We start from the raw sequence: 72089 nt of genomic DNA on the forward strand, positions 1-72089 counted from the left end.
AGAACAGAAAATTCAAATAAACTAACTGTGGTGATGAAAACTTGGCATTCCCATTTTGATTCCTATATTTAAAATGGGTCTGCACTAGGGACTACGTCATGTGAACTCAGCATTTGCTATTACTGACTATCACCTGCTTTCAGCCCTCACAATTATTTGATGCCTACAAGCTGTGTCACCAAGTTGGGTCTTTGGATTTTTGCCATTGGGATATCTGACAATGTTCTTTGAGCATCAGATCCCCTACCATTTTATAAAGCACTTTTTAGACTCCATTGAGTTTCAGAATTATGTGAGATGGAGAGCTGATACTAAGCATATAAGTCCAAAGTCTTCTGGTGCAAGCAGAATGGTCACATGGTTCTGCATTGTCCTATGTTCGTAAACATGAATGGACACTTAAGAAGCTGTGGTCATTTTGTGATCTAGAGAATCATGAGGCAATAAAATATAAATTTGAGAACAACAATAAATAGGATGTTTATACCATTCCTCAAATCATTATTTGAACAAGTCCAATCTCTGACACATGCCACCAAAAGAATGAAATTCTCCTAAGGCAGGCATCCCCAACCTGCAGCCATCCAGATGTTTTGGCCTACAACTCCCATGATCCCTAGCTAACAGGAACAGTGGTCAGGGATGATGGGAATTGTAGTCCCAAAACATCTGGAGGGCCAAAGATTGGGGATGCCTGCCCTAAGGCTTCTCTGAAGCCCCAGACTGCAATATCAGAGCTGATACTTTGGTCCAATGTATGTCTACATTTTCACTTATATTAGATATTTTTATTCAGCTCTTTTCATAATGTATGTGATGAATACAAATCCACACATAGAATAAACATAGGTATATTATTAATCTATAAACAGAATTCTGAATTTTTTGTTCTGTTACTATTAAGAAAGTGATCCTAATCAAATTTCATTTCCATCAAATCCATGTCCTCATTATAACTTGGTTCAGTGAATCCTATAACTAATGAGTTGATTTAATAATTACATTTTTTACACATGCCTGTGAAATGAAATGTAAAAAAAACCTAAGCTGTGTATATTAGGGAAAACTGAGCACAAATATGCATCTGTTGTTGGAAATAACATACAAATATCCATTCTGTTAAGGAGAAAATGCTCACAGCAGTATTTATTGACAAAATAATGTATATAATCTATATATTTATAGAAAGTTATAGAAACTTTTTTACTTTCGGTTAAATTGCAGGTTGATGTGGCAGTGTGCACATTTGGAAAATTTGGAAAAATGTGAAACAGAGAGAAACTGAAATTGACAGATGCATCCATCTCTGTTTTTGTTATCTTGTTCTGATTTTGGGGACCACTTTTCAAAACTGCAGACATTTCCACAATTTCCTGAAATTCCCCTTAAACGCTAATTCCGTCATTGGAATCCCAACACTAATACTAAGGGCAGTCAGATTCTACTGCTCAGACTTTAAGGAATGTAAATTATGGAGGGCAATACAAGATATAGGGTACAGTGTTTTCTTTTTATTGTAATTTCATGAATTTTAAAAAATTAAGCACTGGAATCTGAAACTGCTTTTGAAGATATGCTTCAGCTCTACTGGTTTCCAGATGTGAACCACTCATAGCTATAAATGTGAACATGTTCTTGATTCTTGATGACATTTTCAAATACTAATACATCTCAGTTCACAGTCTAAAAAGTTAATCTCCCATTCAGAGAATACATTCTTTTGACTCCAGATATCAGTACTACCAGGGGTGTAATATACAGTGGTCCTGAAGACTATATATTTTTCAAAAGGTAGTAAATGCAGCAGTTTAATGAGAGTTCAGTTGATTTGGTGCGTGTTATATAGTACTGCAAATTATATACTTTACAAAGGAATAAAGCCATCAAAATAAAACTGAAAATTGTTATGTTTTTATTTTTAATCTGTTTTTTCATATAATTTCATTATTTATAACTTTATACATTTTATTTTCAGAGAACAAATGAGCTGCATAACGTCCTAGACTTAATTATGCTAATATATGTAAATAGTGCAGGAAACAATAGAGCTTTGAATTCAGATAGAATTATAATGGCACTAAAAGCTTTCTTAAATAATATAACAATACACACACTTAAATGCAATTAAATATGTCATGGAACCATTGCAAATTAGGATCTCTCTGTCACACACACACACACACACACACACACACACACACACACACACACACACCCCTCTAGACTAGGAGTGTGCACTGATCACAAGATTTGATTTCAATCTGTACTTTTCACTTCAGTAAGGAGCCTGATCTGTTTTGAGTTGCTCTGTGGTCAGTCGGATTCAACTTCTGTCCTCTTTCTTTAACAGGGTGCTCCTTGAAACTTGTAGGCCTCAAATGGCAGACAGCATCGGCAGCTCTCAGTGGTCTGGAGGGCAGTTGTGTATGAAGTCCTTTCCTCACCCCTCTTTCTGTTTCACCATTTTTACCTGCTCTCCAACATGTTGTTGGAGTCCCCAAACCAGGCTGCATGTCTTCCCGTCCATGCTCCCACACATGTCACATGATAAGATCATGGTGCTTAAAATACATGATTTTTTCCTTTAAAGTACATGGTGGCGAAGTTCTGCTAACTGAACTCAATGTGTATTTTCTGGAGATTCAGTTGGGAATGGGAGCTTACACTGCTATTAGCTACAGATGGGAAAGACTTTTATTGGAAAAACAGGCTTTTGTAGCAAATTCACAGCTCTCTATAAAGAAGCTGTCCAACTATTCTATGAATTGTTAAAGACTCCCTGTTGAGAGTGGCAGCAAGAACTTGCTGAAGCTGCCACTAAACTGAAATAACTGTGAGGAAGCTTTCCCAGATGGAGATAAACCTTTCTAGCTTGACATTAACCCATTTCCAAATCTAATTCTGTGAATATGGTGTGGAATGGAGAAACTGCACAGTTATTTTTTATTTTTTTTAAATAGATTTTTATTAGTTTTCCATAAATAAAAAAGGAATCACAAAAACAAAAACATAAGTAAACACAAAAACGACTTCCCCATACCACCCCTTTTCTGCATTCTTGTTTCATGATTTTTCAGCAACCCTTATGTATTATACTTATTTCTAACTCGTAAATTTAACTTCCATAAAAGGTTTTAAAACAACTGTAGTTCTTTATCTCTTATAACCCTGATCCTCTAATTCTCCAAGTTACAACAGTTTTTAAGATAAACTTTGAATTTGTTCCAGTCTTCGTCCACCGCCTCTTTCCCTCGGTCCCGAATTCTGCCAGTCATCTCTGCCAGTCCCATATAGTCAATCACCTTCGTCTGCCATTCTTCCAACGTGGGTAGATCTTGTGTCTTCCAATACTTTGCTAGAAGAATTCTTGCTGCTGTTGTGGCATACATAAAAAAAGTTCTATCCTTCTTTGGCACCATTTGGCCCACCATACCCAGGAGAAATGCTTCTGGCTTCTTATTAAAGGTTCTCTTCAGAACTTTTTTAATTTCATTATAGATCATTTCCCAGAAAGCCTTAATCCTCGGGCAGGTCCACCAAAGGTGATAGAAAGTTCCCTCCGTTTCGTTACACTTCCAACATTTATTATTGGGCAAATGATAGATCTTTGCTAACTTAGACGGAGTCATGTACCACCTGTAGATCATTTTCATAATGTTTTCTCTTAAGGCATTGCATGCCGTAAACTTAACACCAGTGGTCCATAACTGCTCCCAGTCAGCAAGCTCAATGTCATGCCCTATATCCTGTGCCCATTTAATCATACTGGATTTCACCGTTTCATCTTGAGTATTCCATTTCAACAGCAAATTATACATTCTTGACAAATTTTTAGTATTGGGTTCTAACAGTTCTGTTTCTAGTTTTGATTTCTCCACTTGGAAGCCTTTCTTTCTGTCCTGTTTGAATACTTCATTTATCTGTCGGTAATGTAACCAATCTCTCACCTTAAACTTCAATTTCTCAAAACTCTGCAATTTTACTTTTTCACCATCATGTTCTATCATTTCACAATATTTAGGCCAATTAGAATCCATATTCAATTTTTTCACTTCCTTTGCCTCCATTGGTGACAGCCATCTAGGGGTTCTACTTTCAAGCAAATCTTTATACCTTATCCAGACATTATACAAAGCTTTCCTTACCACATGGTTCTTAAAACCTTTGTGCAGTTTTACCTTGTCATACCATATATATGCATGCCAGCCAAATCTGGTATCAAACCCCTCAAGGTCCAAAATGTCTGTATTCTCGAGGAGCAGCCAGTCTTTCAGCCAGCAAAACGCTGCTGATTCATAATAGAGTCTTAAGTCCGGCAGGGCAAAACCCCCTCTATCTTTTGCATCTGTTAGTGTCTTAAATTTTATTCTTGGCTTTTTGCCCTGCCAGACAAATTTCGATATATCTTTCTGCCACCTCTTAAAACAGTCCATCTTGTCTATTATTTGTAGTGTCTGAAACAAGAATAACATTCTAGGCAATACATTCATTTTGATAACAGCAATTCTGCCTAACAAGGAGAGTTTCAACCTTGACCATATGTCTAGATCTTTCTTAACTTCTATCCAACATTTGTCATAATTGTCTTTGAATAAGTTCAGATTTTTCGCTGTCAAGTTCACCCCCAAATACTTCACTTTTTTAACTATCTCCAAACCTGTTTCATTCTGAAATATTCCTTTTTCTTCATTTGTTAGATTTTTCTCCAGAACTTTAGTTTTTTGTTTATTCAATTTAAATCCTGCAACTTGACCAAATATCTCAATCAATTCTAAAACTCTTTTTGTACTAGTGTTTGGCTGCTGTAAAGTCAAAACAAGGTCATCTGCAAACGCCCTCAATTTATACTCTTTCACTCCGAGCTGTATTCCTTTAACCAACTGGTCCTTTCTAATCATATTTAACAAGACTTCCAGGACCAGTATAAAAAGTAGAGGGGAGATAGGGCATCCCTGTCGTGTTCCTTTCTCTATAGCTATCTCTTCCGTTACCACATTATTCACAATTAGCTTTGCCTTCTGCTCAGAATATATTGCACCTATACCATTTTCAAAACATTGGCCTACCCCCATCCCTTGTAGATTTTTCTTCATAAAACTCCAGCAGATGTTGTCAAAGGCTTTCTCCGCGTCCACAAAAATCAAAACCGCTTTTTTGTTAATCTTTGTTTCCAACAGTTCCACAATGTCTATTATATTCCTCACATTGTCAGACATATGTCTTCCCGGGAGAAAGCCAACTTGGTCCTTATGAATCTCACCTATCAGTACTTTCTTCAGTCTTTTTGCTAAAATGTCTGCAAAAATTTTGTAATCCACATTTAATAGTGATATCGGGCGGTAGTTCTTAACCTGGTTCTTTTCAGTCTCAGTTTTTGGTATGGGACAAAGAATGTGGCTCAAAGTGGGACAAAGAATGTGGCTCAAGAGGCATCCACAAAAATAGGAAGTAAAGTGATACACAACTAGGCATCCTGCATTCAAGGAAATGCTGTCCAGTGAAGGCCAAATAGATGATGAGATATGATATATTGATAGGAGTTGTCATATGCTCAGGGACAAGGAAGAGCAAACCTTACAGCCATTGCTGCAAAAAGGAAACACATTGATATTTGGGCAGCCAAGCTCTGATGGATGTACAGAGATAATAACAGAGATAATATTTGCAAAGGCCAGAGGATTAAACATATTCCATATATCAGGATATTTCGATTTACATTTTTTTAGGGATTGTGTGAGTTTTGGGATGGTGGAAAGACAACAAATTCATGATAACTGATGGTGACAGAAAGCATATAGACCTGTGGAAATGTCTAGATGATTTGTCAAAGTCCTTTGATAGAATTGACATAAAAAGGTTTATCTAAAGAAAGGGGTCTTTTTTGTAAATGGTAAAACAACCAGGCAAATGATTTATATGAAGCAGAAGTTTGTTGTTCACATCCTTGGTCATTTTTAACAGACTTGGATGCCCATTGATTCCCATCAAAGTACTTGCAAGGGGTCATGCAGCATGTACAGTGGTACCTTGGGTTACATACGCTTCAGGTTACAGACTCCACTAACCCAGAAATAGTGCTTCAGGTTAAGAACTTTGCTTCAGGATGAGAACAGAAATCGTGCTCCGGCGGCGCAGCAGCAGCAGGAGGCCCCATTAGCTTAAGTGGTGCTTCAGGTTAAGAACAGTTTCAGGTTAAGTACGGACCTCCGGAACGGATTAAGTACTTAACCCGAGGTACCACTGTATAAAGTTTACAAGCCATTCAGAATAATGAGCAGGAATTAGGACAACTCTGGGAACTGACAGAAAACCCGAAGGTAAAATGAGAGGAGCAGAGGATGGACAACAGAGGTCAAAGAGACAAATGGGCTGGTAGTCTGAATGAGAAATGAACTTGCCTGATCATATTAATCACAGTCTGTGCTGTGTCAGACGAAACAGGACATACAGGTGTGCCTTTATCTAGAGCCGAGATGGGAGACCTCAAGCCTAGGGGCAAATTCAGCTCTCTTGGCCTCTTTATTCAGCCCCTGAGACTCTTTCCAGATCATGCCTTCTCCCCTTATTGCCTCTGCTATGCACCCTTCTCTAGTGATTTTACCATGCTAGAATTTGTCCTTGAACTGTGATAATGCCTCTTGCTTGCCTACATTGAGGACGGAGAGTCTTGCTAATGCCACTTTTGTGACACCCAGGGCTCTTTTTCAGCTGGAACTCACCAACTCAGTTCCCGCACCTCCAGGTGGGCACCACTGCCATTAAAAGAAAAAAGGGGGAGGTGTTCATGGTGAGTTCTGCCATCTCTTTTTCTAGAAAAATATCTCTGGGAACACCCAGCACTGTATGTAGCCCTTAAAAGGTTGGCTATGAGGGAATGCAGCCCCAATCCTCATCTAGAGAGAAATTTTGTTAAAATGAGATAGTAAATGCTATTGGCCTGTGATGACTGTGGAGTGTGTTGTTGTTTTTCATTGACACAAGGCATTTCCTACAAAACACATGACAGTGTAGAAACAGGAAAATTTGCATTTTCCTGACATTTCCTTACCTGATAATTTTTTCCACATATTTTTCATGATATTTCCCATGATGTAAAATCCACTTTTGGAAATCTAGCAGGACTTTTAGTGCTCATTTCTGTGCTGCCTGCTTTCAGGAAAAAAATCAGCTTGCAACACCGTTAACCTGGAAAATTGTGGGCTTAAATCTGGGGTGGTATTCTGGTGGTATTTCTCGCCATTTTCATGGGCGAATCATGGGGAGACAGAAGCCCACATGCACATGAATTTTATATATTCATTCATTTGAAAATTTATAACCAGCTCTGTCATAACATATAGCAAGGTGGGTTACGACATATAAAACAAAGCACAATAAAATGATTATATAAGTAGCTGTAAGACATAAGTAAAAATATTAATATATATTGCTTAGTTTAAATAATAATAATAACTATGTGATGCCCTGTCAAAACAGTACAGTTTTCAGAAGGCATTTGAAATAATAATAGGAGTGTCATGTCAGAAAAATCTGCTGTTCTGTCACACAACTGGAAGGCTGTGAGTGAAAACCACAAAGTTCTGAGATATGAAAGGAAAGCATGAAAAGCCATTTTTACACTTTGCTTTCATGGTTCCCCACCCTTAATACAGTCTGATTTTTGTCACCACAGATTAGGTGTGTGTGTGTGTGATAAAATGACTGAATGTTCTCTCTGGGATCATAGCTCACCAGTGCAAACAACAATATTCAAATGATCAATATTTTTCATCATTAATCAACATTACTAAACAGATGGGATTTGTTCAGCATGTTGGTGGGGAAGATAGGTGAGAGTTGCTATATTGTGGGGTCTGCTCTCCCCTCCCCATCTATAACTGGCTGTATATTTTCATCCTCAGATTACCAGAATTCCACTGAAGGTAACAGTATATCTGTATTTAGGGGGCTGTACTCTGCAATTTTTGAAGTGATGCCAATTCTTTTTATGATAGGCTTTACTGTGCTATTGTGTGGGCTAATCTTCTAGGGTTGTTTGCTTCTGTAAGGTATTGTTATTCTGCCAAGGATAGTGCTAGATGAACTTCATGTTGCTCTGAGCCCTTTACAATTGTGAAACTATGACTTTGTGAACTGCACATTATAAATGATTTCCCAGGAAATGCATCACTTTAAATGTGCATATACTTCTGTAAATGTCAAGTTCATTTTTTCTGGTTCCTCCTTTTTTTGATGGGGGCGTGTCTGTTTTTAATTTGTTATTTCATTAATTATAGTTACTTTTACACATTTTAAAGACAGCTACAAAGTGCACCTAACTAGCAAAGGAAGCATAAAAGCAATGTTTGGATTAATGATTTCAAAGGGGATTCAGCAAGGATTTGAGAAGCCATTCACAATACCAAATCGAGATAATAGCGACTTAATGGACTTAATGGCATGTGAACAAAGTGCTTGAAAACAGCACACTTTGGGTTTGTCACAGTCAATTTCACTTAAAACAAAATATGTTCTATTTTTACATTTTACATTTAAAGCTATTCTGCCTTAGGTTTTTATTACAAACGTCAGCTTATTTTCTTCTTCTGGTTTTGTATATATTACTATGACTATTCATAACAATATCAGTGCTTAAAATCTATACATTGTGGCAGGGTGGTGATAAAATTCACCGTTCCTTCCTAATTTGGAAGGAAGAAAACAAACATTGAAACCATAAATCTGTACTGACCCATCATATCTGAAAGTCACTGTCACAATTCATTGTCCTGACATTGACTAAATAAAAGAGAAGGATTGTGTTTGCATGAGAGGAATTTTTGTCACAGGTCACTTCCTTATATGAACCAAGGTGGGACAAAATGTTGACTCTCAATTTGCTACCCCATTCACATGTGGTGTGAATTATGGATATAAATGAGATGAGGAATACTGTTGAAATCTGCACTGCACAGAATAAATTTGGAGGGGGTGGGCTTACCATTTTTGTGCACACAGACATTTGGTCTCCTTGTTTTTAAAAGCTTCTCTCTCTCTCTCTCTCTCTCTCTCTCTCTCTCTCTCTCTCTCTCTCTCTCTCAGAACCTATCTGAATCAAGCCAAAGGCCCATCTAGTCCAACATCCTGTTCTCACAGTGGCCATCCATATTATGGGAAGCCCATAATTAGAACAGGCTGGTGCTGAGCCCAGAACTGCCCTCTCCCTACACGTGATCCCCATCAACTGATATTCAGAGGCATATTGCCTCTGACAGTGGAGACCATCTCTACCTCTTGTGGGAGCAGATTCCATATTTTAATTAGGTGCTGTGTGAAGATGTATTTTCTTTGTTATTAACAGGGGTGTTATCTTGAATAAAATATTGGGGAGCAGTTAAGCCCTGCCCTGCATAATCAGTCACAAAACTTGGTGCACACACACACACACTATTTAAATGGCAATAGCCATCAACTTTGTGGAGGGCAATGGAACCTCAGCCCCTAGGAGTTGGCTCCTACAGTCCTGAATATTCCAACATTTAGCTTCATTGGATGGTCCTGGGTTCTAGAACTGGAAGGGAGACTTAACATCTACTTTCTCCTCACCCTGCATAATTTTTATAAATCTCTAACATGCAACATCCCTTACTCATCTTCCCCCTTCAAACTAAAAAAAGCCCCAAATAGTATAACCTGTCTTCATAGGATAGTTGTTCAATTTCCTTGATCATTTTGGTTGCCTTTTCTCTGAACTTTCCAAACTATATGACATCCTTTTTGAGGTGAGGCAACCAGAACTATACACACTATTCCTAGTGTGGTCACACCATATATCTGTATCCATTATGATATTGACAGTTTTATTTTTGATCTCTTTCTTAATGATCCATAATGTGGAATCCACCTTTTTCATAGCTGTTGCAAACTGGTTGAACATCTTCATTAAACCTAAAGTATTGTTTCTGGTCAATCACCACCAGTTCAGATCCCATAGGCGTATATATGAATTTAGAGGGGGGTTTTTTTGCCGGGAAATGCATTACTTTACACTTGCATACATTACATTCATTTGCCATTTTACTGTTCATTTGCTCAGTTTGGAAACATTGCAATCACAGAGAAACCCCAGAGCAAACCAGATGAGCAGTAAAGAAATGAAATGGGAGAAATCCCCTTGTCCCTAAATAAAAGTTTACATGAATCATAGCTAATTAAACAATGAGGCTTTCTCTGCATGAAGAAAAGGCTTAAGGGAAATTTGACAACAAAACTGTTGCAGTGGAAAAATGAGAAGAATGACTGATTATCTTCCAAGGCACTGGTGCCCACAATCAATAGATTCAAACTGAAGTACAGCAGATGTAGACTGGCTATCGGGGCGGGGGGAATGATGACTTCCTAATTGTATGAATGGCTGAGCAACGAAACAGGTCTCCCAGTGAAGTTATATAATTACCTTTTGAACAGATTTGGATGGAGAATCTATCAGGAAAGGTTTGTGCATAGGATATCTTGCCAGTTTAGAAGTGTGAGCTAAATGACCCTTGGTTCTCTTCCATCTCTATAATTTGAATGGCGTACACTCTATTAACAAAGTAATAAAAGATATGTTACAGGGAGAGCTGCTGATAATGTCAACATTTCATTAGTGACACTGCGATTAAATTTCTGTCAAGCTTAGGAGCATCAATTATATGTTAGGATATGAATCAAAATAAATGGCAAAATTGATTTAAATAGTCTATGTTCGCTATTCCTAACTTAGTTCTTGCCTACAGTTAATATTTTATGCTGTAAACCTGTTCTTAGCAATAAGTACTTCATACACAGATAACCAGGTTGTGAAGGATTTCTATCATCATCTGAAAGCACAGGCACAAGTGGCATGTGCTCCTATATGGCTCCCCTTCCGGTCCTCATCACTGTTGCAGGGAAAGGAACCATGTACTCATGCAAAGACTCATGCCACATAATCCTTTCTGTTGCAGTCAGCAAAGAGAAGAAGGTTGGGTAGGTGACCCTTCTTCCTCAAGCTGCCTTAGGGTGTTCACTGGGAAGCAGATATTAACATCCCTGACTTCTTGTACCACCTACCAGTTATGAGCAAGGTAACCATGCTCATTCATGCATCCAGTTAGCTAAATGAACCAGCACCACATCCTTGCTTGCTTTAACACTGAGAGGTTGGTGGGAAAGGTGTCCTCTTAGGCCAGTTGTGAACCTCATCCCCAAATATCCTGCTCGGTCCTCAAGCAGGAAACTAACTAGTTCACCATGGATATATATTAGGATGGGTGGGTCACCATGTTGAATCCAGAGAAGGTGGTGGTGACACATTAAGGATGCCTCCTTCTGATTGCTTGGCCTTCTCAATAAGACATTGTCTCCAGGCTAGTGTGGCTTTATCCCAGTTTCGGATCAAAAACCAAAGAGCAACATCCAAGCAGCCAGTTTTATTCAGGGAACTATTATTCACGGAATGTTCACCATTAGGTAGGTTAGCTAGATGGATGGATGGATGGATGCATAGTTTGGCATAAACCCAAAGGAGATTACCAGGCAATTACGTTGAACTATGGCAAGAATTAATCTGTCGGTGCAAGACAGATTGCTAAGTAAATAAGGGGGGGGGAATGAGTCAAGAAACTTAATACATCTGATAAAAGCATCCCTGAAAGCTCTAGTTACACAGCTCATTTAAATCCCTTTTCAAAAACAGCAGCATCACCAAATTACTAACTAACTGGAGCCTAAAAGTTCTCTATTGGAAAGCTAAGCAATTCTACAGGGTTATTTCAAATTATATTACGTGTGCAGGAACTCAGTAAAGAAGGCAAATTCTGCATCCCACTTTCCCCTACGACCTTCTGATACAATAATGCAATATGTTTAAGGAAGAAACAGGAATATTTTATAGACCAGCAAGACTGAATGGGATTAGGATTTTATATGATTTCTTACTTATCTCACTTTCAGGTACAAATTTATGAGAGTTCTATATTAAAGTTGAAGCATTTCTTCATAGTTGCTAAATTGACATGCTGTCTAGCATCTTTAGTTAAGTTTGCTATAAACAATTTCGCTACTGTAATGCTCTACGATTACATCTGCACAGGCGTGTAAACCCGAATAAAATAGGGTGGGCAGGTAAACCCGCCCACATAATAAATCACATGACACGGTACACACACACATACATACCCCATTTGAATGGCAATGCCCATCAACTTTAGGGGCCCCCAACCTCCTCAAATATTTGGACCTTTTAGCCCCTAGGAGTTGGCTCCTACACATCTACATAAAAATATTCTGTCACTGCCACTTATGATGACCATACCAACTCTGCTATGAACACTTGAAGGACTGCTGGATCTGCTAAAATGAAGGATGAAGCAATAGCATCTTAGAAACCAGGAGGGCCTTGTTGGAAGTTGATTCACAGAATGTGTTACTCATTTCCCTTTCAGATTTCTCTACTAACAAAGACTAACATAAACACAGCATCAAGCTGTGTTACTTTTATTGTTGTTAGCTGCTCTGAGCCCGGCTTCAGCTTCGGCTGGGGAGGGTGGGATATAAATAAAATTGTATTATTATTATCATCATCATCATCTACTAGTTTATTATATTAGTAGCTTTCATTGTTAAAGATGCTTTCCAGAAATCCCAGATATCCTTAGATTAGGTAACACTAAAATAGTGACTTGATCTGTAATAAGACTGCGATTTTCAACACAGTGGCCTGGTTCACATGACACACTGAGCCAAATGTGTGGACTTTCACAGATGAGCTCACAGTTGATTTGTTTCTTTCCAGTTTTTTGTTGGTTTCTTTCTTTCTTTCTTTCTTTCTTTCTTTCTTTCTTTTGCAACTCTGAGCTAAGTGGTAAGGCTGAATAGCTTGAAAACCATTTGGCTAGGTCCAGTTTGAAACAAACATTATTTCTTCCACTGATTTCAACTCATGACATTCAAGGCACCAGAGTCAGCATGTAAATTAGGAAAATGAAGAATTCATTAATCCCAACTTCTTCTAGACAATGGATCACACCTAATTATGTGCAGCCTTAGAGAGTTATGTGACAATCACAGGACATTTTTTTTCTACACTGCAGTTAATGAATGTGTATGAGAAAAAACACATGTTCAAATCTCTGCATTTCACATAATACATTAAAGCTATTCTGTAAAAAAAATGACCTTAAATGTCTCCTCTAAATTCATAAATACGTGTTTCAATTTTCTCTGAATAAAAATCTGCTGAGTAACACTGTTTGTCAGGCATCACACAAATAATAAAAGTACTGGCACCCTTTTAGCACATTTCTTTTTCTCTCTCCCCCTCCACAAATCAACAATAAAATTAATAAGAATAGGGACATTACCTGATTGTGTTTTTTCTTCAGCAACCCAAATGTGTTAAAAAGTAATTTTTCATGAATATATTTTCACATTTCATTGAACACCTAGTGATACTGATGAGAACAAATACAATTTGATCGCTGCCTCGCATAAACCTGTAAAAAATACAATAATATTTTCTGAACTCTGCATTATTTTCTGAAATCTTAGCATCATTGGCAGTCAGATCCACATCACTCTAAAATGGGGCACAATGGCTGAAAGTATATGTGAAATAAATCGACTCCCCCATTCAAATAATAACAACAACAACCCAGTTATTGTATGGAGAAAAGGAAACCAACAGCAAAAATTAGATTAGCAAACCAGGGACTGTTCAAAAATAAGAAAGTGTCTGTCTTACAAGTGAACTTTAATAATATTTAAAATATTTATTCTCAATCATACATGCATAATAGGAAAAACTTACATAATGATTGCATAATGCTGGTATGAGAGCACAAACACTTTAAAAGGGCTGTGCTTTTTTTGTATTGCTTTTTTACTCTGGAGATGATCAAGGAGGAGATGATCTGGCAGTAAGTAGTCTCATTTCAATAATTATTCTATAAATAGTTAAATAATTATAACTGGACCTTGCCTAGTGATAAAGTACATTGGTTGGTAGCTTGGATCCTGAAAACAGCTGCTAAATTCATATGGTAGGTGAAATCTGCAGGGTCCAGGGCTACAGCACTAAAACATTATCCTTTATTTCTCCCTGGCATGTGGGAAAGGGGCTAAAAATGAGAGTTCTGAGACACAGGGGTGGTAGTGATCAGTGAATGTAATAAAACCCCAATTTCCAAAACTCAACAATTACAAAATTCATCCTGTTGTTAGGTCTAATGTGGTATCATTCCTAAATTAGATGTATCTAAAAGACTGATTCATATTAATAGATCTTGATTTGCATTATGAAAACAACAACCCAGGTAATAAGCATGCGAGAAACGCACATATGAAACTCCTTGTGCTGTGATGCCTCCCAATAGCTCCATAGTGTCAACGTAAGTTTATACGTTAATGTAGTCTTTCTCAACTTTGAGTTCCCAGGTGAACTACAGTTCCCATCATCCCTGACTACTGGCCATGCTGGCTCGGAGTGATGAGAGTTATACTCCAACAACATCTGGGAAATAAAGGTTGAGAAAGGCTGTGTTTAAGAATAAGCAACAAATTGGCAACCTGTGGTTTGCACCATTTCCCAGTGATGTAGCACCGTTAACAAAAGATTACACATAATCCCAACACAGGTTTATGGTCCTATGTTATGGACCCATGGAGTTCAATTAAGTTCACTCAGAAAGGTAAAAGAAATTTGTGCACAGATGATGACTGCAACAACCTATCTCTTTAATCACTCTTGTAAGAATCTGTCTTGAATTGCTTGATTTATATATAAATATAATGGTGAACTTTTAATTTGAAGGTTGGGAATTTTTTTTTTAGGTGGGGTGTTGTTTAGTTTTCCTCAGTAACTAAATTAAATTGTCCATCAAATTTAATCAGTCAGTTTGTGACAAGGTATCCCATGGGCACGTTTTACTGTAGGTGTCATTATCATTGCCTTCATAAATCACCATAATAGAACTCCATAGTGCCAGGCTGTTGCAGAGCATCACATGATAAATCCCTAATAAATTGGTCTGGATTTTCTAAAATAAGAACAGCTCAATCTTCTGAACATAAAAATACGAGAACAATACTGCTTCCTGGCGCAGAAACAAACAGGTCAGGGGGGTGTGTGAAGCGCATTTGTGAGACAGACTGGAAATGCAGCATGAAGTCTGGTGTAATTGCCAGAGGTTGGGAGGAGTGAGAAGACGTTACTTAGGTGCTGTCCCATACCTCCCCACCCCCTTATTCTCAAGCAAGGCAAGAGATAGATCAATGAGAGACAGCCGGAATTGGGAGTGGCCTAGTTTGACGGTTCTTTTGGACAGAAAAAGAACTTTGTCAGTGGCAGCAGCTCGGCAGTGGCATAGCAACTGCAGAGGCAAACTCACTGGCCTCATAGAACCATAGAATTGCAGATTTGAAAGGGACTCAATAAGTCATCTGCTTCAACTCCCTACAGTGCAGAAATCACAGCTCAATAATCATTTCAATGTAGTCCATTCCACTGTTGAACAGCTCTTATAATCAGAAAGTTATTCATAATGTTTAGTTATTCATGATGCTTGTGCCATCTTCCATGTGGCAGCCCTTTACATATTCAAAGATATATCTTTTCTTAGTCACTTCTTCTCCAAGCTAAACACACCCAGTTCCCTCAAACATTCCTCATAAGGCTTGGTTTCCAGACCCTTTGTGAACTTAGCTGTCCTCCTCTGCGCATGTTCTAGTTTGTCTTCTTGAACTGTGGTGCACAAAAATGAACACAATATTCCAAGTGGGGTCTGGTGAAGGCAGAAAAGAGTGGAACCAATGACAGATCTTGGGGCCTCAATTTTTTTTGGCAACCTGTGTGACACCAAAATTCAACATACGTACCCACCCTTCTTGCCTTCCATTCCACCTGCCCACAGACTGTCTTGCCAGAGTGGTGCATGCTCCCGCTTGGACTACTGCAATGCGCTCTACGTGGGGCTACCTTTGAGGGTGACCCGGAAACTACAATTAATCCAGAATGAGGCAGCTAGACTGGTGACTGGGAGCGGCTGCCGAGACCACATAACACCGGTCTTGAAAGACCTACATTGGCTCCCAGTACGTTTCCAAGCACAATTCAAAGTGTTGGTGCTGACCTTTAAAGCCCTAAATGGCTTCAGTCCTGTATACCTGAAGGAGCGTCTCCACCCCCATCGTTCAGCCTGGACACTGAGATCCAGTGCCGAGGGCCTTCTGGCAGTTCCCTCATTGTGAGAAGTGAGGTTACAGGGAACCAGACAGAGGGCCTTCTTGATAGGGGCGCCTGCCCTGTGAAACGCCCTCCCTTCAGATGTGAAGGAAATAAGCAGCTATCTTATCTTTAAAAGACATCTGAAGGCAGCGCTGGTTTAAGGAAGTTTTTAATATTTAATGCTGTATTGTTTTTAACACTCGATTGGGAGCCACCCAGAGTGGCTGGAGGAACTCAGCCAGATGGGCGGGGTATAAATAATAAATTATTATAATTATTATTATTATAAGATTTTTGGTACCCTCAAGGCTCTGCACCTAGTGCAACTGAACTGGTCATGTTTGCCTAAATCTGCCTCTGGTGCAACTATTACCTTCCCATTCCACATTAGGATTATTAAGTGGATTCCTTTCATCCATTGCATACAACTAAGCATGTTCAACCATCCACACCATGCAGTCAGGGCTTCACCTATCCAAGGGCATATCACTGCCAAGATTTCAGGCTACCTAAGTGTGGTTCTGGTCACAGTCTTTAATGGCACCTCTTCATACCTCTATCAGTCCATCATCTTCAGATTCTACCCCAGCCATGCCTGTAGCAGTGATGTGGCTGGACATTTAAGAAAGAAAAGGAATCCACATTGCAGGTAATAAAATAAAACATCCTATTTGAGATATATAGGTAGGCTACCTAACTAGGAATTACCTGAGGCATGGTAAGCTTAGGGGAGAAAGTAGTGGGAAAGTTTGAAAGACTGCCAGAGAAATGTATTAAAGAGAGTTAAAATTAATACTGTTTGTTCAGTCAATTCTTTTAGTCAAGCAACAAGGCTTTATATTAATGTGTGTTCTCTGGTAATTGTTTTGAATACAAGGGAATGATTGGAAAGGGGACCAAAACCAAGTAAGTAAACTATTAGACTCTACCGCAAATCAGTGATGCACGGAAATGAAATGAGGTGGAAGCATTTAATAAGATGCCACAAATATATCTTTCCACTGCCCCCTAAAAAAGTTAAAATTAATATGCTATGTCAAAAACAGGATTACCATAGACAAAAACTCGACATAAACAATTATGTTGGGGTGGATTCTAATCAGATGAATCACAACTAGGTTAGTAGTTGCATAAGCTACATATGTTCATTAGAGAAAGAGGAAGAATTCATTTCAAAAGGATTTATTCATGGAGTTTGGTGCTTCTGACCAGAACAAGATTTTCCTGCTTCAAACTCCCTCTTTCACTTATGTATAAGCCACTCACGGAAGGCCATTGTCTTTTTAAAAAGCAGTTTAAAACCCCAAGTATATTCTGGTAATAAGGATATCATATCCAAATCAATTTATCATCAAGTTTTAGAGTGGCGTGTATCTGTTCTGAAATTTGCACATCATTCACAAATGCCTGGGTTAGGTTGCCTAAAAGCTTCTGCAAATGTTCATCAGGAGTGACATCATCATTGTCTACAGCATGTTGCTTGCCCACACCATGTGACTGTAACATCATTTCACAGTCCACATCCTCTCTCATGGGTGCCTTCACTTCTTACCAAACTCCAGGATATTAAGATAATTGGGGAATAACAAAACACTGGGTCATTGATCCACTATCTGCTCCACAGCAAGGACATGACAGGGTGGGAGGGGTACTCATGGACTTCCTACTTAGGTTGATGCTCTGGCTGTGGAGGAGATCTTGAGTTGGTGTGTCAGGGCTTTGCCTTTCCAGTCTTCACTCTCCTCCCAACAGGCAGAAATCACCATTGCTAGAAGGAGGCATGTCTGGGTTGTTGTTGTTTTTTGCAGGGGTGCCCCCCCCCCAAGTGATAGGCATCTTTTCTTTCAAGGATAATAGGATCCTGTTTTCTACTCTGACCTTCCTTCCAAAGGTGAAGCAGCTATACACTTGTACCCCACAGATACAACTTCACACTTCTCTGAATTCTTCAATGCAGATGTGCAGCCAGGCAAAGTGTAGGGGGGAAAGCATTTGCTTTAGAAAACTGTGCACAAACATACATATATTCATGAAAATCACTTTGCAAAAGTTGCTATATTAAACAAAATTTCATAGAGAAATGTGCTTATTAGAAGAAATTCACACAAAAAATGTTTATGGTTTTTTCCCCCTTTTAAAATTGCAAACTAATGTGGAAATGTGGATCCATAAATTTAAGCCAGGAAAAATGAGAAATTGAGAGAAACTGAAATTGAGAGGTCCACCTAAGGAATGAAAATGGTGGCTCTGTAAATGAAAATATGCATGCAGATCCTATTGCAACAAACCATCTCTTTATAATTCCATTAAAACATTTGAGGAGGTGTCTTATATGCTCATTTGTTGATATAGTTTCATAATGAAGAACAGCCACATTGTGGTTGGCAGGAGTAAAAACAGCTTTACAATGCTGAAGGCGGTGTTGTTAATGGTTGGTGTGGGTGCGTGGGGGTGTGTAGTAAGTATTGTGCCAATAAAGCACCTTGAGTGCTACTTTGTAAAAGGTAACAGAATCAGGCAATTAGATTATTTCAATCTTCACACAAGTTTCTGTGAAGTGGTACTATTATTTAAAAGTTGCACCTCCTTAACATCTAAAAGATCTGGCTCATCAGTTCTCTGTATAAGCAAGTCTGCGACTTAAAGAAAATCCATGCTCAGGTGGTCAAAATCTAAATCAGAGATGGGAAGTCTAACTCAAATCATTACATGTTGGATGAGGCAAAATGTATGCCATGACAACAGTGTGATGACTAGAAGCATGCAGGAAGCAAGCCATTGGCTCAGTGAGGTTTCAGGGTGTCTGCCCAGCAGCTCAGAACAAGATTCTAAACCAGTCTGCAATGATATAAGGGCCAGATCCAAAATGGGTGCCATTGCTCCAGGTCACCTGATCCTGCTGGGCTTAATAATAATAATAATAATAATAATAATAATAATAATAATAATATAATTTATTATTTGTACCCCGCCCATCTGGCTGGGTTTCCCCAGCCACTCTGGGCGGCTTCCAACAAAGATGAAAAATACACTAAAATGTCACATATTAAAGACTTCCCTGAACAATTCACATGCAATAGGCTGCAGGCATCTGAAGCATATATCCAGCTGCATTACAATATTGTGTCCGCTTGGAGTATGCCAAGTGGTCCAAGAAATACATTTTCTTCCACCTTTCTCATCACAGGAAGAATGTGGATGCCATGAGTGGACCTTAATCCAAGATGCTATCCTTTTTTCTCTTTTTTTTTTTAACAACATAAATAAACTTTCTCCTCCACACCAGGACAAACTTCATCCACTGAAGTCAAGAAGAAACCAAAGTAAGCAGGTAAGGCATTTTGGCAGAATTGGGATCACCACAGGGCCATAGTTCATCATTAGAGCATTTTCTTTGCCCGGAGAAGGTTCAGTTATTGGCATCTCCAGACAGAGCTATCTGAAACCTTGGAGAACCATGGACAGTCCTTGTGGACAATACTGACCAATACTTGGTATAAGACAGCTTCCTTAGTTGCTACGATGCTACATACAATTTTTATATGCAGTGTATCAAAAAATGTAGATTGCAGAAGAAACAAATGTACAATAAATGCAAAAGAGTTTCACCTAATAATAATAATAACAACTAATAATTATTATTATTATTATTCCTCACCCATCTGGCTGGGTTTCCTCAGCCATGCTGGGCAGCTCCCTACAAGGAGCTGTCAGGGAAAAGAGAAAAGATGATAGGTTATAAGCATCCTCACAACAGAGGCAGTTTTAGGGTGGCCTGACCAGTGTGCTCCCTTGGGTGATGTGCTGCAAGGGGCACCAAAACAATGCTGTAGAGGAGAGTGTGGGAGGCAGGGGGATGAATTCTAGCATTGCACAGGGTGCTGCTAATAGTGTGTGATAAAAGGAATCACTTCCTAAAGAGAGGCACATATCTACCTGAACTGTGCATATCTGCTGATTGAAATTGAAAATGCTGGTGAAGACGGCTTAACAATTATGTTGTCAACTAATGCAGTAGTGTTGCCAATGTAATAATATCACTGTCAAAGCAATTTCTGAGCACAGAAGATTTAAATAAGCTGTTGCCTAAATAAAGCTACGTCTGAACCAAACTGTAGACTTATTGTCTATGTGGTAGGGGGAACAATCAATAAAAAAGCTCAGGTAACAAATGGAATAGGGTGGATGTGGAGGAACTCCCTGAAACCACCACCTTGAAATAGATCAAGCTGATCTAGCTGAAACTTAGAGGGAGTCCTGAGTTCTTTAGGAAGGTCACAAGTCACATAGATGCTGCAATCCAGCACCCCAGGAGGGATCCCTAATGAACTCAGTGGGACTTACTTCTGAATAGATATGCTCTGGAATGCACTGAAAAAAACTCCAGAGGGCTCAGATGTGACCCAGAGTAAGCTATGCCAGTGAGAACTCCCAAGGTGAATTAAACATGTGTTCCAGTTTCACAAACTGCTCTTGTGCCTCGTTTTCTATTATGTCACTTTAGCAACACACGTTTATTCAAGCCTAGTCAAAATAACATTATGTATTATTAGTACAGTAGTGTTAGCATTATTAGTGTTGTTATTGTCCCTGCTGTTTGATGGTTGTTGACTTTCTCCCATTCTTTTCTGAACAACAATACTTTAAAAATAGCTTGCAGTGTAGCATAGTGAGGAAGTTGGTATGGGGGGGGGAGAATTAGAAGTGGCACACCTCTTCTTGATGTAGGGTTGTAACCAATACTGTAGGTGTGCAGAGCATTACCACTGCACTCATACAAAGTGATCTACTTCTCTTAACCCTGCTGCCCTCTGTTCCCTTTCAAAATCTGCTCTGGAAGATTGCAGCAGCAACGTCCTCTTAAAATTAAAGAACTGGCTGTCTCTGCACATACTTTCAGCCAGGATTCTTTCTGTAATTCTAGAACCGAACTCATAGTCCTTCCACGGAAATCCTTTCTTGATGTTCCAAACCTTCAGTTTCTTCATCTCAGCTGTCTGATAAAGAAAGAGAACACCTTTTTATTGTGGCTATTGTTAAATAATTGGGAGTCAGAATTCTTGAGGATCGTCTGCAAACCTGTCAGAGATCTACCAATATGTATGTTGTATTTTTATTTCTTTTTTCCCTAAGCTGGCCTGAAAATGCCAACTGGCAGAGAAGGGTGAGGCATCCATTTTAGAAAACACCTTGCCTGATATTGGGGTACCTCAATAATTTGGACTATCAGAGCAGAGCAGCTAACAATACTAGAAATTGCAAGTATGGCTGAATCAACATATATGGTCTACTGAAGAAATGGGCACATTATACAAATTGAATGCTTTTCAAAATGGGATTCCTTTATTACCTCTTATATACACATTACGGTATATAAATAATGTGTTTGGGTGATTGGGTATTTTATGTTTAACACTAAGAGATATATAAAAATGCATGTATAATAATTATTATTAAACTTTTCAATAAGCAAATAAGTGCAAATTTCCCGTATGGGCCTGTTTGGTCCAGTTCCAATGGTTCTTCTTTCCTAAATAATAAGACAAATCCTCTTGCCCATTTTGCACTAAACAATATCATAAATTGAAACTTATGTAAAAAAAAACACACTTCCCTCAGTGCAGAAGACTTTTGCCAAAGTCACTAGCAGCAAAGGTTACCAATAAAGCGTATGCTATAGACATGACTTGACAGTTTGAAACCAGATGACTGGCAGACACAATCGAGGCTCATTATGCACTTGGTCTATGTTTGTTTGCTTCCCTCCTGAGAAATGTCCTGGGAAGTTTAATTCAGATAGACCAAATATACACTGAAGTACGCTATCGCCCATGTTGTGTGTAACTATACAGAGGGGTATTTTTGCCCTCTGTTTGACCTCCCCCTTTCAGTTATATTTTGTTCACATGCCTTAACTGTGCATCCAATATATCTTGTACCACTGCCGACACCACAAAATATCTTTCTCTGTAGTTTGAGTCTGCAAGGGGTGGGGGGATACTTTGGGTAACCTGATGCCATTGTAACACCTATTGGTTCACAGATGGGCAGTCTCACCCACCTGTCAAAATGCCCCACCAGCTGAAAAAGGTTCTCAGCCCTGGTATAAAGTGGAAATGTTTCAATGATCTGCATGTATGCAGATACCCCATCCTACTCAGAATCCAGATTCTAAAATTAGCACTTGGATCATTCATGGTTTACATATTGAAACTCCAGAATATTCATTTTTGCAAGGAAGAAGAAAAAGAACAGCATTTGTGTAATTGTTTAGATTTTCAGAGTTTAGAGTAATGTGTTCAGCTTCGATGAATACAAAACTCATGGAAGATGCTGGATTTTTTTATTTTTTTAAAAGCAATTTCCTTTGTTTTTTATATCAGTCTATTTAAAAATAGCACCATGTTCTAGCTTTTAACACAAGAAAATATATGATTTTTGATTGATTTTTTCCCCCGATTGGGAAATTTCTAAAGTTCTTTCTTTTCAGTTTCCCTAGGCCAACGTCTATTAAGTCTATGCAATTGTGTCCTAAACACTCATATATTGATTACAGTGTTATATTTAACTGATGTTATTTCAAAGTAAAGTGGAACGTTACTATACCTTGAAGGGCATCAGCTTGAAGGATGACAGCTGACAGTTGTCTGCTGTATTCTCCATCAGCTATAGACAGCTTTCTTCAGGAGGGCCTGGGGTCATCTGAACCTGACACATGAAAGATCTTGTACTGTGTTTACATCAACTTCTGTCTCTCGACTGACAAAGCACTTAGGTAGCTTTGTAGCTGAACGAACACTTGTCTCAGTGTAACTTACATCCTTCAAGCATTTCCTGGTCAAAGGTCTATTGCTTCTGATAATCACTGAGGTGGATAGATTGTGACATAACCTGGTTGTATTCGTGGTGAATTGAATCCCTCTTCATGGAAATAAGTGAAACAAATAGTTGCTTCGTGATAGAAATCCTGTGTCTGGCATAACAATTATGTTTTTGCATTTCAACACAAAGCTTTCTTTTTTACTTTATTTTGTGGTATTTAATCTTTTGAAGTTCTTTGTATATGCTAGGGGTGTATGTCTGCTCTGCAAAAAACCCTAATCAGAGACAGAATTGAGCATGGTCTGTGGAAGATGTGCACCTCAAGAGGAGGAAGCCAAGCTCCCGTGGGGCATGATAGGGTGGATCAGGGAACACAAAGAGCATCATCTCATGGCATTTCTGATGTGGATGTAAAATGCCAAATGGGGACACAGCTTTGCTTGCAAATTTCATCCAATTATGATTCTCAAAACTAAAGAAAAGTTTGAGATGTTTGCTTTTCCTTTTTTTAAAAAAAGCATGTCATTCTCATATCCTATCAGAAATAAGAGAGGAAATGTGGCATATCCCATGGTACATGGAAATATTCCAGACTGAGTCACCTTTGACCACTTGGAATAAGTTCAATATCACTTTTGCCAGCGCAGTATTTATCAATGACTTTTTGTTGAGGACCATTTAGACAAGATTAAATACTTCAGACCCTGAAGTTGTGAGGTCCTGCTCTTGCCATAACAAATCTTCTGCACCTACATAAAAGTTGGCAAAATACCTATGATGCTCTGAATATAATTCAAAAGTGGTTGGGAAAGGAAGCAAAGGAGCACTCCTGTAACTCTTTAATTGATTTTTTTTTAAGAAAGCCACCAAAATTAAGCTTTTTTGACGGGAACCTAACCCAAAAATAGGGATTTTAAGCTTTTTGAGCTGTTTCTGTTGCTTTTTCTATCATGTTGCCATACATCTGGGTATTCCCTGACATTTTGCCAGTTCAGCAACATCCCCCCCATGCCATTTTTACACCCAGAAACCAGGATTGGTCAGGAATTTCCTGACGTATGGCAAACCTACACTATAAGCCTTTAAACTCAAATGTTATAAAAATTGAACCTGCAGACATAATCTACCTGATGGGGTCTACAAATCTGCCAAATTTCAAGCCAATCCAATAAAAATGGCAACAGATACAAGTTTAAAAATGCTGAGAATTGGTTCCAATACAGGACTAAGACAATACAAGACATCTTTGTTGGTCCCAGGCACTCTATACCACCCACCTGAATTTGGGCCTGAAAGACCAAGGAAAAGTGTAAGGTAAAGGTAAAGGTAAAGGTAAAGGGACCCCTGACCATAAGGTCCAGTCGTGGCCGACTCTGGGGTTGCGGCACTCATCTCGCTTTATTGGCCGAGGGAGCCGGCGTACAGTTTCCAGGTCATGTGGTCAGCATGACTAAGCCGCTTCTGGCGAGCCAGAGCAGTGCGCGGAAACGCCGTTTACCTTCCCGCTGGAGCGGTACCTGTTTATCTACTTGCACTTTGACATGCTTTCGAACTGCTAGGTTGATAGGAGCAGGGACTGAGCAGCGGGAGCTCAACCCGTCGCGGGGATTCGAACCGCCGACCTTCTGATCAGCAAGTCCTAGGCTCTGTGGTTTAACCTACAGCACCACCCAAAAAACATTTTTTGACATTGCACAACACAGTCATGGATCATGTGACATGTAGGTTAAGGCACTAGTCATAGCTTTCCTGGCTTTGTGAGATGGCCTTAGCTCTGAACTAATTGTTTTGTTTTGTTTTTAATCACTGAATAACAGCTCCCAAGCTTTTCACTGTGAAATCCTGCAGTATGGCAAATAAGAACTGAGGGTGACTAATTATGTGCTCAAATACTTGCTAAATTGGAAGTCTTTGCGCTGATTAGGGATCTTCTTTTGGCACTTGCAAATCAATAGATAATAAGCCATTAGAAGATGCATGGAATATTTTATAGTGTCTTTTCTTGAGAGTTTGTAGCTTTCAGGAAAGAAAGAAACATGAAACCAGACAGCTTTTTTGTAATTTAGGATCCTGTTACTCAAATGTTTGCACAGTTCTAGTAAAAATAATAAATAACAATGGTGGCTATGAAAACACTTGCCACACACACAACCCATTTAACATTAAGCACTGTAGTAATTTTAATTAATCAGAGCACAGTATCAACGTCAGAGAACTAAAGTTGTTAATGATGCTAAGCTCTGTGTTAGCAAAGAAAAAAGAGCCTGATTCTGCTTGCTTTATTAAGTAAGGGACCCTAATATCTTATTCCCTAAATGATGCCATTGATTTTTAATGGAGCTATTTGCTGAATAAAGTGCTGACTTAATGAGAGTTGGGTTTGCCTAATCTGGTGATGCATGGCATGTGTCATTCCACGAAGGCCTTGCAAAATGTTAAGTAAAATTGGCATCCAGACTAGTTGATGGGAGGTGTTGTTATAATAATTGACTTACCTTATTTTGAATGTATGAAATAGTCTGTAAACAATATTTTATCATTAGGCTTTGAATCTGCTTCTGGATCCATGCTATTCAAAGGAGGAGTGATTAAGGAGGTTATTAGTAAACCTACAAAGAACAGGACACAGAGCAGTTAAACATTACCCCATCATCTGTGCAAGAAATGTTCGGCATCATTACATTCTCCACAATAGTAACTTGGCACTGCTCTGTGGGGTAAGCAATCAATACATGCAGGCAATGCTTATTATATCAATAGTAAAATGTATGATTTAGATGGCTTCAGCACTGTAAAATCAATATGCATGTCTCTTTATAAGGCCAAGCATTAGTCTCTGCTGCAGCTGGGAGTGACAATGTATGAGCTATAATTAATGGGGGGGGGGGCTTCTACAAGTCTTAATTTGGTTTTGTGCACACTTCCGTTCCAACTGTTGCTGAACATTAAATATAAACATTGTTCTCATCACTATCTATTGTATAAAAAGCTCCCTGAATGCTTTTATTCACATTAGAACTATCCAGTGCTATTTTTCTAGAAAAACAGGTGCCGGAACTCACCATGACTGCCTCCCTTGTTATCTTATACAGTCATACCTCGGGTTGAATGTGCTTCGGGCTGAGTGCGTTCGAGTTGCGCTCCGCGTTACTTCCGGGTTTCGCCGCTTGCGCATGCGCTCAAAATGACATGCGCATCGCAGAAGCGCCGAAACGTGCAGATGTGCGGACACAGGTTACGTTCGCATCTAGAGGTACCACTGAAATAGCAATGGTGCCCACCTGAGAGGTGAGTTCTGGCTAAAAAAAAAAGCCCTGGAAATATCGCTTCTGCAAATATCCCCAACATTGCTATGGTGACTGAAAATGTATAGCAAATGAGATTCTTGCCTTTTGGCTCACATACGTCTGCTTTGAGAAAGGTGAACCAGAAAACAAAAACCAACCATAATGTCCCCTGTGGCTTATCTACAGCAAAGGTAATCTCTCATGATTCCGGTAGTTTTGGCTAGTGCTGTGCAGGAAGTCCACATACCTTTTCTGGTGGCCAGTGTTGCAGCCAGGCATTGGGGGCCCCGCAATGGTCCAGCTGGGGGCAGAGATTGATGCCCCATCATTGCCATCCAGGCCACGTTTTCGGCTCTGGCAGAGCTCCTGCCCAGGCAAGGCCTGGGAAGAGTCTTCTACATTTCCCCCTGATCACTCTTCATCAATTAATGAGAAAAGAAATTGGATGAGAGATTTTGGCAGAGCACTAGTTCTGGTCCCCAGTGTTTTCAATATATTTTGGACACTTGAACATTGTTTGCTTCTAAATCTGATGTCTGATGCCATATCCGGAATACTGCAGTCACAAGCAGCGATTTAAAAAAGCTCAACCATTTTTCTGTCTAGATTTTCACTTTTTGAAATATACATCAGAAGAGGAAAGGAAGGAAGATCCTAAACATAAGTTGCAACTACAGGATGGCAGACTTGTCTATAATATTGATTTACAGAGCTAGAATGAAAATGGCACTCACTGCACTCCAGCATCTAAAAAAAGTCATTATTATCATCAGTTTATTTGTATGCTGCCTTTCCATGGTAAACCATGCCTTGCAGCTCACAATAATATAATACAGTATTGTAACAGGATAAGGTAACAATATATAATAAAACATAGAAACAGCATTGCATGGCAATTCAAAGCATATCAAAAATCTCACATGAATACATTCAGTTTGTACTCAACAATCACTATATTATGTAACTTTTAAAAACGGAACAAACATTGCTAAGTTATATAACAATCCTGTGTATGACTTCTCAAAAGTTTTGTCCTATTGTGTAGTGCTGAACCAAAACAAATGTCAAATCTTCAGAAAATCTGATTGATGTTTATTCCAATTCAGCAGTAAACAAAGGTTTGTCCCAGTGAAAGCAGCAGGACAAAAAAATAAACATCATCATCACTCGGACTGTGTCATGAATCACAATACAAATGAAAGTGTGTCTGGGCCCTTACTGGACCCAAGTTGTGTATAGGAGTGAACCCTTAAGTTCTAACACCCCATTCAAGCAGAAGCAAAATGAGAAGTATATGTTAATCTCCAAATGATCTCCAAATGATCATTTGGTCCTTGCGACTTGATTTTGACATTGATGATACTAATTTAAAGTGACTGACCAAACTTCTCAGTGTGGTCATAAAACTATGCACTATAATTCAATGAGCTGCTACTTCAGTGATTTTTGTTTTCTGTAAGGCAGCTAGCATTTGGCCTTTCTAAACACATCAGCCTTGATGTGCAGGGCAGTCTTCAGCAGGAGCTGCCAATCCTCTGCAAAGAAGAGCTTCTAATTTGTACTGTGATAAGAAAGCAAAGCAAAATGCTGGAAATCTGCTCACATGCTTTTGAACTGGGGAGGATGACCCAGATTGCATTCAATAAGGTGTTATTTGTTTAAAATGTTACAGCAGCTTATCTAGAGAGGGGTAGAATTTTGCAGTACACTTATAATGACCTGGAGGGAGGCATAGTTATCTCTTCTTTTTTGTCATTTTTGTTTCATCCTTTTCTTTGCCTAATTGGTTATTTTCAGCAAGTCAAACTCAGTTTTGGGATTTTAACTCAGACATAGGCATTTTGTTGCTCCCCAAAATATCAGTAAGATTAACAGCTCAAGGGGGAGGGGGAGTTATGTTTTAATAGGTCACATAGTTCCACTTCCGCAGAGTCTTAAAGGCCAGTATTTACATAATATAATGTTATGTTATTTGCATGGTCCTGTGCTTGCCCAAATGGCACCTTGAAAGGAAACTTTATCTTTTTGATTGTAGATATCTATAATAACTTCCTATGGAAACAGGTTTTTAAACTAAATCTACTGCTATTTATAAGGAAACAATAAATAAATAACAATTCGGGTCACATATCTCGCTTCTGCAAAGTCTGATCTTAGAATTATTTTGGCCATTCCAAACTCTTCCATGCTTTCCGTGCTTCTAGAATAATCATTACTTATGATCATAATATGGACATTTTCAATTGAATCTAACCTTCTCAAACTAAGCCATTATATTTTCACCCAAATTTTAATTTATTGAGTGAAAGCTGCCTACTTTAACGTTGCCATACCACACTATATTCTGCAATGATCTAAATCTTTACATAAGATTAGTGCATCATTAGTTACATAAGATTAGTGGAAATGATTGTTTAGGTAGCCTTACAACTATTAAAACCTGTGCACAAAAACCCCTAGGTCTTTTAGTTAAAAGCCCTACATTCATATCATTGAATGAGCTGGTGTATAATTGAAACACAAATCCATAGCCTTTTTTCCATTAAGCAGTCTCCTGCTCCAGATTAGGAAACAAAACTAGAAAATTAAATTCTTCAAAAGATTCATGCCCATGTAAATAATGCATTGATCCAAATTTAAACAAAATGTTCATCAATTTTTTTCCTGGAAAGCTGGGAAATGACATACAAGAAGGAAAGAGATTTTTACAAAAATGAAATACGGTAAGAATGAAATGAATAGGAAGAAAGAAACTTTATGGGGCAGATTCAAAAGACATTAAATGAAGTTGGGTAGGCCACAGTTTGCCCACCTGTGGTCTAATGTGTACAGCTAGTGCTTGTGCTGTCAAGTTCCTGTTCTAAAGGAATTCCACCATCAGAAGATATCAGTTCCCCAAAATGAACACACTCTGAATTGCAGCTGCATGACAGTCAGAAAACAGAAGATAAATTACACACGTTCCTCAATAAAGTGAGGTGGGACACAGATGAAAAGTCAAGTCACACTTGATAGCATTATATGATCAAGAAGTTAAGTGTGTAGAAGAACTGGCTTGCAAACAGCACCTGCTTTAGAGATAAGGATATACTACCAAAACTAATTTTTCAGGAGGGAATCAGACAAGAGAGAATTCCTCAAACATGCAGGAGGCCACCACTGCCAATTGATACAAACAAGCCCATTCAGGAGCAGTAACTTTTCCTCTCCCCCAAATGCATTTTAGGTAAGTTTTCTGGTTTTCTGCTAAGTTTTAACTGGTTTTCTCTTTATTGGACCTTTTTAACCTTACTGTGTGTCACTGGGCTAGATGCAGATGGGTCATGTCCTGAATACAAGGTGAAGATCAAATCTAGTTAACAATCCATTCAGTCGACTGTCAATAAAACCCTGCAAAGACCCTGCAGTCTGATCATATCCTCATTGTCAGAATTCAAAGGCACCACAACATTTCTATAGCCAAATTAACCTGGAGTGGCTATGTGGGTTCTTGCTGACTTCATTGTGCTTCTGAATGTTCTTTTTTAACGCCTTGTCTATGGCCTCTTGAATATCAATGTTCTCAGCACTTTCAGCTTCATGGCATTATCCCTGTGGCTTTTACATGATGAATGCTTTTTGATTTTCACAGTCAGATGTGCTAGGATATTAACCGCTTTGTGTGTCCAGCTGTTCTAAATATCCAAAATCAGCCATGAAAGCGAGAGCAAGACAGAGGGAGAAATTTGTCATTGGTCAACCACAAAGCTACTGGCTGCCCCCAGCATATTAGTGGAAAGGTTATATTTATTAAAATGTAACAATTAGAAGATCTGCAGGATAAAAGTCAATCAAATTAATTGCAGGCAGGTGAAGTCAAAGTAACCTCTGGGCATGTGCACTCATGCATTCTGTGGCTTCCCAGCCAAGGATTTGGATAAATTTCCCTTCTTTCAAGGTGAACCCTGGGTATGTGAGTCAAAAATGTTCACTCAGAGATTCCACTGAGGCACACATTCTGGCCCTATGAAGTACCCCAAAGTCACAGGCTTTGGGTGATAACTCCTGAGTACTCCCAAATTAGCAATACTTCAGGGAAGCAGTCAATTACAATCTTAATTTCTTTCCCTAGCCCACAAGAACAATTTGACCAAATGAAGAAAACTGAAGTCAGGGGCTCCCTGCAAAATTCCTACTCAGCCCATTAAAAGGCAGCTAGCAAAAGCCTACATTGTTAAGGGAGGGCACCACAAGGATCATAAGGGTGAGGAAGGGGCAAATTGATGTTAAATACGGCCAAATATATCCCCTCCTGGTTGGACAATCCTGCCCAGATGACTTCCCAGGAGAGATCAACTCAAATCTCTTCTAAGGAGATGGTGGGTAGGGCAAACTTCTCCTCACTGTAGGTGGGAATACAATTTTTCTCATAACAGTTTGTGCTAAATCTTCCAATGCATCATTTACCAGACTATTTAACCTCCCAATCCACCTGCTTCTGAATATTCCACATGTGGGACAGTATTTTCTGCTGTTCCTGTCATTCATCTCAAGCCTAGTGTATACGGATGAGACAGATGCTGAAGATGATAAATCTCAACAATGTAGATTTGTAGAACATTAGAAAAAACATTTATTTAACTATATTGATCATCAGGGTTCCCAATGAAAAAGAAGATAGTAACTGCATCCAGCCATATATGCATGCAGTCCCACTTCATACTTTCCCTGTTTACACAGGAAAGTTTCGGGGAGGGGGTCCCCATGACAACTCCACAGATACAATTTAAGAGGGCCATAAGGCAGAGATATCATCACAATGTTGGTGACCATTAGTATGTTAAGAATATAGACCAATATTGTTATCAACATGTTGAAAAGGGTCTGGTTCTAAGGCTTTGTTAAAACTACCCAGTGAATTCATGACAGTGCTAAGATATGAACTGGAACTATCTGGTTCATAAACATGTGATATTGTTTACCATTCTGCAGCAGCTGTTGTGTCTGAATCATTGAGTCAAAATGGCAGATTCAGCCACAAGTTAAGTTAGGCTTAATGTCCTCCTGCCATGTTTTAAGTAGAACATTAAAACACACACACACACACACACCCCACAGGAGTAGCAGCCACTTAAGTCAGTCATCTCACTTCATAGCAATAATGAAGAGCACTTTTAGTGACTTTCAAACGATGCACAGAGATCCTCTGTATGTTTTATCCCATAAAGTTTATGGCATGAATTAAGGGCAAAGAAAGTATAATAGACTGAAGCAATAGTGGCAGTATCCATGTTGTCAAAGTATACTATCTGTCCATTTAAAATAAAGCGTTGTTTTTTATCATTGGTCACAGGAACACTGACTGAGGTCTGATTATGTCAGGGCAAAAAATGCAGTTCACCAGCTTTGATTAAAAAAGGGGGGGGGATTGCAGTTTTGGCTGTTTGGAAACTCAGATCTTAACACCATCCTGACTACAGAAGGAAATGGTGTTTGATTCTGTTGTTCCAATATTTATTTGAGAATAGTGTCCTTTTTTATTAAGGATAATATATTTTAAAACTAAAAACAATGAAATAAGCATCTGTTACGTGGGTGGCGCTGTGGGTTAAACCACTGTACTGCTTGGGCTTGCAGATTGAAAGGTCAGCGGTTCGAATCCCTGCGACGGGGTGAGCTCCCATTGCTCGTTCCCAGCTCCTGTCAACCTAGCAGTTCAAAAGCACGCCAGTGCAAGCAGATAAATAGGAACCGCTGTGGTGGGAAGGTAAACAGCATTTCCGTGCGCTGCTCTGGTTTCGCCAGAAGCGGCTTAGTCATGCTGGCCTCATGACCTGGAAAAACTGTCTGCGGAAGCGGACAAACGCCGGCTCCCTCAGCCTGTAAAATGAGATGAGCGCTGCAACCCCAGAGTTGTTCACGACTGGACTTAATTGTTAGGGGTCCCTTTACCTTTACTATGTATATGTCTGGCCTGCCTCTAAACCAGCCTTTCTGAGCCGTGGGTCCCCAGATGTTTTTGGCCTACAGCTCTCATGATCCTTAGCTCATAGGACCAGTAGTCAGGGATGATGGGAGTTGTAGGCCAAAAACATCTGGGGACCCAAGGTTGAGAACTGTTTTGAAAAATAGGGAGAGAGGAAGAGACCAGGTGCTGAAGTTGGGCCTGTTTGCCATGACCTCCTTCATCTGCTCTCTGCGTGATCATGGGCAACCAAAATGATCGAGGGGATTCAGCAAAGGTTACGAAATTTGGCTTTTTAGGTTAGAAAATAGTAAGAGGAGATGTGATAGAGGTGTATAAAGTTGGGGATGGTATGGAGAAAGAATAATTTTTCTTCCTCTTTCATATTAAACAAACCCTGGTATGTCATCCAGTAAACCTGACTCTTGGAAGGTTCAGGACATGCTAAAGGCAACACTTCTCACACCAGCACATACTTAAACGATGGACCTCAGTAGTACAATATGTAGTGATGGTCGCCATCTTGGATGATTTTAACAAGGGATTACATAAATTCATGGAGAGTAAGACTATCAATTGCTACTAGTCATTATGATTGTGTACTCCCTCCAGTGTCAGGGGTGGCATACCAGTAGCTAGAGATCATGAGTGGGAGAGAACTACAGTGGTGCCCCGCAAGACGAAATTAATTCGTTCCGCAATTTTTGCCGTCTAACGAATTTTTCTTCTTGCGAAGCACGGTTTAAACGGTTTAACAAAGTCGCAAGACGTTTTCGTCTTGCGAAGCAAGCCCATAGGGGAATTCGTCTTGCGAGGCAAATCGCGAATGAAAAAACCTTTCGTCTAGCGAGTTTTTTGTCTTGCGAGGCATTCGTCTTGCGGGGCACCACTGTATACAGCTCATGTCTTGCTTGTGGCCTTCTAGGTATCTGGTTGATGGAAGAGGATACAGAATATTGGACTAGGTGGTTCTTTAATTTGACCCAGCTGGGCTCTTCTTACATTCTTATGAGATTCAGATAATGTATTTTTATACTAAACCTCTGTGCCACACCAAAACATTACTACTTCTCAGATCATCATCACAGTAATTCCCCTTCCTTCTTATGTGTCCTTTCCTATATCTTTTCCTATATCTTCCTATTGCACCTTTTGCTTAGCTCTGTTACAGTTTCTTTGTTGGAACTTTAAAAGGGAGTATACACTGGTCTGAAATACTCAGTTTCCTTGCTCAAAGATAGTCAAGAGTATGTTCTCTCATAAATGCCCTCTTCCAAGATAGCTCTGACCTTGGATAGAATCATCAATTTCTTTTCATACACTGGGAGGATACAATGGAAAATCAATCACATATTACCATTACGACATCATTAAAAATGTGATATACCTTAATATATATCTATGTACTGAGGACGAAAGGAGGAAAAAGGTTAAAATGGCAATCGTAACTGCAGTGCATGACCAGCTTAAACTATATATTGATAACTCTCAGTATATTTAACTCTTCCAAACTGATCACAATACATACAATTAACTAAACTTCTGCAGGCATTAATAATCTATTAAAAATGGAACAGCTGAAGTCAGAGCTATGATCCATGTTGTACTAACAGTCTGGATACTGCAAATAATTATAAAGCTCTCAATGAGAAAATGTGGAAACAGCATTCTTATAGGTTTTGTGATTAATGGAGCTCAAGTGGTGATTTATGTTCATGATAATATATAATAATTGCCTTGCAAAATGATTTCCCTTTATGCTTGCGAATGAGAGGCAGTGCACAACTGCGATATAACACATCAGTGCCAGCACTGCACCTGCTTGGAAATACTAGGGGGATTCTCTTGCATGGTTGCAAATGATGACATTAAGTGGCCTTTGGGTTATTTCTGGTTCGCTATTGAGACCCAGTGCAAGTGTGCAGATGTTGTTTATGTGGCCGACCTAATTTATGTGATTATGATGGCACCTTTTAAAAACTGCCACAATTTGCAAACTCCAGCAACTCCTTGGACTGTCGAAGGGTTTGGTATAGTGCGGATGAACATTGGAAGCAGGCTGACCATTGGTCCCTCTAATTCATCCATTGCTTAATTTCATCCAGTTCATGGAGCATGCCCAGTAGCAGTAGTTGGCCAGCTTGGGTACAGACCAGGTTCTGCAGCACCTCAGAGGAGCACCTCATTGGCCTGACCTGACTGTGCAACCTTACCAGGCAGCCATTTTAGGAGTCGGCAGGCAGCAGTGCAGTTTTTGTCATGTTTCTTCAGCTGCATTCTGCACTAATTGAAGCTTCCTGGGCAGCTCCATATGCAGCACATTACAGAAGTCTGACTGGGAGGGTACCAGTGCATTGATTACCATGGCGAAGCTATTTCTGTCCATAGGCAGTCATGGCACTTCATGACACAGAAGTTCCTTGGGCTCTAGTGACAAAGTTAGATTCAAAAGTATTGTCAGAGTACACAGCTGGCACCTGTAGAGTAGGCTGAGTTGGCAGAGCTTGAAATGTGGTAAAGGAGCCATCCCTCCACTCTTCCATAACCCCACTTAGGATTTCTTCCCCATTATTGTCTTCTTGAAACGACTTGCCCTCCTAATTTCTTCCCTACTGGTAAATCATAACCTTCACTTCCTTTTGGGCAGGCTTATGCTGCCATAGAAGTTATAGAGATATTAATATTCAAAATAGTTTATGGAGATGCTCTGAGTCGGTAATGCACAGAAAAACCTTTTCACTCTTTCCTCTTCTTCCAGGAATCCAAAAACTTTCTCAAGAAAATATTCTCGAGGGAAGTCTTAAAATTTTGACTGTGTTAATACCTGCACTATAGAATTCCCTTTAGTTTTTCCACTGCATTACAGATTGAAAATTAAAGTAACTTAATGACTCACTGCTTATAAAGTTATTTTCATTATATTACAAAGTGCAAACCAGTCCCCAAGTGGCTAGAGCTTTAGTACAATTTGTATGTTTTGTGCTGGGAACTTAAGTTTTCAACTAAATTAAAGTCTTTCACCTAGTTACAGATTGTGCATTAATCTGCACACAGATTCATTTGATGCCTATAATGCACTGTTGATCATTTGGAAATGTCTGAGCCACCACAGCTGAATCAACTCATGCCTGATAATAGGAGGACTTTTTCTTAAAGTACTATCTAGATTTATTTTTGATTAATTGGAAGCTAAACACAAAAGAACTCATTTGTGCATCTCTATCAAAACTCACACAGTCATTGAAAATATTCCTGTCTTACTTTTTTAGTTTTGCAATAAGCACTTAACACAAGAGTGACATTTAGGGAGGCATAGAATTTTCCCTGGTTTTGAGGTTTGAATATAATATCTGATAAAATTAGACACAGGGTTAAACAAGAATATTATGAAAGCAGAATGTATTCGCATTTCCATGAGTTGCCGTGTTTCACACTATTTATTCTACTGTTCATTCATATTTATATTATTATTATCATTATTTTACAGATTGACATACTGCCCTTCGAATCAGATTTTCCAGGGCTGTGCACAGAAAGCTCTTTCCATTACTCTGATATATTTTACTATGGTTTCTGTATAATTGAGTAACTTTATTATTATGTGCAACATATACTTATGATGATTGCATCATTTATTTATCTTTATTTGGAAATAAAGAAACACTGGAAAATGCAAAAAGAAACAAGAAAAAGAATGCCATTTTTTAAAAAGAAAAGCAAACAATAAAAATAAGTTACCATTATTTTATTAATGCAATGTTGTATATTATGTTATAACTATGAATGTTTGACGAATTCAGTCTGCAAATTCTAATATCTGTTCTGCACCTTTGGACTAATGCTAGGAATGGTATGCAGTTATCCATTAGACTTCACACTTCCCAAATGTTGCAACATTATACTTAGCTCAAAAAAAGGGGGGGTAAAATTAGTGTTTTGAAAGAAAGCATGTTTAAGATATGGATTTAAATCTGTATTTAAATACAAAATTCATTTAGGATAGGGGCCACCACTACAGCCTGGAATTGGGGTGCCCCTGTGAGGGATCAGTCCAAGTAGTGTGTCTGGTTCTTGTCGTCTTGCCACAATTCCTGGAGTGGCTCCAAGGTGAAGCCTTTCTAAAAGGTATAGCCAGATTGAACAGCCATTGGCTCCTTCTTTTAAATGTGAAATATAGAATGAAACAATCCTCAGCTACTTTGCACATTTAAAATAATCAGCAGATCTTCTCTCTCAAGGACCAAGCCTCCTCAGACTGCTTAGGAACTAGCTGAACTGCACAGAGTTCTTAGGATGATATGGGTCCCTGTTTTTGTGCTCCTTTGTCCATCCCCAGTGGGCCACTGCTAATACATTAAAACATTCAGGCCACATGTCCTTTGTTTTGCAAACCTATGCTGCTGATAGAAATATCTTAAAGTAGAATACATTTTTCTCTTTTCTTCTGATCTCATTTTCAGATCCACTCTTTATCAAGCCAATCTCTTCTGAGAAGAATTGAATATAGTGTAAAATGAGGCAATAATTATGCTCCATTTTAGGCATTTAGAATAAATTGTTTAATATGAAGGCACTGAGTTGTATCTGAGTTTGCAAGAAGATGAGTTTGGATTCCATTGTAGGGCATTTAAAACAGCAATTTCCTCCCTTTTTCTTCACCGAGATGAGGCTAGCCATAGCATCCATTTAATGAAGACTATCCTTATCTGTCGTATTAATAAAATGCAGTTGGTGCAATAATTATTTTTCATCTCGCTTAGGCAAACAGAATAGAAACCCTTTGTCTTGCTTCATTTCCTTTCAGCCACATAAACAGGAGAAAATGGAAACGTCACATTTGTTGGTGAGATAATGCTAAAATGTTGGGCAAATTCAAATGATTGAAAGAACTAGGTGTGCTTACACTGGAGAAGGTTGAGAGGAGACATGAAAACACTCTCTAAAGGCCTGAAGGGCCACCACATAAAAGAGGACAATGACTTGTTCTCTTCTGCCATAGGTGATAGAAAATGGGTCTAAGTTACAGGAGGGTAGATTTTGGTTGAACATTAGGAGAAACAAGGCTATGCTGAGTGTAGAGCAATCTGCTTTGCATACAGAAGGCCCCTTGCTCAATCTCTGGCATCTCCATACAATCATGAGCACATCTTCCAGTCAGTGTGGACTGTCCTAAGCTACAGGGGCCCATGTTCAGACTTAGCATAAGGCAACTTCATAGGTTTCTTCCTATGTTTTCTAAATAGCCCAATGCTTCATGTGTTTAGAGCAGGCATAGGCAACCTCAGCCCTCCAGATGTTTTGGGACCACAACTCCCATGATCCCTAGCTAACAGGACCAGTAGTCAGGGATGATGGGAATTGTAGTCCCAGAACATCTGGAGGGCCGAGATTGCCTATGCCTGGTGTAGAGGAAGGGTCATAGCCCAGTGATAGATCATCTCCTTTGCCTATAGAAAGTTTCAGCTTCAATCCTCAGCAGTTTCAGGTAGGACTGCAAAATACCTGCCTGAAACTCTTGAGAGTAACTGCCTGTCACTGCAGATGAAGTGATGGGCCAATATCTGGAAACTTCCTATGTTCCCTAATTTGATAGTAAGAACAGTTTAGAGGGAGACCTAGAAGGATGAGATGCTCTCCTTTTTTAAGGTATTCAAGTCAAGACTAGGCAGCTATCCGTTAGGATGGTCTAGCTTTGGATTTTATGCATCAAGCAAGGGATACTGAATGATTCCATGATCAAAACTGCCACCACGGGGCCCAGCTATCTTTAAGGCTGCAGTCACATGAAAGGAAGAACCACATGATCCAGCTTATTCTCATGGATACAGTCCTAATAGCCAGAACATCAAAAGGGGGTGTTTCAGTCATATGCATCTGCAGCCATTGGCAGGATTACTGCAGCTGCCTGTGTTGGGGTGTCAATCATTTTGCCCTCTACACAATCATAGACATGAGGGCAACTAAACATTATTTGTACTATATTGTAGCTAATATGCCTAATTATACCAGTGAGGAATAATGTCACTTGACTAAAGAAATCTTAGTTAAATCATTTCTTGTCCGAAAACAACAAATTATAGTTCAAATAACCCATGTGTGTTTGGTGAGGATGATGGAAGTTGTATTCCAAAACATCTGAATGTTATCATGTTGGCAAAGGCTGGTCTAAAGAATTAACCATCTGACACCCTGATCCCAAGCTTGGCATTCTCGTTGATTTCCATATAGCATATTCCTAATTAAATATGCTTGGGACTGCATCCTAAATGTTAATTTTTTAAAAGTGCAAAGTATCTGTTCTCTGAGCAGCATTAATTTTGATGATGCCACCACTTAAATTGATGAAGTTTTGCAATTTGCAATTTGTGTTAATGGGATGAGCACTGAGACCCAAAAACATGTGTTCATCTTTGGAAGTTAATGAGACTTCTGTGTGTGTGTTAATCAACAGGGAAATATACCAAAATAGATGGAACCTGTGAATTCTAAATGCATCACATGGTTGGAGCATAATTTAAGGGCATTTCTCCCACAGGCTGCCATTTGAGTGTAAATGTGAGATGCTGAGGATCCCCACAGCTTCAGTTGTGTGTTTGTGTGGGGGACTTTGTTGTGTCTTTAAATGCTAAGCAAAATCACCAGGCATAGTGCATTACTATCACTGGGAAATAGAGATATTACAACTATTTGCTGTAGACACTTATGCCCACACATGCAAAATGAACAGTTTGAAAAGAGAAGATGGAACAGATGGAGAAAGTTCCATCATCTCCATGAAAAAATCAGATCAAAATATTACACAAAAAGTTACTCAACTATTTCCTGTTCTTTCCCACCATATTTTCCTCATATATCAAAACTCGTTTATGCTTTTTTCTCACATTTACCATATTTTTTGCTCCATAAGGTGCACCTGACCTTAAGACGCACCCAGTTTCCTTTTTTTTTAAACAAAATTTTTATTGGGTTTTCACAATTTATATAAACACACACAATACACGATACAGACATACAAAAACAAAAACAAACACATATAATTTCAAATCCTTAATTTCTTAACCACTTTCCCTGACTTCCCCACACCTCCCCTTCTTGCATCCCAATTCCATAGTTAACTCAGCAAGTTCTTATCTCCTACTTTTACCTTATTAATATTTTACTTAATTCTTCTTAGTTAACCAAATTTAACTTATAAATCTCAATTAAACAACAGTACCCATCTTTTACCTCCTTTTCTAAGGTCGACCCAAGTTCCCTTCCACAAATTTCCCAATTTTTATATTAATTACAAAACAAAATAACAAAAAACAACATATAATTATATACCCTTTGGATTCCAAAACTCTCCCCCCCCCCTTTCCAGGTTTCGATCCCCAAAGAATGTCCATCTGTCTATCAGTTCTCAGCCTGGATCCCTCACATCCGAGGCCCTCAAATCTCTCTCAGTCCCTCTCTGCCGGTTTTGTTGGTAGTCCTTTATGTTGGACATCGAGTCTCGGAGAAGCTCTGTCCCGATAGGGTCTATGTGTCTTCCAACCAGACCTCCATATTCAAGAGTGGAGCCCAAATTATGTTTCTTATTCCTTTTAAGTCCAAATGTCCCAAATGTCCCAAAAGCTCCAACTTTCGTCTTAATCAAATTTGTAATCCATAGATCTTCCGATCTCCCCATGGAGAGATCTCTCCAATCTTCATTCTCAAATTCAAACCAAATTCTCATCATCCAGGTCTTGTTTCCCTTGTAATCCATTTTTGCAGGCCTCTGGTTGGTCTTTTCCACTTGCGGCATTTCAGCTCCTCCTTCCCACTCCTCTGAATCATCACATATCTCCTCTTGTTCAGCTGCAGAATCTTCTTGAGTCAAGTCCTCGGCACAATCAACAAGTTTATTTACTTTAGAGTTCAAGGTCGTTACTTCTGTAGCCAAAGCTTCACTCTGATCTTGTAATTTTCCCAAGAGAAAAAACATTCTATTCAGCTTAGCCTGTACTTTTCCATCTGCAGCCATTGTAATGTCTCAGAACCCCCTCTAGAGGGATTTTAGTTACTTAGTATTCTTTCTCCAACAGTCTAGTTGCTTTGTTTTTATTTCTTCTTTATTTTCCACAACTTAAAGTCAAATGTATCAAAATTAGCCAGCAGAAATAACGAAAGGCAAATTTTTCTATCTTTGACAGCTCATTTGACAGCTGTCAAACTCTTTATGTCTTCTCAACAGGCTCTCTTACTGATCGCTCCCGGATCCCGGGGGGGTTGCACATCAGCTCCTAAAAATCAGTTCTTATCCTCCAGCAAAATACTTCTAATGCCAAATCGTGAAATTAATAACTTTTGTCTCACGAAGAGAGAAGTGGTCTCTCAACCTTAGTTATCCAATTCTTGCTTTAAATTGTCTGCAGGATGGGGGGGGCAGACTTCCTTTTGACACCTCCCCCGATCGTACCGAATTCAAAGAAAAAATAGATTTTTAAGTCCAATTTCCGTACTACTCACGGGTTGTTACTTTTGTAGTCCAAATGTTCAAAGGAAGAAGTCAGCGCTCTCCGGCCATGGCTTGCGGCTTCACTCCGTAGAAGAAGCGGTCTACTCACAGCACCACGCCACTCTCCGGCCCCCGCTCCAAAGCCTTTAAAAAGGCTTCTTCGCGGGTCGGGGGCGCAAATGGTGCCCGCCGAGTCACCAAGTCCACAGGCTTCAGCGCCTGTGGTTTCTGAGGGTCCCCGCGCCGCCGCCGCGGCAGGACCCGTCTTCCACGGAGCCGATTCCCTCTGGAGCTCGGAGGGAATCCGCCATTAGTCGATCGCGCTAACCCGGAAGTCCCAAGACGCACCCAGTTTTCAGAGGAGGAAAACAGGAAAAAAATATTCTGAATCAAATGTTGTACTAAACTATTTAATAAACTACTGGTATATCAGAGTGAGACTGAGAGGGACCGGAGCTGTATGTTTGTTTAGTGTGCATGCTCAAGGAGCCAGCGGATCAGCTGAGACGCTGGGGGATTTGCGTCATTTCCCCCTCTCCCTCATCCCCTGCCCTCCAGTCCCCAGCAGCCTTCCTATTTTACCTCCTGATTTTCACTGTGCTTGTGGCTCAAAGCTCAAGGTTGGGGTTGTTGTTTTTTGCTGCTGGTTGCTTAAATTTTATCCTTCCCGATCCAACCCCTCCTGTGCCCTGCTGTCTCTCTGCAGCCTCATTGCTCCGTTTAGGGAGCGCAGGGACCTTTGCTAGCTGAGGCTGCTGCAGCTGTTGCTGGCTATGCACTGCCTTTAAAAGCGCCTGCTGGCTTTGAATCGCCTGCCTCCTCCCGGCTCGCTGTAAAGCAAGCAAAGGGAGAGCCGTGCAAAGTGGGACAGAAGCCCTGTAAGCGGCTCCCGCTTTGCTTGCTTTACAGTGAGCGACGGCTCCTGTCTGTCCCTCCTCCCATCTAAGGGGCTGCTGCCCACTTTGCTGCCATGGCTCTCCTTCCCTCCCTCCTCCCGGCTCCTCTGTGGGTCACTTTAAAGCAAGCAAAGCGAGAGCCTCGTAAGTGGCTCTCACTTTGCTTACTTTCAGAGAGCGACAGACAGGAGACATGGCTCCCATCCGCCCCTCCTCCTGGCTGTAAAGCAAGCAAAGCTAGAGCCGTGCAAAGCGGGACAGAAGCCCTGTAAGCGGCTCCCACTTTGCTTGACTGAAGGGAGCCATGGCTCCAGTCCAGTGCATTCGCTCCATAAGACGCACAGGCATTTTCCCTTTCTTTTTAGAAGGAAAAAAGTGTGTCTTATGGAGCGAAAAATAGCGGTGGTTCAAAATACGTATGCTTAGCATTTCCTTCCCTCCCCTTGCCCCAGTGCATCCTTTCTCAGAAGTAAAGTTCCAAAACTATTTCCAATTCAGGTTCACTTGAAGAACCACTTTTTAAATTATTTAAAAGAAGTCTCTCCTTTCTGACAATTCATTATATGGTGGACTACTCTACTAAGCTTGTACATTGTTTTGTGAATGAAGTGATTGCCTGTCCACATACATTCTGTATACAGGATGGATGCTATTTTGATAGTGGAGATAATCAGTCATAAACTTTCCCAAACTTTGGGAAATCCCCAAACTTTTGGGAAATCTGCCTACCTCCCATTCCCACCACCCTTCTGAGTAACACCCCTCCCCACCTTCTCACTATATAGAAGGATCTGGCAACTTCTGTTTCAGTGTATCTGAAGAAGTGTGCATGCACACGAAAGCTCATACCAAGAACTAACTTAGTTGGTCTTTAAGGTGCTACTGGAAGGAATTTTTTTATTTCCCAAACTTTGTTTGCTTCTTTATTACAAATGTGTGCAGCCTGCCCTTCACCATAAGATCCCAAGGTGTTTCACATACAAAATCAGTATAACAAATGAAAACAACACATTCTATAAAACTTCGATGAAAACTATACTTGGAATTATGATTTTAAAAGTATCAATGAAAAAATCTCATGCTAAGCAAGTTCCTGCGCTAAGCAAGGAAAACATCGATTCAGCTTGATATCCACTCACAGATGTCTGGGCAAAAAGATGTGCCTTGCCCTCTCATAGGAAATTAAGCAATGATGAGGCTAGACACACCTCAGAAATGGGAGGGGCATTCTGAAACTTGTGGGCCACCACAAAGAAGACCTTCTCATGTGCCACCTTCTTTGAACTTCATGGGTGATATCCAATCAATTCGTATGTAGAGCAGCCTCATTGAAATTAATGGGTGAAGTACAGTTGTGATGTCCCACTTGTGCAAATTCCTTGTCCTTTTACTGAAGCTCCCACTCCCCTCATAATCTACTCTGGTGAGTTAGAGGACCATGCAGACCAGACTGGGGACTCCATGGATGTAGAAGGGAGAATGGGACATCTCACCTCACTCACTGACATATTGGATCTCACCCAAAGTAACTGAAGTCCACAGATTTCAGTGGGTATACTGTGAGTTTAACCAATATTGGATTTTACTCAAAAATCTGGGGGAATATTTTTTGAAATGAAAACTCACTGGAAATTATGTGTGTCTATACTTGCAAATACATGCAATGTTTTTATTTACATGTAACTATTTCTTACATGAGATGCTATTTAATGATAGATAAGAGAGACTAATGCCCTATGTTCTGCTTCAGATAAAAAGCCCGTTGGAGAGTTGAATAACTCACAGTAACTTTCCATGTTGTATTGATTTCACTCTTTCCCCAGGACAGAGGAAAAAATATTGTGTGCATCTTTGCTGTTGTGTCATCTTCCTTTTCTCCGCTAGGTATCTGATCCATTAAAATAGAGTCACTTACTCTCACTGTGCCATTACATGCAACAAATATCACCAACACACTGTCTGAACGCATCCACTCACTGTGATTTTACAAGTGTTTATATTGGAGAAAAGAAATGTATCATTTTAGACAGTTGACAAACTGTAAATGCTGGCTAGCATGTCTGAGGAAGCTGTGAGGTTCCCTATTCCCTTCACATTCTGCTGGCATGCTCCTTGCCCTCACCATCTCCACATTTTCTTCTCCCTGACCCACTTATAATGCTACCTCCGCTGCTTCTGTCAAGCAGGGGAGAGAATGGAAGTTAAGCCACAAAGCACAGGAAGAAAGCAGGTGTAGGCAGAGGATTTGGGGCCACATTTCAGGGTGACATTTCCTGGGGTGCCACATGTATCCCAATATCTGGCTGCACAGCTCATTAATCAAAGAGTCTTCCCCATAGCCAAAAACCTTTGTTGTGATTTAGACATAAACTGGATATGAGCCCATTGGCTATCAAGATCTCTGGCTAGTGTATTTTGGAGGTTTAAGCTATAGAAACTAAATATGAAGGTGGCAAAGTTAATACATGGTTATAAGTTGGGGATGCCCTAAACCCTAGAAATTAATAAATGGTAGGATTTTGATTATTTGGGATATGAATTCCTGGGCTAGCCTATGCAAAGCAATCTGAGGGCCAGCAAGAGAACTGCCATTCTCCCCTGTCCTAATGTATGAACAGGGACAGGGGATTTGGAAGGCTGCCAGGGTAACTGGGTGTGATGTCACAGGAAAAGTTTGGGCCCTTTGGCATGAGGCTTGGTATAGCTGAAAGAGAACAGGTCCATCTTGGGCAGGATGGCTGAAGGCAGGCTGGGAGAGATGCCTTGGACTCTAGCGCTGCAATGCTGTGGGAAACAAGCCCACAGTACTCTCAATAATACTCTCTTTATTTCAATACACACTGTCAAAACAAAAGATTCCAAAAATACTTCTCATACACACACTCAATTTAAAATTCCTACTTCTGGCTATCTCTGTCATGGTTGTCTTTTTGCTAGTACACTTCTAAAAATACTTTCCCTAGTGCCTATTTATCTAGCAGAAAGTGTCATAATTGTTCCATGCAGTAAGTACAAATGCCTGGATAGGGAGGTAATTTACTAAAAAGGATTGTATTATAAGCAACAGATGCTGAAATTCCCTCTCCTATACCATTATTAAAGGTACAGGAACCCTGTTTTCTTTTGCATCTGACCACATCATAACCCTATGCATTATCTTCTCAGAAGTAAGGGTTGTTGGCTAATGTAGATAGTAAGCTTCCTTACTTCTCTATTATCCATAAGATGTTTTCCTATAAATCACTACATTCCCCTCTCTCATTCCAGATCTTTCCATACCCTCTTCTTTCCAGAAGTATCCTTGTTATGAAAAACCCTGTATTGAGGGAAGGAAAACTGGGGATGCAGTGATCTGGAGGAAAACATATGAACAGGTATAGAAAGATGATCCACATGAAACAGCAATATGAATGAACTCCCTAATTCTGGACAGGAAGCACCCTTATATAGTAATATTGTGTGCATCTTTGCTGTTGTGTCATCTTCCTTTTCTCTTTCTTCCTTTTCATTCAGGTCATTTTTTTTCCCTTTGTGTTCTTTTGGTATGTTAGCAAAAAACATATTCCTATTGGTTCCCCCCAATCATTGATACTCCACTGCTTGCCATCCATAGAATTTACTCAGATTCAGAATTCAGCCTCCCCAAAGGTAGATCTCCTCTAGAAGAACAGACTTCATTTGGCCTTCCAAAGTCACTGTATTCTGCAAATCTTTGGCACATGAACATCCATGCTGTCATATATAAATGAATATATATTTTCAAAGATTTTCCTTATGCTCCTTCTGATAAATAAGAAATGCATTTTTGAAAACAGCTCGGCTATTTCTCTGCTTTCTGCAATGAGGTTTTCTTTCTGGGTTCACCGTTTCTATTTTCCCCTCGATGAAAGCTAATTAGTAAACTTGGGACAATTACTGTTGTAATTAAGGAATCCAGGTGAGGCATATTAAAGGGAGTCACACTACAAAAAGAGGAAGCAGATAAACATCTTCTCACAGCCAATCATGAGAAAAAAGAAATAAGTAAGCTACAAAAAATTAAAAGAGTTGTATAGTCTGTCTTGCAGTTGCTAATATGTGGTCTGTTCCAAAGCTTATAACCTAAAATTTCACCCAGAGAAGACAATAGAGGGATGGAATAAAAATTGGGGGCGGAGGGGTAGGTAGAGGGAAAATGTGAATTTGTTTGTTTGCTTTCTTGCTTGCTTGTAGTTAGTCTATGGGTACTTAAGGGGCTGTACTAAAGGCTTAATGATTTGAGAATGAATGTGGATGGTTAAATGAGGTTAAAATGCCATGAAACACCACTTGATGCCTGTTCAGGCTTATGATATATGCTATGCTCTCCATTTCAGAAGATGATACTTTTAAGAAGATCAATATGAGGTACAGTGGTATCTCGGGTTACAGGCGCTTCAGATTACAGACTCCGCTAACCCAGAAATAGTACCTCGGGTTAAGAACTAGTATCTCGGGTTAAGAACTTTGCTTCAGGATGAGAACGGAAATCATGCGGTGATGGCGCTGTGGCAGTGGGAGGCCACATTAGCAAAGTGGTACCTCATGTTAAGAACAGCTTCAGGTTAAGAACGGACCTCCAGAACGAATTAAGTTCTTAACCCGAGGTACCACTGTATTTGGAGATAGAAATGACAGAGAAATTCAGTTGTTAGAATTTATCTAGTTGGGTGGTTCCCTAGACCAGATGGAAGGGAGGTAGATGAACCAATATGTACTTCTATAATTTTTGTGAGAGAGTTCTCCATTCTTTTTTAAGCGTACAGAAATGATTCCATTAGGAAGAAACTTACATTCTTGTGAAAATTTTATGAGATATTGCTAGTAAAATGCATAGGAAAAGAATGCATACAAAAAGGTGTGCATTAGGAAGAGTGCACTAAATGCCGAATAGTTTAAAAAAAAACAAAAGCAAACATTGAGGAAATGTGGTGAGCCAAACTTTAGAGTAAATAACGGCAAAATGTGAAACAAAAATGGACAGATTTGTCCATTCCTAATGGTAACCCTAAAAGTATTCATTTTAACAGCCGATGCTGAATTTTTGAAGATGGAAAAAGTTGGTTTTCCCACAGTAGAAGAAAAAGGCATATTTCCCCAGATTATTTACTTCAAGTCCTTATTCACAGTCATCGTAACTAGAAGATGCGTGTAATGTCATGCAGCTACAACTGCTAACAGATGTTCATTATTTACCTGTACTATGTGGCAGGTCTAACAAGCAGCTTGTCATCCTGTGCATTCTAAAAAGACAGAGGGAGAGAAATTCAGAGCAAAGTAGGATAAGCAGATGCCTGGCACTTGACGGTAATATTTGATTTAGTACCTAATGAAAGGTCTCAGCCTACATACCACACTCCAACAAGAAATCCAATTTACCTCACAGGAGTTGTTTGCATCACTAAACATTGTTTGACAGAGCCCTTAAAAAGCAAGCACCTGACAGTTGCCTCCTGAGGCACTTCCCCACATTTTGGCATTTGCTCCATGCTGTTGGGTGCAAGGAGGAGCATCAACTGGCTCCAGCTGCCGCATCCCTATCCTTAGGTTTATCAAAACAACTTATATCATTACAGCCAATCAGCCTCCAAATCTAGGGAGATTTCCATTACTAATTGTAATAAGTCCTGGAAATATGATATGCTACCAGTGTACTCACAAAACTTCCCTAATTAGCAGTTGTCCATTAACTCAAATATGCACCTGCCTCCGCTCCAACACAAACACAAAGAAAATACCCTACCCTATTTCTTCCCTCAAAAGTGTCCCTTAATAATATGCCACTGACATTATACTCGTGCAATAAATATGTTAATAAAGTGTCTTGTTAGGATTTAAACAGCAAAGCACAGTACAGATAAATCCGCTGCTGCTTGAAGCTAAGGATAGTTCCCAAAAGTTTCTACATTTAAAGGGTGGGGTAGCGCAGTATATTTTCCATACAAAATTATACAACACTAATGCAAGACATTCCCTGGCTCACTGGATATCTAAGATAGGGAATCTGCGGTCCTCCAGCCATTGTTGAACTCAAACTCCCATCTGCCTCAGCCAGCATGGCCCATAGCCAGGGATTATGGAAGCTGTGGTTTGGCAACATCCAGAGGGTTGCAGGTTCCCCACCTCTACTTTCAATGATAGCCTAACTTTAAGCTATATTCTGTACATGACCATAAAACAAAGAAAACAATATTGATTGTTGATATATGATGATGTTCAAATATCTAAGTAAGTTTGTAAAATCAGGGCATCTTCGATGATTGGAAGAACTCTATTCAGAAAGGGGGCTTCTTGAGAAGGCTCAGGATATAGTCAGATTTTTGAAGGTTGGACTATGTAATCTATGTAGCATGCACCACACTGAATTCCATCTTAGAAGCAGAAAGGTGGAATACAGTTTTCATGTAATAGATAATAAAGCTCACAGCTATTTTTTTCTACCACTTTAGGAAGTATGAGCCTAGATATCAGTGGATTCTCCTCTCCCCCCCCCCATTTAGTTCCTTGAACAAGGATAGAGCTCTAATGGTAGAGACCCCTTTCCTGTCCTGTATGGCATATCCTCCTTGCTACCCTGTGGAATGTCCCTCCTAATATGCCCACCGCCAAGCTAACCTACCTCAGGGGCAAACTTGTGTGGGCAAACCTGGTTGGGGGAAAGCCCAATGTATGCCACCATAAGCTTCTTGGAGGAAGAATGGAATCCAAATATGATGGGTATAGGAGGAAACAAAACACAAACAGTAAATGAGAATGGCTGGTGATACTGGGGCAATAATTTCATTAAGCCTAGTATGAAATAAAGAAAATGAATACAGAATCCATAACACAATAGAGAGATAATAGTGACACCAGTATTTAAATTCTGCAAACAGTTTTATTGGGGGCATTTTTTTTTCACTACAAAAATGAGGTGCTAGTGTTCATATATTGGTAATAGTGCCATGGGTAGCAACCAAGAGGAACCTAGATAAGGGACATTTCCATTCCATTAAAGAAATTAAAATAGGGGTAATGGTGGGTATAATTTGTCCTAGTAAGTACACTTACTGGTCTTTTCCACTGTTGTTGAATGTGCAGTTGTGGGGAGGGTCTAGGCAGTGAGACACCTTCCCCATACAAGCTTTCAATGGAAATGTGTGGTATAATGACATGAATGAATTAAATGTGCAAGGGTCTAAATAACAAGGTTTGTTCACATATATACTTCAGCATCGGTTGATATCGCATAAAGTACTGCTGAATTTGTCACTAGCTGATGTTTGCTAGTTACAATGATAAAGTTAGAAGATTAACAAGAAAAAAGTGAAGCACTTTTTCTTTTGGGTTGCTTGAAAGGATTGTGTAAGTGGGTCAGGAATAAAGTATGTAACTTTCCTGTTATATATCTAGGGGTGGAGGAAGGGGGCAGGGGGTGGGCCGCCCCAGGTGTCTTTGCGGAGAGGGGTGACATTTGGGGCGCAGCGTGCCCACAACTCCCAAGCCTACCCTGAGCTGTCAGGGGAAGGGAAGAGCTGCGCCGTTTCGCCAGCAGCATTCCCCCTTCATTTTGACACCTTGGGAGTTGTGGGCACGCAACTCACTTCGATGACTCACTCCGCCCCCGGCTGCAGGACGCGTGCATCACTCCATGCACCCAAGCGGCTATCCCGCACCTGGGAGGGCACCCTCTGTGCCCCGGCCCCTCGGGAGCGTGCCCGCCCTGGGCAGCGTGGGCATATGCTCTGTCACTGTATATATCCTGGACAGAAAGTGTCATTTTAGTGAAGTAATGCTCAATAAATCAAGGATAACAAATTTATGTGAACAAGCCAGAATGGAACTGGTGACAACCTTTAAGTTAAGTTAGGACAACTCTGATATCTCTGATAGTATACAAAAACAATCAAAAATATGTTGGGCTGAAACAGTTGTCTCGTGGCATAACAGCACAAACTAAAAGGACTTTATAGATTCCAATGCAAGGTACAAATATATTGCTTATTAAAACAGTTTTTAGTATGTCTTGTAAGCATAAGCATTGTACTATGCAAATGATTATATTGATGAACCAAACAAAACAAGAATCTTCTCTATTTATAGCAGAACTACATTACTTCAATTACTAGATGAACCTGAAATACTCATTTCTATTGACATTGTGCTGGATGACCCATGAGCCTTTAAGTCATCAGCTTCTGCCCTCTGAGGTCCACCACGATCCATCAAATGCCCTCCCAGTTCATTTCAAAGTTGCCAAGTTCAAAACAAACATTATTGTTTCCCTCGCCTTCTGACCTTGAATTCTGTCAGATGTGTCCATATGACCCCAGTTCAAATCAAATCCCCAGATTTCAAAACAAAGGACATGCAATGCTCTCAACTCATATAATTTCTGCACCTAAAGAACCCTGGCCAGTATATAGATAGATTCCCTCCAGTAGCTGGGCAGAAAAATATGAACAGTTATGTTATATAAAGAATGAGTGAATGAACTAGGAAACAAAGCTGATTTACTAACAAACTGGGAGTTGCCTCTCTGGGGATTATAATGTGCTAAGGCTATTTCAAGTACTCTAGAGAACTTGAAATTGACATACTGATATTTTTAATTATCTCTCTTTCACACAAAATGCTATTGTTTTCATACTGGGAAAAGCGATTGATCTTTGAACACCTACTGTATAACATATTAGCATACTATGGGATTTGAAGTTTTTTTACACCCAGTTTCCATTATTTGTTTTTTTACCAGAATCAACTAAGAGGCAAAAGAACACAGAATGAGTTGAACTAGGGTGACATTTTATTCAAAATGGTATCTGAAGAAGTGTGCATGCACACGAAAGCTCATACCAAGAACTAACTTAGTTGGTCTTTAAGGTGCTACTGGAAGGAATTTTTTTATTTTATTCGAACACTTTCAGAAAGAATGAATATCATGGGAGATGAACTTAATTCAATGTGATGGGCAAGCCCAAGGGTCTCAGCAGGGCCATGACTCCTTTATGTGGACCATACCTAGTGAGCAAGGATTGCTTCCTGATGCCACTCCCAGCTAGGTCCCAAAACTCAGCCTGCCTCATCTTCCTCAAGGGCTCCTATCATCTGGCCTCCACAGATGTCCATCACCTTTACAAGTACAGTGGTACCTCGCAAGACGAATGCCTCGCAAGACAAAAAACTCGCTAGATGAAAGGTTTTTCCGTTTTCAATTTGCCTCGCAAGACGAATTTCCCTATGGGCTTGTTTCGCAAGACGAAAACGTCTCGCGACTTTGTTTCCTTTGTCTAAAAACAAATACATGTTTTGTTTATAAAGTTAATTTATTTTTCTTTCAATTTTTGAACTGCTCTTTACAGTATGTGTGACTTTAAAGAGCAGTTAATAAACTGTTGTTGTACTAAATTTGGCTTTGTTTGGACTTTTTTTGACCATAGGAACGCATTAATTGATTTTCAATGCATTCTTATGGGATTTCGTGTTTCGCAAGACGAAAAATTCGCTAGACGACAAAACTTGCGGAACGAATTAATTTCGTCTTGCGGGGCACCACTGTACTTAAGGGTGTTCACCAGTACATTTCTTCATTTTGCACCCTCCTTTCAAATGTGACAGGTTAGCCTATTTAAAGATGCTGGTTCACTAGGCCTTTAACACCCTCCAGCACCCGGTACAGAAAAGGTATGTGTGTGTTTAGAACCTTCCTGACAAGGCTGATCTATGAACAGGCAAAAAAAAGTTCCTACTAAGCCCCAAAGCAACTGGAAAAAGATCCTGCGCTACAATTGAGGGTAGGCTGGCCAGGTGCCAAAAAGGCCCATGAGACCATAAAGGAGCCTGGCTCAGACATAAATAGCCAGCTCCTGGCACTGGTGTGTGTATATACTGACCCTGTGTATTTCCTCCCCACAACCCAGCCACTGGCATTACACAGCCCAGGGGAGTTAGCAGATCTCACCCTGCTGGTTCATGCTACCCTTCTTTAGCTTCTTTAATTGGTTCTTAGGCTCAGTGGAGGCATGCAAATGGGCACTGCCCCTTCAACCTTCGTCTGCCTTTACCTAGCCCACAATTGCTTGTCTTCTCGATTACAACCAATCAGGGACTGACCCTTGCCTGTCTTTGGCTCCAGCTACACCTCCTGTTGGTCTTCTGTCCTACCAGCCCCAACGGTCACCAGCCGCTGCTGCTCAAGGCCAGACACTTTGTTCTATATTTTTTTTTAAAAAAATATTTATTAACTTTTCAAAGGTTATACAAAAAAAGCAAAATAATAATAATACAAAAATAAAAACACATATAATTTCATTCACTTATTTTCTTTAAACTTATTTCTCGGACCTCCTCATACCTCCCCTTTTTGTATTCCAATTCAAATTATTCATTCAGCAAATCCTCACCCTTAATTTTCACTTAGTTTTACACCTTTCTTTCTCCCCCCCCCCCCAATTATCTTAATCATTACAGCTGGTAACCACTTAACTTCTTTTTATCCAACATCATTCTAACATTGGCTAATTTTATAATGTTTCCCAAGATAGTCCTTAATTTTCTTCCAATCTTCTTCTGCCGTCTCTTTTCCCTGGTCTCGGATTTTGCCAGTCATTTCTGCCAGTCCCATGTAGTCTATCACCTTCATCTGCCATTCTTCCAAGGTGGGTAGATCTTGTGTCTTCCAATACTTTGTGATAAGTATTCTTGCTGCTGTTGTTGCGTACATAAAAAATGTTCTGTCTTTCTTTGACACCAATTGGCCGACCCAGACACTTTGTTCTAGCCAAATTCACATTTTGTTAAGCTCTGGATTTTCTCTTGAACCTCTCACTTTATTCTCCCAGGTCTAGACTTCATCCTTTACTTTTTCTCTTTCCATTTTTACGGACACAGCACAGTTTCCGATCAAGAGCATTGATGTGTTTTCATAATGAAAAGGTTAAATGTATTTGGCAGAAAATGTCTGGTGCAAACTTAAATGATCACAAGGTGAAAACATTGAAGCCATATGCCTTTTCAATTATTTTCCCCGTTTGGAAAAGAAAAAAGAAAATAAAAAAGTTATGTTTTGGAGCTTTCATTCTCCCATCCTGGGGCCCACAGTGAGATAAACATAGAACCCAGAGAACAAGGAGTTTGAGATTAAGTTCAAGCTGGACCACAGGGATTTAAATTCTTAAAACATCTATTCACAGTGGCTACAGTCTGAAGCCCATTTGTGAGAACCTCTTCCCTTCAGAGTCAATGCGTGTAGGTATGCATATCTGGCCACAGTATTGCAGCTAGTGTTATCTTAAAACTCTGCTTTGCAAGGGTGGGGGGAGCATTTTCACATAGGACAGGCATAAAGTTAATGGGGCAAGAAGTACTTTCCGTTGAACCCGAATAATTCCAGTATATTTTTTTTTAAAAAAACCTGACTCAACTATAGCTGACCGTTTCTAAAATTGCCCTTACTACATGCTCCTGGCATTGCAAATGATCTAAACTTCTTTTTCTGTGTGGTCAACACATTCACTGAGATAAATGAAGTGTTGGCAGGAGCATTTAATTTAATTACCCTGCTGGTGTTGGAGAGTTAGTTCACTGCTAGAGAATTTGGAAACAGGAGCATAATGCAATGCAAATTCAGCTTTAGAACTTGTACCCCTTCCCTATCAAGTCTCCAGTTAAAACAGCTTTGAAATCCCTTTCCATGTTTTGTTTGTTATCCAAAAAGGATTTGCCTTAGGCAGCAGTGGCAGACTTGTGGGGGACGCCAGGTGTTGCTGGATTCCCCTGCTACCATAGCCAGGGATAATGGGAGTTGTAGTCCAACTCTTCTTCTTCTTCTAAATGAAAAACATCTGGAGGGCCACTCAGTTTAACAAGTGCAGAGCGCTGGGATTTGCCTCCTTCACTGTATGAGACTGAAGGGTGAATAATAATAATAATAATAAATTGTTTTAGCCTTCTCCAAAAAGTAGTTAGAGCTATGGACAAGGGCCAAATAAGCAAAACTTTCCTAACTACCCCCCCCCTTTATCCAACTTTTTCCATTGTGTGTGTTTCAGGGAATTGGTACAGGGGCAAAGGGTTAATCTTCCTTCCAGACTCACCATAGACTGCAGACTATTATTGTTCAGTAGTAAAAGCAAAAGCAAAAGCATTAAACAGCTACTGTGAAAAATAGGAAAGCTATCAATGGAAAGAAGTACTTTTTACTCTAACACATCTGAGCTTCTGTCAGTTTTGCAGCTGGGTGTTTAATGTGAATGGGAGAGAGAGGAACAACCCTCATTTTGAAAACAGTTTGATTTCAGGACAGGTTAGGATGACAGAGCCCCACAAAAAGGGTAATTAATGGATAATAGCTTCTATAATGATAGGTGCTTATTTGACAAGATTGCATTTGCTTCAGAAAACATGTGACCATTGCTTTGATGGCAAAGTGAACTGCTCCTTTCCCTTCCTGACAGATTTTCCTTGTCCTTAAGAAACAGGTGGTATGATTAACTGGAAAGCCAAGACCTGGGTCAGTCTTTGAGGTCTGCAGACAGTGAAACTTCCAGCAAGCTTGTAGCTGTTCTCTACAAAGGCTGATACTGTTACTCAATGCCATCACAGCGGTGTGACACCAATGATATATGACCTGACAAAAATGCACTATATGTAGAGGTTGAGGGGAGAGCGCTCAGGTCCTACTTGAAGATGATAGTTTCCCACCTCCTCTAAAGTTCACATTTGTTTCATCGCCTGTCAATTTGTCGGCATTGTGCAGCTGCACTAATTGCCTATTGTTTAGCTGCTAGTCTATTTTGTGCTGGTTTCTTATTGCAACTATTGATTCTGTATTTGTTCTTAAAGAAAATAGTTCAGCCCTTTCAAGAAAAATGAAATACAGTAGATATAATGACTAACCCCTGACTAATCTATAGTCTATAACAACATTTGTTAACTGCCTCATTTGTACTAAAAATGGTGAAGACCTTTTGTTATTTTCTCTTCTAAGTGGACCTGTCCTGGTTCTCTTTCTAGGTGGGGAGCACCCCTCACTCCATGGTTTTCTCTGGAAAGCATTTTCCTTCATGTACCTGCAGTAAGTAAACTATGTATTTTAATCTGAAAAGAGCAATTAGCTATGCAAGGATCAGCTGGCACAGTGCTGACAATTTTAGAGAATGGTCGCTGTTATATTTCAGGCTGGCGCAAGACAGTTTTAAAACAGATAATGAAACACCATTTTGATCTTCCTATTCAATCAAGAACACTCCCAGCTTACTACAGCATAGAAGGCTAGCAGCCTAATGCACGGTTTAACTCATTTATTTATTTTATTAGATTTATACCTACTTTTACCCAGAGGACGTTACAACTATTAAATATACAGTTATTGTATTAAATAAAAAAGTTACACAATAAAAACATTAGAAGCATAATAAGAGAAAGAAGTTCTATATATAAAATGAAAGGGGGAGAAACAACCTCATGTTTAACTAATCACAAGTAGCTAACAATTGCAGGGAGAAGGTGACCTCAGAATTAACCCAGGCTTACAAGATTGAAAATAATAATAAACATTTTTTTTTCTATTGGGCAACAGTGAAAGCAGAACTGTTCAACACGTACTTTGTCCGTGTCTTCACCCAAAAGGAAACCAGTGCCCAACATGGTGATAACAGAATAAATGATGCAAGGAGGCAGTTGCAGTCCATGATATGAAAAGATATGAAAAGACTTTGAATTACCATAATTCACATTTCCAAGGCCTGATGAGCTGCACCAGGATTCAAGTTACAAAAAAAGAGATTCCGACTAAACATCAGTAAGTACTTTCTGAGTGTAAGAGCCATTTGACAGTGGAACAAACTCCCTCAGAAGGTGGTGGACTCTCCTTCCTTGGAGGCTTTTAAGCAGAGGTTGGATGGTCATCTGTCAGATATTTTTATTGAGATTCCTGCACTTCAGTGGGTGAACTATATGACGCTCAGGATTTCTTCCACCTCTACAATGCTATGATTTTTTTGAATTGGCACTCAATACTTTTTAATCCAGCTTTTTGATCTTCAGTGCAAGAAAATGATAATCAGTTTAATAATAACAACAAACCATTGAAGGTCAAAAAGTTGTTCTAGACAGAGTTTAGTGAACCTCACCCCCACCCCAGTAAAGCAATAGCTTGTTTTGTCCCTACTATGCCTTTTGGGGAGAAGTTGGGAATGCTGTTGTTTTCAACTATATCATACTTTGCACACACATGCATTAGGCTACATTTTTTCAGTTTCAGCCTGTCCCTAAGACCACAGAAGTTGCATCTTGACTAATGAATATACATATAATGCTAGGGCACATCTTTTTATACCCAACCATACATATATTCTCACCTTTGTGCAGCCTTCCATAAAGTGATTTTGGTAGTCAGGTTGATTTGGCAGCAATTACTGGTTGAAAATAGAAAGTTCACAAATGTATCTGAATTTTGAAATGAGGGGTATGTGGGCATAAAAGGAAAAGGGTTTCCTTCTATTCACTTTAGAAGAGAAAACTTGTTATTTATCATGTCTAAGCCCCCAGGAAACCTCAAAGGTCAAAATGCATCTTGCAGGGTGTTACTTTATCCTTCAGTATTTATGCTCATGGATATTATTTTAGTTTTATTAGGGTAGTCATAAATGTTTGTCAGAAAACAATTAGCAAACAATTTTTCTTAAAATTACTGTTTTAATCTTAGCCTTTGTTAGGGATGCTTTAAGACCACTTGTTCTCATTTATTGATTTTGGAACATTATTTGAAGAGGTTTTTCTACATGTGCAGTATTTTTTTTTAAAAAAACCACTTTAGGCAATTTTTCTTGGGTTGATTTGTAGTTAGAAAATTTCTCTTTCTTGTTCAGACTAATCAGGATTCCCAAGGGCTCACAAACGTATTAAGTATTCAGAGCTGGAGAAACTGGAACTAAACACATCACTAATGGGGATGCAAACAATTAGAATACTCAAATTTATAGAATCCATACCATTTATAGGAATCTTTTCAGTGGATAACTTTAGTTCCAGGCATATCTGCAACAGATTGACACATTACTGATATTTCTGGCAGCAAGTCATGAAACCAACCAAAGTATTTTTTTCTGCAGGAGCTTAATCTTAACAGATGTTGGTTGTGTTCTTACAGCTGAGACAGCTGGTCACAACATGAATGCTTGAAGGCAGTTTGCTATGTGTCTGTTCCTCAGGGAGCCCAAGTTTCATATAAAGCCCTAGGAGGAGTTGGTTCTGCCATAGTTCCAAATGGCCCCTGCCTTGAAGCTGTTCCTATTGCCACTCTTCTGATAAGCAGATAATTTCCAGCTTGTTCCAGTATTACTCAAGGAGATCATAATAATATGACCATATCCTATCTCCAAATTTGATAAATTATGTGTGGATATGGTATTAAGGCACTCACTGGAGCCATACCATTCTTGTACAGAACTTAATTCTGTTTAAAGGGGGGGGGGATGTACCCCAATACAGACAGACAAATAAAAATACTGGCCGAAAAGCACTAAGCACAACATTATTTGCAACTAAAAATGATGCAACAGCAGTCCTATGTAACTAGACTAGCTGCATTTTTGTTTGAGTTTATACCTTTCCTCTAATAAAACTGACTGGGTTTAAACTATTTTGATATGATTCTTGAGCAATCTACACCTCTGCATCCCTGTTCCATTCCTCTTTCTTGACAAGTCACGTACACACTTAGACAGGCAGGCGTCCTGGGTTCTCAAAGACAGTGGGCAGTTTCCTCGATGTAGCTTTTCTGATATGTTAATCTTAGGATGTTAATCTTAGGGCCAGGAAACAGGTTTCACATTAAGGTGATAATGATCACTGTCCTCCTGGCCATCCCTCTTATCATGTCTACTGATTGTTTATGACCTCCAGGGTTGCTGAATGCACTCCTTTGTAGTTTTCATTCATTTACTCCAAAAGTAAGCATGCCTAACTAGTGTTTATAGTTTGACTTTTCCCCACGTGGGGTTTGTTGAAATGCTAAGAAATCTGATTGGTTCTTACGAACACTCTGTAAAAGTTCTTTTGTGAATAAAATGACCTGGGCTGAGGGGGCTGGAGAGACAGACAGGCAGAGACTATTATACGCACCCTTCCCAGAGTCTTGCTGGTTCAAGCCTCCATATGTATTCTTATTCATCAGAGTTCAGTCCTTCCTTTACTTTGTGAACGCCTCATAGTAGCCCCATCCGAGTCCCATTGTCGAGCAAGCAGGGGCTAGGAGTCTCCAAAGAACACTTGCCTGAGAGCAGAATCCCCATACAAAATCAGCTATTCCAGAGGTCAAGGAATCTAGATGATTACAGAGCCAAGGGTACAGATGGAAAGCAGGAAGGTAGATCCAGGAACCACAGGTGTTTTTCCCAGCATCTGACTGCTGCTGAGAGCTCTGTTTAAGAAGCCCAGAGCCAGCTGGTTCTCATCAGTGCCTTCTGCTCTGTGTCCTTGAAGGCTGATCAGCTGCAGGTGAAGTCACTCCACCTTCACCCCGTTCAGGCAGCTGTACAGCAAGCAAAACTGATTTCTGGCCCATGGCAGGTGTCTCCAGAAGGAGCTGGCGGGCATCCTCCTGCCTGGTTAGATGCCACATCAGCCTAGGAATAGAAGAAATGTAGGCCAGGAGTGAGTCTCTGTACTTCTGTACAGCTGGAAGCTGGATGACATACAGTCTGCAGGTGTCTTGCACAAATGTTTTATGAATTGTTCAGTGCTGGAAGGGTTGAAGAAAATGTACCCTCTTTTAAAAATAAAATAACTTCATCTATAGAAAGCAGCTCACTCACTTAAGCCTAGCTCAACAATTCCAACTTAGAAAGACTACTACTATTTTTACTGAAAACAGAACCCCACTCTGATTTTGAGGGGTTGGGGTGAGGAGATGAACATATTGCCTAAGAGGCTTCAAGAAATACATAGCAACAGGTGGCAACTCAGAAAGTTACAGGAGTGATTATAGCTTAGGTTTCCAAATATGACACAATTCAATGTGGAAAGGGAAAGTACCAGATACTGGTTTAATTTCTTCATATTAGCTTTAGAAAAATAATTAGTGCCTTTTTGTTTCATCTTCAACCCATGCTAAATCACAAGTTTGTCCTCCCTCCCTCCCTCCCTCCCACAGAAACAGAATACAATACTGAAAACCTTTCTTGTTAGCTGCCACCCATACACTTGCCGTTCCTTCTCTTCACAAACTGCATATTTATATTCATTTTTATTTTTTATATATCTCCCATTTTCTTCCTAAGACCCCCCTCTTGTTTCAGTATTCTTTTTCCTTTCTTGAACTGTACCATACATGTCCAAGGAGCAGTTAAATGCAAGCAAATGGCACTGTTAGCAGCGTACTTTTAAACTTTGCTCTGAAAATACATAAACCAGTGTACACCCTGCTGATATCAAAAGAAAGAGTGCTCAATTTTTTATGCTTTTAATCCCGTACCTGAAAATGTACAAAGGTAACTTTTAGTGAAAGAAAGCTAATGGTTGAGAGAGGCTGAAAGGTCCACTTCTCAGTATCCCTCCTTTCTTAAAATGTTGTAAAATTGCATTAATGAGTCATTAGCATAATTCATTTTGTATTAACAGAATGGATAAAATAGACCACTTCAGTACAAATTACCTAATAGTACCTTAGTTGTTGTGAAGTCATTATTCCAAACCTATTTTGTAACCTTCTCACATTGGTAAAATATATGTGTGTATCTGGTGCTAGATTTTCCTAAGTCTATGTCTTAGGAACTTTTTATTTTCTTTTAGTGAAGACTAGGCCCAAATCCATATAAGTTATTCAAAATGAAAGGTTTGGGACTTTCATTTCTCAGACATGTCGGCATGATATTAACTTTTGGTACCAAGGGCGTCTTTCAAAAAGCAGATTGTGTTAGAAGTCTCAAAAAGATGTATATTGTTTAAAGTAATAATAAAGAAATCGTAATAATCTCTTCGGGCATACCCAATGTAGCTGTTGTATCCTGCCTGAAAAATACTCCCAGCACCACTAAAATAAAAATCTGGAGAAATTTGCATGTGCTTGGTATGTGTTCGGTAACATGTATTTGAAAGTTCGTCTACTGTTGAATCTTGATGCTTCTCAACACAAGTTTATTCTTTCACATCCCTACTTTTCCTAATAAGTGGTCATAACACGTTTGGATCATAATTTGATGACTAGTTAAACCACTCTGGGAAATGCAGCTCCGGGAGGGGAATAGGGGCTTCGTAACAACTCTCAGCACTCTTAAAATCTCAGTATCTTAGAATAAAATGAAAAAGTCGTATGTATTTCACTGGTATTTTAAATATTTCTGCAACTGTTTATTCTCCGTTACCAGATGTGTGTTTCCTTTTCTATTATTTTTTTCCTGTGACTTTAAAAAAAAATAAAATTGCAGTGATTCTAAGATGAGGGCAGCATATAATTATAGCACTGAAGCTCACATTTTATTTCCATCTAATTTACTAATAAAACTTTCAAAGTTAATTTTTGGTTGACTGCCGTCCACTCTTCCTGTAATTGAATTTTACTATAGCATTTTAGGCATGCAGCTGCATCCATAAGCTAGCTCTGTTAGTTGCTTTGTAATAGCAAAAGTAGGTGATTACACACACATTTGAATAAATAATATTTTACAATAGAGCTGTTAGCTCTTTTTAAATAATTTCAGTGTGGATAGGTATCACTAATTAGCTGAGTTATTTATGGCTGTGTTTGGTATAAAAGATGTAAACGATGTTGTGATGCATATTTGTAATATTTCTGATTTATATACCTTTCAGTAGCAACACACCTTTATTGTAGTTATGTGGAACGCCTAATTAATTTATCTACTTGCTATTATTTCCTGTAGAGATAATATCTGAAAACTACAGCGGCACAGCAGGAAAATTATATCTGTGCTATGCAGTGTGAATGTATTACAAGGGAATGAAACACATGCTTGTCATCACTAAAGACATGTCTTATGTTTATCACGAATTGCACTAGACTTACATTAACCAGCTGATCTAAAAGCTCATGCTGCACCAACTTTGGAGTGGGATTTGGAATAAAAAATAAGCAAGATATAGATACAGTAACCATAATATTGCGAGCAGAGTACAGTGAGAATTTGCCAGTAGGCCAATCTGATGTTGGGGTTTGTGGGTGAAGGTGGAGATGCAGAACAATTTAAAGCACATTTTATTATGAAGAAAATTCAGGGTAGCAAAATTGTAGACAAGTGGAAAAAGAGATTTCTTGCTTAGGTCCTGTTATTAACATAAATCCATGAACAACTTAGGACCAGGTTGACTGGAAGAAATCTTTAATGTGCTATACATTTGCTGTTAGCCACTCTGAGCCCGGTTTTGGCCGGGGAGGGCGGAGTATAAATTGTTGTTGTTGTTGTTGTTATCATCATCATCATCATCATCATCATCATCATCATCATCTGCTCCTTTATTTCTGTTTCCACAGGATCATTTAGATTTTCAGGGTATGGCTTATTGGTTGTGATGTGATCTACCGATTATGTTTGGTTCCATGCTGTGTCATACTCTGTAATCCATAGTGGAGAAGAAATCCTCCCACTACATACACATACACACACACACTACCACTCACTGGCTTACTTAGCTATGGAGTGTTCTATAGCTTGATTTGCGAAACACAATACTGAATCAAATCAGGAGTGGGGCAATTGTCACTAATCACAACTAATGAACTGCCCTGATTATCAGCATGGCAGGGTAATAATGGGTGTTAAGGGACAGCTAATCTACATTAAGTGGTTTTGATGTATCCATTACTTGTGGGTAACTTTTTTCAGATTTCAGTGAGCTGTACTTTCAAGTGCAGAGTTGAAGTAAGTTGCAATGTGAGAAAAGCACACAGTTTTAAAGCTACTGTTCAAAGAAAGCGGTGAGCAACAGAGCAATTAACTGAGTAACCTAATGAGAGGTCACAGCAGGTATAGTGGAATGAAATTAGTACCTGTCTCAATTTAGTACCCCCTCACAAATTAACACCGCCAAAGTTTCGTGGCTGAAAATGAAATGCACAGAGATATAGTTAAAAAACACAGCCTTGAATATCTCTTATACATTTCATTTGCTTTCCATAAATGCTGGGAAATTAGGAATGGAATGCAGGATTGTTGTAGCATACAGTTCACAAAATCAAACATGAACGTATCTCAATAAATTTGAATCTGTTTCAGGAAACATTTTGGGACACATTTGTAATATAACCAGAAGGTTGCAAATGTTTCCCCAAATATGCATTCATCACACCATCATAGAAAAAGAACAAACATTCATTTACAGGTAGGTAGCCGTGTTGGTCTGCCATAGTCAAAATAAAAAAAATTCCTTCCTGTAGCACCTTAAAGACCAACTAAGTTAGTTCTTGGTATAAGTTTTCGTGTGCATGCACACTTCTTCAGATACTTCTTCAGAAACATTCATTGTAGCACTGAAAGTCGAGATGGATGGATTGCTCAAATTCTAGTTTGTGCCATTTTTACATATGTTCCTTTTTAAAATACTCTTTCATTCTGTTCCCACATTGATCTGGATTAAAAAAATAAAATAAGCCAAAAGCAGAATTCCACATGGACCAGAGAAAAGAAGTAGCTACTCAAGAGGTTATATCAAGCATTGCTGTACCACTTGCACATCAGAAGTCCACCTGTGCAAGAGAATTTCCCCTTCTCTCCTCTGCAGCCCCCAATCCTCAAAATCTGTTCCAGAGAACTGGGGGACCCTCTGGAGCAGATGGGGGGGCATGAGGAGAGAAGAGGACATGGAAATTCTGTTGCATGTCACACAACATTGGATCCAGCCATCAGTTACAAGGTCGTGCAAGGGCTATTTTTAAGAAATTATTTCCTTATTTTTTCCTAGTAACTGTTGTTCCAGGAAGTGAAAAAGCCCAACTACTGCAAGAGCCTCCCTGTTGGTCTCTTGATTAGGGGGGAAATGCAGGAGAGAACATGGTTTCCAAGGGGACAGCCATGTTTTCTCTATACAATCTTCCTGGGAGATATGGCATGTTATCAAATTCCATTGCTTCCAGGAAGGCATTTGGTGCTCCATTTTCAATACTGAGGGCAGCAGCCACATTATTATTATTATTATTATTATTATTATTATTATTATTATTTAGCTGCTTGGAGTATCTGTTACATGCAAAATAAGAAAACAAAATTTCAAAGGCAGTACCCGGGACTAGTTGTGATGATGTGTGGAAAACTCGAGCAACCTGAAAACAATGTTCTCATCCACAGATGCTGATCAGCAGGTGCTGATCAGGTTGAATTGTTGGAATGCGGGTGGCTTGAATTCTTCAAGCATCCCTAGCAACATGAAATTTGATACAAGGATATTTCTCTTGACTTGTGCATTGTTGGAAAAGAGAAGGAATGTAATGTAAATATGCATTAAAAGCAGAATCAACATGTTGACGACTCCCAGGAATCTCTGATTGAACCCTTGGTGATCAAAGTGGTACATGGAGAGAGAAAGTATGGATAGAGAGAATATCAGTGAGCAGCCAATATCAAGCAATATCAAGTGTGCTCACTTGGAAGTAAGTGCTGCTATATTTAATGGGACTTGGTAAGTATGTATAGGATTGTAGCTTTAGGATCTACATTTTAGCAGTGGCAGTATTAAGCAAATGCTTAACCATTTCCCATTGCAAATAAGGTTTTAAAGTGCTTAACTTCTGCTGGATTGTGCCCACTTTTTTAAATAAAAAAAATGCAGACATGAATTCAGTATTTTCTTACATTAATATCTGGGTTAATAAACACTTAATAATTTATATTTAGATCTAAATCAGAATATTTTAATTTCTAAATTAAATAATAATCAGCAGAAGGGGAATTAAGGATGTCATTCAAATATTGGTACATTAATATGATGAAATTCACCTACTACAAGCAGCTGATTCCTAGTAGCTGGTAAAAATGACTTGCTTCTTAGCAGATTATTCTGGGAAGCTTCAGTTTGCTCTGTTTCTGGCTGCACCATGAGGAGTGAACTCGAGCTATACAAACTCAGGGTTAACAAACAAACAACTACACCCTAGGCCAACCCCAACCTCTCTCACCACCAAAGGAACACATGTGAATAGTACAGAGAACCCACACAAGCAACGCTGACACAAAACCCCACACATACATTAAGTAGAATAGAAACATTGCCACCCCACTCCACCCCCACTCACCATGCCCCCCTCCATGTCTTTCCCCCTTTTCTTCCTAAGGTAACACTAATGTCTCAATAAATGAAATTGATCTGTAGAAAATGTAACTTGAAATAAATGACATTGCACATACTTTTGTAAACCAAGAAGTCTTTAATAAAAATATGTTTGCTTGTTTTTAAAAAACAGAATCCTGAGAGCGGGGAAATCACTTTCCATAACAGCAGATGTAAGGAGAAATAAGGAGGAAACTAAGCTAGAATAAATTCAATGGGGACAGTGTAAAATGTTCAGTTTGTAGGAGTACTGGAGAAAAGTAGTCATATTTAATACTTTGTTAGGACCAACATATGTATCACAAAATAGTCACCAAATTTTTATTTATTTTATTTTTGCAACCCAAATGCCTACTTACTACGTTGTGAGATTTTGGTTGGTTCTAATAAAGTTGTGGCACTACTGCTGCTTTAAGATATTATTAAATATAATCCATTCCCAAAAAATCAGAACATTCGAATGATAACTGCCATAAGAGCCAGACAATGACTCAATTTCCAATAAAAAAAATTCCTTCCTGTAGCACCTTAAAGACCAACTAAGTTAGTTCTTGGTATAAGCTTTCGTGTGCATGCACACTTCTTCAGATACACCTTCAGATACACCTTGAGATACATCAATTTCCAATGAACATGATCCAATTGCAGCTTTCGAGATGCAGCAATCCCTCCTCCCCTTACTGTGTACTGTTCTGGGGGTTCTTCCCCTCAGCCCGCACACAGAGGTGCTGACTTGGGCCCCAGACTGTGGGTGCCCATTGGCGTGTGCACACGATTTGACGTCATGACTGGGCCAAGGCCTCTGCCACAGTGACTCTGTTGGGGGCCTCTGTGGCCACAGAGGCACCCCAGAAGCATGTCTGCAGCTGCAATGGGCTCCACAGTAGCGGCTGAGGCCCCAGTTCAGTCACTGCCACAGCACCAGAGAGTCAGAGGTAAGGCAGTGGGCAGTGGAGGAGAAGGCATGGCACCCACAGTGAAAATTTTGTGAGTGACCAGGCCCCCAGGCCCCACTGGAGATGGTGCCAGTGGCCCTGAACCAATTTAAGGGGTGGGAGCATGTGGGAGTGGAGAGAGGGGAAGCCATGTTGCGCAAGTGGTAGTCCTTGTGGAGGACTTTAACTGATGGGCCACGTTAGGTAAAACCCACCTAGTATGTTTCAAAATTAACTTCAGATTAGCAAAACATTTTACATTAAAGATGGCTTCCTAGAATTCTTTCTAGATCTCAAGCTGTATCCCCAAACAGACATTTCATAACAGAGCATTGCAGTAGGAAAGTGAAATTAAATCCCAAGGTGTCATTCTGCTTGCACAGTTTCTTGTGAAACAGAGCCATGAGAATGGGTAAAATACTATATCTCTTCTATAACTATGTGAACTCTTGTACATGGATGAGTGGTTGAAGCACACAAGGCAAGTGGTTGTTTTCCTTTTGTTTACCGTTCCTTGACTCACTCAGTGTTGTATTCAGATGCCTAGGACTATTTAATAAGCATAATTATCTCAGACTATGCTTATTAAATAGCAGGTTTATTTTCGAGTTCCTTGCTTGCTTATTGCTACACAGACTCCTGTTCTTCCTTCTAGAATTCCCTTTCCACCAGTCTGCCTACTCTATGTCCTGGGGCAGACCACTCCATGCTCAGCTCAGAGCATTCTGGAATCCTAGTCTGGCTCTAGGAATGGATCTGCCATAAACATTACACTCACCTCTGCCCTCTCTCCTCTGCCAGCCGCTAATTAATATGATTTCATTGAGAAAATAAGTCTGTTAAGGTCTTGGTGCCTGCTAGGGAGGGAGAATGTGTTTTGCTGAAGAGAAAACTTGGCTGCACAAAATATCATTGATTGCTTTGAAATGCTTCAACAGAAGCCATGAAAGCAAACTCTTCAGCCTTGAAAGACTATCAGTTAAAGCTATTGTGACCTCATCTGTCACAGCTATATCTCTGTGGCACAAAAACTTCCATCTACATCAGAAATCCATTAGCCAGTGATCCTTAATGGAAAAACTAACATAATGGATGGGTGAACTTCGGCATCGCTCTGAATGCATTCCCTGTTTTGTTTTGGTTTTTTTATTGTATGTGCTCATTTGCAACACCGGCAGCGCTTGATCAGGCTATTTGAAAATAATAAAATAGTCCAAAATTAACCCAGATTTACATAAACTATTGATAAATGCTGAGATTAATTAGCCTCTGTGATTAAAGAGCAAAGGAACAATGTAACAAAGGGCAAGATAATAGATTTTAATCCATAGCTCCAGGTAAAGAACAGTGATGCGAAAGACAGCCAGCCTTTTGTTCTATCCTTTGCAGTCCATCTGGGGGCATATTTATTCTTGCAGAACACAAGCTCTACACTATTGCTCATGCGGTCTTGCAGAAGACTGGGATGCCATCAGTCTGTCTCTCTTTGATTCTCTTTATTTTTCAGAAGAAGGCAGAAGATTGCACTTCACTTATAATATCTTCAATATTTTTGTCACCATCGTGAAAAACCATATAAGGGATTATAACAAAGACGCTTTATTTCCACAGTTGTATGTCACCCCCTGCACCCCTCACCCCCATAGGAGCACATGGGACTGTCTAGAATTTTATTCCAAACAACCCTGTGGAGTTGATTAGGCTGAGATATTGGAGCACACACCAGATCACCTACTGAATTGATGACTGAATAGTTTAAAAACAACAACCTTGGATTTCCCTAGCAAAACCCCAACATTGTAAACCGTACCCCAGTGGCTCTCAAGGGTATCACTTCAAAGCAAGAGGACAGGCTGAGGACCACAGAAGTTGTGTTCTTCTGTTACATTTTGGAAATGAAGTTCATACAGTATATGTAAATTCTGACTTGGATAAAATGATATTTCTGTTATCTTCATGCAGAATCCCATATTTTTGGTCCCAAAGGAATCCCAAGGCAGCTTAATCTTTCTGTGAGCCCCCCTTTATTCAAGCAATGTATCTGGATGGATGCTGGGATTGGCTGATTGAATCCTAATCTAGTTAGCTGTAATGAAGTTGAGCAAAATCCACTTTTATTTATTATTCTGAAATGAAGGGGTATATTGTCTGAGGAACTTGGAAAACATATCCACACACTATTTCAAGAGTGGTGATGATGACAGAGGAGAAGAGTTCTGATTTTGATATTCAGAATAAGCAAATTATACTTTGTATTTGCTTCAGGTTGCCCAATTTAGCTTCTTTACATGTTACAATATATGGGATTCAAGAGAAACAGAAAAGTACTGGTATGTGTGTGTGTGTATCACACATACACACCTTCCATTTTGCACTGTGGAAAGGAGAGATGGCTTGTGGGCTGCAACCATCCATTTCTCAGTAGTGGCCTCCTACTGCCCCCAGCTGCTCCCAGAGGTGCTCTGAAGTCCCATTTTGCCATGAAGTGAGAAAAAGGAGAAGCAGGTTTAATTTTTATCCAACAGCAAACATTTCCATACCTTCCAATATTTCTCCGATGAAAATAGGGACAGCCCATTCCATAACGATAATTTTACTATTTATATCCCACACGTCTTCCTGGGTTGCCCCAGCCATTCTGGGTGGCTTCCAATGTATATGAAAATATAAAACATTAAACTTTTTTTTTAAATTACACTATACAGGATTGCCTTCAGACGACTCAGGGGTCAGATAACTCCATACCCTCCAACATTTCTCCAATAAAAATAGGGGCATCCTAAGAGAAAACAGGACACTGATTTCTGACATCAAATCAGAAACCGGGACGGCTTCTCTAATTCAGGGACGTCCCTGGAAAATAGGGACACCTGGAGGGTCTGCATTTCCATTTCCTGATTAATTGTATTGATGTCTCCCATCTTCATGTACCCTGCACCTCCCCAAATCTGCTCCTGGGGGTTGGAGGAAATCTCAAAGCAGAGTTAAAGAGTGTGCAAGGGGAGAAAGTTCCATTGCACAAACATAAACCCTTGCACCAATGAAACAAGCTGCATAACACAACACTGGATACAAGCCATCTGGTAAAACAAGTTATATTATCTGAGACTTTCTACTGGGCCTCCAAACAAAAGCAAGAGACCAACTAACGGTTGAAAATTACCTCTGGGAACGTTTTTTCAACAATCACCCCTGGCTAGAATAAGATCTTTATGGGCAAAGCTCAAATGTCCCATTAAACTGGTTGAGAGTGAATTGGTTTTGATTTTGTAATATGCTATGTGTATCACACAACAGAGTATGTACAGGTTTACCTGTCCTATACATTTTAAGGTTAAACTTTGTTGTGATTGCCCAACTAACCACCCAATCCAAGGTTAAGACACTTGAAAATGAGTCCCAAGTTGCAAGCAGGAGGTTAAAGGTGGGTCCCAGATCAGGGCAGGTTGCAGCCCCCATTCTGGAGACCTTATCAGTGTGTTTCAGTCCGTTTGTTATTTTACATTCTTTCCGCAACAATGGTTCCTGACAACTTCTGCTTCACTGGGAAATTGTTGAGAAATGCATTTACCATACAGTTATTTTCATTGCTAAGAGATCTTTACAGTGGGTATTGGTAGCTGAGAATGTGTTCCAAAAAAAGAGACTAAAGAACATAGCTGTTCTTGCTTTTGTTTAGTTTTTTCCAAAAAGCAAATGGCTTGTCAAAAATAATATCTCATATAGAATGTGTTCCTCTGGCATTTGAGTACCCAGAGATTTGGATTTTTTGAAAGTGGGGAACAAAATTTTCTTCAGATACTTAATGGACATTTAAAAAGAAAACTCAAACCTGTGGTCTGCCTGAAATTTGGCCTTGCTATTTTGATTATTACTAAATACAATGTTGATTTGATTGCCTTTATAAAAATATGGCATTGCTGAGAGTTGTCAGCTGACCCCTACCCCTGCTAGAAACTGAAATATAGTCACACTGCTTTTGTTTGCAGTTAACATTTATAAATGATATTAGAGGCAATTAACACAGGATTCCCGAGAGTAAACTTACTAAATCATGAATATCTGCTGTCTGCTAGAAAGCAGTTTGCAAAATAAATGCAAAATAAATCTTGAAGCCAGTGGTCTTCAAGATTAGGGAGATAATTAACTATTTCAGTGTACCTTTGGAGCAAATAAAAGAAGAGTTTTCTTTTCACTTTATAAAGAATTGCAGTACAATTTTATACATGTCTACTTGGAGTTCAGTGAGACTTTATTATAGGTAAATGTCTACAGCAGGAGTAGCAAATCATTTTCACTTCCATTTCCTCATGGGTAACCTTCTGAGGGATATGTGTCAGCAGCTGATGGAGAAATGGATACAGTTCTTATCTTTGTACAAGAGAATGCAGTCCAGCCATTCAAATGTCAGAGATGGGATTTACTTGTGAGTAGACATGTATAGGATTTTACTATTAAATGTATCCCAGATGACAAACCCTGCTACCTTTGAGAAAAAGTGTCATTATATATATGAAGAATCATGCATTACTATGGCACATAGTAATGCATGAGTCTTCTGAAATATGAACATTTATTTCCCTTTCAAAGAGTGCAAATATATGTTTTTGTTAATGGGTTTTTTCTTTTTCCACACACAGCATCCATATTCTATAAGGTAATAATTGCCTATAAATTATTATTTGGGATTGTTTCACACTATCTCTATATACTGACAGATATAACTAAGGGGGTTTCCAGGGAGGTTCTATTTTGCAAGTAAGATTTAATCTTTGGGTGTGAGCAACATCATGGGAAAATGCACTGGAATGTGTGAGATAAATGTGCTTGATGTGACATTGTATGATTTCCCCACAAACATATCATAATGAATACCATACCAAGATTGTATAACCTCCTCACAAACTTTGTGCAAACAAGTCAGGATCAAAGCTCAATAAAGAATATGTAAAGGTTTAGTTCTGTTTAAAACTAGGATTGGGAGTGTGTGTGTGACTATAATTCAATTAAAATGCACCAACTGCATGAACCTGTTGAAACTGATAAGAAAACATCCGTTGGATACTGGGTTGTGTCTCATTTTCCCCTGACTTTTCTGGCTTTGAAAGTTCTAGTGACTTTTACTCTCACAATAATGTATGCAATGCTTTAAATTTTAATGAGTCTATCCAATTCATCATTTCACTCTGTCAAAATGTGTTAGCAATGAGGGCTGCTGGTCATTGCAAATACATTTCAGATCTGCTTTATGCCCAGAAAGTCATTCTTGACTCAGATAGCCTTGAAACCCAAAAAGTATTAGCAAATAAAAATGGAGCAAGAGAAACAATGCACTTATTTGGTGGAATAAAAGATTATCTTAAGAGAGACAGATTGGGGCATCCCTGGTGCTGGCCGTTGCCAATTTTATCCCTGCCCACTGTTGGTATACAGTCCTCAAGAGTTTACCTCCAAGGGAATTTAACAAGGGAAAAGAAATTGCCCATTCCAAGCTTAGGTCACCTGACCACGATTTCATTGTAAAATAAATCCTAGAAGGTCAAGAAGTCTGCTGCATGTTGCCTTTTCCCTCCATGCCCTTCTTTCCATCTTAATTTGTAAAGTACAGATTCTGATCAAGGCAGTACTGGTGAAATATCTGTTCATTAACCATTGGCCCAAGAGGCTACTGAAATGAAAGAGCATTTTGAGAAAGAAGGTGCATTAGTTTGGAAAAGTCTGAAGATTTATTCGAGACTGGAGGTTTCAGTTTAACTCCAAGTCTCAGTGGCTCTGATTTATTTGACCTGTAGTTTAACCTACAAACAGATCTTTCAATAGCTGAAAGTAAGTCACACAGGCAGCGGGGGGTTATTCTTGATTGAGGATAACAAGTCCCCTTGTAACTTGTTTTGCCTCAGTTCTGAACAGTGGTTTTCTACTGCAGGGATTCCCAAATCTGTATTAGCTCTGGTCTAGGCCTTTTACTTCAGGGTAGGAAAAAGTTTCATTCATGGATCTCTAGCATCATTACCTCACATTCTTCACCACTGTGTGTCAGAAAACTTAGAACTGATGCATTGCATACATTTAGGAGTTGCCAATGTGAAAAGATGGCAGGATCCCCAAGGATGAGCTGACTTCAGGTACTAGGGCTGTTGGCAAACCAACTCTGCATTACAAAGACATTTGCAAATGAGACATGAAGCCTGGCAACATTAATCCCTTGCAGATGATCACAGTGTCCGCGGTTAGACAGTCAGAGGAGGAATGACCACTGAGAAAAATACAAAGAGAAGAAACATTATGGTGCTCCTGTAGCAGCAAAACTGGACATCTTCATCTGCCTCAGCTGCAATAAAATACCTCTCCCCAAATCATTCTCTACAGCCACAGCAGGTGCTCTAACTCTCCAACAGTTTGACTTTACCCTCGAAGGCGCACTCCTCTATTGTCTCCTGAGGCAGACAGATGCTAAACCTCACGGAAGCCAATGTACATGCAGAGGTCTATACCCACAGGGTCTCCTCTGTTAAACTTAGACTTGGAAAGAGCTGTTATATTGTAGCCAAAATGTAGGTTGCAGTGTAAGCTTGGTTGCAGTGTGTGCCTCAACTGCTAATGGGGAAAGATGGTCAACAACATGTGATATGTCTGCACTGGCTGCCCCATATGTTACAGGGGAAGTTTCAAGATTCTTGTATTGGTACACAAAGCTCTGAACTTGGGTCCAGAGTACCTTAATGACCACCTGAGAATTTATAGCCCAGCTCAGTTGCTGGGATCACCCAGAGAAGTTAGCCTTATGCACAAATGAAAATAACACAAAGGGGATGGGATCACCTAGCTAAATCTACAGTTTCCTTGCTCAAGTCAGTGCTTAGCATAAGAGCAGCCTCTCCTATTTATCTCAGTTTAGTTTCAGGGACCACCACAGCCCTTTCCATTCTGGTTCCTTTTTATTTCACCTTTCTTCTTTTCTGCAACACTCCTCTAACTCTGACTCTGCCTAAGCAATTTTGCTTTCCACCTTTGCTTATATACATGTATTTCCACTCCGCGTGCCCTCACAACATCTTGGCCAGTCAGAAGGGCAGTAGAGGCCTGGTTGAGTTTCAGTTCTCTTTATTTCTTTAGATTTTGTTTTCTTCTTAAGATTCAGATCTGGAGCGGACATCTGACACGCCAAATGTTGAATTGCAGTTTTGATGGAGGGTGTGCGTGTTAGTGATTTTATGTAC

The 72089-nt window shown here is 39.5% G+C and overlaps 1 long non-coding RNA gene across 1 annotated transcript; it reads right to left on the bottom strand.

Moving 5' to 3' along the window:
• Window positions 1-9503: 9503 nt before the first annotated feature.
• LOC308589552 lies at window positions 9504-22975 on the bottom strand. Its single transcript, XR_014009381.1, has 4 exons — window positions 22832-22975; window positions 20939-21222; window positions 13365-13496; window positions 9504-10563 (listed from the first exon to the last, which is right to left on the bottom strand). It is a non-coding gene; the product is annotated as an uncharacterized lncRNA (long non-coding RNA).
• Window positions 22976-72089: the final 49114 nt, after the last annotated feature.

The sequence above is a fragment of the Podarcis bocagei genome, assembly GCF_964188305.1.
Source record: "Podarcis bocagei genome assembly, chromosome: 6".
Lineage (NCBI taxonomy): Eukaryota > Metazoa > Chordata > Lepidosauria > Squamata > Lacertidae > Podarcis > Podarcis bocagei.